The sequence below is a fragment of the Ascaphus truei genome, chromosome 6, assembly GCF_040206685.1.
Source record: "Ascaphus truei isolate aAscTru1 chromosome 6, aAscTru1.hap1, whole genome shotgun sequence".
NCBI classification, from domain to species: domain Eukaryota; kingdom Metazoa; phylum Chordata; class Amphibia; order Anura; family Ascaphidae; genus Ascaphus; species Ascaphus truei.
Window position 1 is genome coordinate 95,823,337 of NC_134488.1, and position 72,089 is coordinate 95,895,425.

General features: G+C 45.4%; 2 protein-coding genes across 4 annotated transcripts; both read left to right on the forward strand.

The window, feature by feature from the left end:
- The first annotated feature begins 33,692 nt into the window (after nucleotides 1–33,692).
- LOC142497437 (serine/threonine-protein kinase SBK1-like) lies at nucleotides 33,693–39,153 on the forward strand. Its single transcript, XM_075605223.1, has 4 exons — nucleotides 33,693–34,048; nucleotides 35,384–35,583; nucleotides 35,718–35,917; nucleotides 36,477–39,153. Exons 2-4 carry the CDS (start codon nucleotides 35,418–35,420, stop codon nucleotides 37,113–37,115), a joined length of 1,005 nt encoding a protein of 334 aa, XP_075461338.1. The 5' UTR covers nucleotides 33,693–34,048; nucleotides 35,384–35,417; the 3' UTR covers nucleotides 37,116–39,153.
- A 101-nt stretch (nucleotides 39,154–39,254) lies between these two features.
- Nucleotides 39,255–59,599, forward strand: LOC142497436 (uncharacterized). 3 transcript variants are annotated; one of them, XM_075605219.1, is made up of 4 exons: nucleotides 39,255–41,789; nucleotides 46,777–46,831; nucleotides 49,688–49,746; nucleotides 55,521–59,599. In XM_075605219.1, the coding sequence occupies exon 4, from the start codon at nucleotides 57,292–57,294 to the stop codon at nucleotides 58,453–58,455; it is 1,164 nt and encodes a 387-aa protein (XP_075461334.1). In that variant the 5' UTR covers nucleotides 39,255–41,789; nucleotides 46,777–46,831; nucleotides 49,688–49,746; nucleotides 55,521–57,291; the 3' UTR covers nucleotides 58,456–59,599. The 3 variants fall into 3 exon arrangements, with proteins under 3 accessions (XP_075461334.1, XP_075461337.1, XP_075461335.1); XM_075605222.1 differs by lacking the exon at nucleotides 46,777–46,831; XM_075605220.1 differs by lacking the exon at nucleotides 39,255–41,789 and having other exon boundaries at nucleotides 46,330–46,831.
- The last annotated feature ends 12,490 nt before the right edge of the window (nucleotides 59,600–72,089 follow it).

Below are 72,089 nucleotides of genomic sequence, written 5' to 3' on the forward strand. Positions count from 1 at the left end.
TCCCAAAATTATGTTTCCAAAAATAACATTTTATTTAATAATTTGGATGAATAATTTTGGAAAACCCTATATAAGTGAATTCATGTGCATAGAGTCAACTCTGTATTATTGTATTGACGGCACATAGAAACAGCAGGGAGAAAAACTCCCTCTTACGTGTTTTGCGTGACGTACGCGCTTTATCAAAGCGCGTACGTCGCGGAAACGCGTAAGAGGAAGTTTTTCTCCTTGCTGTTTCTATGTGCCGTCAATAAAGATTTTTCTATACCGGTAATCAGCAGTCCAGCTACTACGTTTTTTCCCCACGCTTGTGTATCGTCTCTTCTCTCTGGATCTATGGACGTTTATTCATTTCATTTTATTGCACTGACCTAACACGTCAGTAATTCTCTATGTTGCAAGAGGGCAGCCTGTTACCCTAATGCTAAAGAGGTCTGAATAGGCTTACTCACAAGCCAAACCTCAAGAAGCATATACCATTTACTTAAAACTTGTTTGGTTTTGCAATTGTTTTGACTCTGAAAGGGACATTTTTAGCCTTTTTATGTTTATAAGGTTATATGTGCATCTTTAAGGAATATAGAATGACCAAAGAATACAAATGATGGGCAATGTGAGTTTTGTTTGGCTGATTTTGAACAATTTTTTTGTTTATTATTAATAAATTGCTGATACATTTTTTTCAGAATTGTGTGTGCAACATATGCATTGATTAGGATACTAAGTAACATCAGGTTTTGCCTCACGAGAGACTCAGACAGGGTTTTAATTTTAAATGGCCAAAACTTTAACTCTTGATTTAGTTCTGTATGTCTAACTAGCTGATAAATCCGGCGTTGCCCGCCCGTGATTGCTGGGGCGGGGGGCGTGGGGAAGGGCAGGGAGGGGGGCGAAGGGCAGGGAGGGGGGCGAAGGGCAGGGAGGGGGGTGAAGGGCAGGGCCGGGGGGTGGTGAAGGGCAGGGGCGGGGGGGTGAAGGGCAGGGGGGAGGGGTGAAGGGCAGGGCCGGGGGGGTGGTTGAAGGGCGGAAGGGCAGGGCCGGGGGGGTGGTTGAAGGGCGGAAGGGCAGGGCCGGGGGTGTGAAGGGCTGGGGGGGGGGTGAAGGGCCATGGGGGGTGGGTGGTGGGTGAAGGGCCGGGGGGCGGTGGGTGAAGGGCCGGGGGGGGGGGGTGGGTGAAGGGCCGGGGGGGGGGTGGGTGAAGGGCCGGGGGGGGGGGTGGGTGAAGGGCCGGGGGGGGGGTGGGTGAAGGGCCGGGGGGGGGGGTGGGTGAAGGGCCGGGGTGGGGGGGATGGTGAGATGGGGGCGTGGCCTCTAGGCCTTAAGGTGAGAGTGGCGAGAGCGTGCTCTTGGGGGGGGGGGGGGGAGGGGAGCGGACTGTGGGAGGGAGCACCGGGGGAGAGGATGAGCGCCGGGAGAGAGGGTGAGCGCCGGGAGAGAGGGTGATTTTTGTGTGGTCCTACGGAGTGGTGATAGGGGGTGGTTCCATTGTTGCGGGCCAGCCGCCGGGAAGGGCGGAGGGGTGAGAGGGTGGATGGTCAAGGCCGGGCAGCCGTTGAGGAGGGCCAGGGGGGGGGGAGGGGTTGGGGTGCGTGTGTGTCTGTGTGTGTGTGTTTTGGACCTTTGGCCCGTCACTCCGCCTCAGGTCAATGAGAGGTGTGCGGGGGCGGGCGGGCCAAGGGAGCCATCTCATTGGCCTGAGGCGGAGTGACGGGCCAAAGCTCCAATGCGATTGCCGCTAGGGACAGAGGACACGCAGACAGGCATACAGTGCTTTCAGAAATATATAGTAGATATAGTAGATGAGGTGGGTGTGTTTACTAGCATCCCTAGGAGTTCCATGAGTACAGTATTAAGCTGAGCATAGTCTTATATGTTACCTGAGGCATCTATTAGGGGTAGGTATTTGATGTGTCTTAAACGAGGCACTTACAGGGATTAGCTTCAATGTGGAATTACATTATTCACATGATGTGTACAAAGCTGTAACTGAATGTGATACATGCAACCGTGACTATGAATCTGAAGCACTAATGGGTGATTAAGAACTTAGGTTGCTTGATAATTTATCTAAACACCGGTTGTCCATGAACACTTTAACCCTGCTCATCGTTTCTTGAGTTTACATACTGACAACTTTATGTCTATAACTATATGGTCATTTTTTGAGATGTTTATTTTCCTGTAAACATATCCAGACAGGTATATACAGTCAACACCAAGTACTGTTTTTTTTTTAGAATTTATTTTGTTTACACATAAGCGGCATTATTTTAGAGGGTTTCTAAGTAAATGTTAAGTTTTATATCATTTCATTAAACATATATACCGTAGTGCGTCGCAATTTGGGCGGCTTTTTCTGTGGTACTTCTTTGTACTGTTTGTTTTGAATTTTCTATGGACATTTACAAGAGTGGAGCATGCTGACGGTCTAAGAAATCGCTCAAATCAGTGAGTACAAACTTATTTAATTGCTCACCAGTATCATTGCTTTTACAGTTAAGCCCATACAGTGCGGGTTAGCAAGTTTGCTGCCTTGTGGAATAGGCCAGCTAACCCGAGGGCTAGTGCAATATCTGAGAACCTAATAAGAAATATATTAACAGGACTCAGTATATATTAAGCAACTTTATGAGTTATAGTTTCTGTTCAACATACCGTCTGGGATTCATTATTTTAACAACCAACACTGGAATTGGCCTCAGGGAAGCATTGCTTGGGGTGTTTCACTCCTATCTCTCTTGTGCTGATTGTCATTCTTCAGAATACAATAGCAGCATTTTTCTGGTTATAAATAAAACGGAAATAGCCGTGTTAGTCCAGTTGCGATAGTGCAGAATAAATGAGTACTTCAGTATTAGGTGATAGCATTTTTATTTGGACTAACAATTTATGTCACTGGACAAGCTTTCGAGAGCTCTCCTCTCTTCGTCAGGTCAGCAATACTGGTTTACACTGGTTTACCCTGGTTTACACTAATAATGGCACAAAACTGTGCAACAACACACGTTCCAAACTCTGCAAACATATATGCCAAGATCCCACAGCCAGTCACAACCATGGGACACTCAATGTTAAAGGATTCGACTCCTCTCTCACATTCTCCCCTCACATTCAAAACATTTCTAAAACTTGTCGCTTTTTCCTCCGCAATATAACTAAGATACGCCCTTTCCTCTGTTGTTCGACTGCTAAAACTCTGACTCAGGCCCTCATTCTCTCCCGTCTTGATTACTGTAACCTCCTGCTGTCCGGCCTTCCTGCCTCTCACCTGTCTCCCCTACAATCTATCCTAAATGCTGCTGCCAGAATCACTCTACTCTTTCCTAGATCTGTCTCAGCATCTCCCCTCATGAAATCCCTCTCCTGGCTTCCGATCAAATCCCGCATCTCACACTCCATTCTTCTCCTCACTTTTAAAGCTTTACACTCTTCTGCCCCTCCTTACATCTCAGCCCTAATTTCTCGGTATGCACCATCCAGACTCTTGTGTTCTTCTCAAGGATGTCTTCTTTCTACCCCCTTTGTATCTAAAGCCCTCTCCCGCCTTAAATCAAGTAAAATAGAAAAAAGTCCAAATAAAAAATACAATACAAGTAGATGTCCAGTCCCACAACACTGTCCAACCGAGACTTTGCAGCCTGAAAAAAGGGGATCACCACTCCCTCCAAGATATCTATAGAAAAAACAAACAAGAAACAGGCGCACTCATAGTGCAGTATGATTACAAAAATGTATATGGAATTGGATGGGTAAAATTGCACACTCACAAACAAATCAGGAACATAAGCATGTATGAGTAAATACTCAATCGCCAACCGATGCAGCAAGGTACCAGCAGCTACTTCTGATGTCAGTCTGGGGTAAACTGGAACCGGCAACTCCTGCAGCTCTCTCTGTGTACCGGAAGTGTCCGTGTGTGAAGAGCGTCTCTTCACTCCAAGCCCTCCGCCCCTATGGTATGTCTCTGGTAGTACTATCGCGAGACAATCGTGATGTCACTGGGCTCTCCGGATTGGCTGCAAACATCCCCTGTGGGGACTTGCTGCTAGGGCTACCTTTATAATAAAGGCATATAAATGGCTAGCGTTCATAAAATGAATAAAACTGGACGGGTGTTGGTCCACGAAACACATATAGTGCTTGACAAATCACCCAAAAATCTACTCACCGAACCAAAAAAATCTACATGCCACCTAGCCTCGCCTTTTAAAAAAAGAAATGGAATAAATTCCAAGTAAGAACTAATAACATTAGTTTTTGACACAACAGTTTATTTATTGTATTACATTTATACTTTACTACAATGAGTCCTTGTTACATAGGGGTGCGTGTGTGTGAAAATATCGGATGACCTCACTAATCTAGAAAAAAAAGCCAGATATGAATGACTAGTTTCCTGAACCCCTTAACCAGTGTCTGGATGCCCCCTCTTCACAATTTCTAAAGCAGCAATCCCACCTGGGATCTTACCTGATCCGCAGTCCCTCAATGTCCAGGTATCCCTCATTCCCGCAATGTTATATACTGGAGCGGAGGTGTTTCCTACCTGTCTTCTGGGTTAGGGGGGATTCCGAAGTCTCCTGTGTGAAGCTTGAGAGTTTGATCTGGAAGAAAGCAGTATAGGTTATTTCGGTGTAGGTATAGGGCAGTTAAGATATATCGGGTAAATAAGAGATCCAGATCCTGTGTGTGTGTGTGTGTGTGTGTGTGTGTGTGTGTGTGTGTGTGTGTGTGTGTGTGTGTGTGTGTGAGAGAGAGAGAGAGAGAGAGAGAGAGACAGTCACAGAGAGAGTGAGAGGGAGACACAGAGAGAGGGAGACAGAGAGAGGGAGAGGGAGACACAGAGAGAGACACACAGAGAGAGAGAGACAGAGACACAGAGTGAGAGCGTGTGAGAGAGAGCGTGTTAGAGAGTGAGACAGAGAGAGAGAGTAGGACAGAGAGTGAGACAGACAGACAGACAGTGTGAATAAGACAGACAGAAAGAGAGAGGGTGACAGACAGAAAGAGAGAGGGTGACAGACAGAAAGAGAGAGGGTGACAGACAGAAAGAGAGAGGGTGACAGACAGAGAGAGAGGGTGACAGAGAGAGGGTGGGTGACTGGGTGTCTGACTGACTGGGGTGACTGACTTGGTGGGGGGGTGACTGACTTGACTGACTGGGTGTGGGGGTGGGGGACTGACTTGGTGGGTGGGGGGTGACTGACTAGGGGTACTTCTGGTCACACACACACACACACACACACACACACACACACACACACACACACACACACACACACACACACACACACACACACACACACACACACACACACACACACACACACTCTCTCCCACACTCTCTCTCCCACACAAACTCTCTGTCTCTCCCACACACTCTCTCTCTCTCACTGTCACGATTGTGCTCGCCACAAACCAGGACCGGACCGCGGTGCTGAGGCTGGGTTATGAAATCACCGACCTTAGACCGCGCAGACTGGTCCGGAGTGCGCAGTTCATAGTCAAACAGGCCGGGTTCAGGACTGGAGATAACAGCATAGTTGGGGAAGGATATATCCGGGTAGTCGTAGTTCAAGCAGGGAGTCGGCAACAGGAAATCAAGCTGGTCCTTTTGCGTCAGCGCAATCGCTGCAGGTCGGGAACGAGGTTTACGCGAGTGGCGTCCACGACCCATGGCGCCGGTCTAGGAGAGGGAAGACTGACCGCAATAGGCACACCGCCAGGCAGCACTAGTAACCCCGTGTTACAGCGCAAAAGAAGCAGGTCTCTAAGAACCAGGAACTCAGGAACTCAGCGTAGCAGCAGCAGGCCTGGAGGAAACTGGACGATTACAACGAACTGGAACAAAAACAGAGATACGTAACGAAAGAACAAGGCTTGTGGCAGAAACACAGGTAACATCCCATAAGGATCTATGCTCGGCAAGGAAGTGAAGCCAAAGCAGAATATTTAAAGCGACAGTGACCAATCCGGACGAGGGGCATGGTGGAGGCGTGTCGAGGAGCTGCTCGTGAGTGGCTGAGAGACCAGGAAGTAGTGGAGCACAGCTGAGAGTCTGTAACACCAGTGCCAGAATCCAAGATGGCGACGGCAGAGTTCAAGGTATGCACTGGGCGGCGGCATGGGTGGCGATGGGGGGGACTCTCTCTCTCACACACACACTCTCTCTCCCACACACACACTCTCTCTCCCACACACACTCTCTCTCTCTCTCCCACACACTCTCTCTCTCTCCCACACACTCTCTTTCTCTCCCACACACTCTCTCTCCCACACACTCTCTCTCCCACACTCTCCCACACACTCTCTCTCCCACACACTCTCTCTCCCACACACTCTCTCTCCCACACACTCTCTCTCCCACACACTCTCTCTCTCTCCCACACACACACACACACACACACACACACACACACACACACACACACACTCTCTCTCTCTCGCTCTCTCTCTCTCTCCCACACACACACACACTCTCTTTCTCTCCCACACACACTTTCTCTCTCCCACACACACTCTCTCTCTCTCTCCTACACACACACTTTCTCTCTCTCTTTCTCCCCCCCACACACACCCTCTCTCTCCCCCACACTCTCACTCTCTTTTTCTCTCTCTCTCGCCCACCCACACACCCTCTCTCTCCCCCACACTCACACTCTCTATCTTTCCCACACACACACACTCTCTCTCTCCCACACACAGTCTCCCTCTCTCCCACACACACTCTCCATCTCTCCCACTCTCTCTCCCATACACACACACTCACAAAGTGGAGTATGAGAGGCAGTGACAGATGTGAGTGACGGGACAAGGGACAAGGGGGAGGGGAAGAGAGAGAGAAGAGAGCAAAGCTGACGATCCCAGCAGGTGGCTCCTCACCTCCCCCTGCACCCACTGCCTGCCCCGGGCACCAGCCAGCCGCGACTGCGCACCACCCTGCCCCCCCGTGCCCATCTCCCCCCCAGTGCGCCCATCTCCCCCCTGGTGCGCCCATCTCCCCCCCGGTGCGCCCATATCCCCCCGTGTGCGCCCATCTCGCCCCCCCCACGCGCCCGTCTCGCCCCCCCCACGCGCCCGTCTCGCCCCCCCAACGCACCCATCTCCCCCCCACGTGCCCATCTCCCCATCTCCCAACCCGCGCCCATCTTCCAATCCCCCCACGCCCTTCTCCCAACCCACCTGCGCCCATCTCCCAACCCCCCTCCCCACGCCCATCTCCCAACCAACCCCCTGCGCCCATCTCCCAACCACTCAGCGCCCATCTCCCAACCCCCCCGTGCCCATCTACTGCCCTGCACAGGCAATCAAGGGGACCCAGGGGAAGGGAGCGCCCTGAGGCAAAGGAACGCATTGTCCCCTCCTGAGGAAAGGAACAACACCCTCCCACCCCCGCTAACACCTGCTACCCCGAGCGGGCAGTCACGGGGGCGTGGAGGTATGAGACATTACTTACCTCTGCAGAGAAGGAAGAGGCGGGCTAGAACCTGGCTGCCATATAGAACCTGGCTGCGTGCCAAAAAAAATAAAGTCCTGGCAGTGCTCCAACATGTGTCGCATCTATCAGGTAGGGGGATTAAAAATAAATATATATTTTTTTCAGCACAGAACCGCATGTGCTGCAGGGGCGGCCTTGAGGAATAGCCAGGGGGCAAAATCCCCGGGGGTGGCCGGATTTGTTGAGCGCTAATAAATATATATATATTGTAATAGGGTATGTCTTTTGTGCCTATCTTTCACCGTCCTGTTATGTAAGTCCGGCTAGCTTTAGGCTGTAAGGGGTTAATCTGTGGGCTTGTTGACCCCCCCCTGATGCCCCTCTTATGAGTGACGGAAGAAAGGTGGTGACTCATGGCCTGTGTAAGCCTATCAGGTATAGACGATAAGCCCGCCCATTCTTGTTACTCCTAGGAGGGAATGCAAATTTAGTTGAGTCCTGTTCCTGCTCTGGAGGAGAGAGGAAGCAGTAGAGCTGTGAGTCTCTCCCATAGAGGGATGGGCGTGTTCACCCTCAGCCTTGTGGCTGAGGGAACATCTGACCAAGGAAGATGACCCCATACTTTCTGCTAAGCACCATCCAGAGGTGGGAGCCCTCTGAACCCTTGGACCGCTGTAAAGATCTGATGCAGTGACTGCTGAATAAAGCCCTTTGTTAATTATATACCAGACTAGATTGAGTCAGTGCATGTGGTGTATGGAAGATGTGCTTCAGAGAGGACTGTCTCTGATATTATCAGAACCCCCTGAAGCTGGAGGCGCTGAAAACCTCTTTTTCCTCCATCTCACCTCAGAACTTTGCTGACTTTTTAAAGGAAAAGGTGGAATCCATACGGCAGAACATCCCATCTGTTGCCTCCTCCCATCCCACAATGCTTCCCAACTCTCCTCCTGCCTTTCTTGACTCTTTTTCCGCTATCTCTGAGGAGGATGTGTCACTGCTGATCTCCTCTTCTCCCTCTACCACTTGCCCTCTTGATCCCATTCCCTCTCATCTCCTAAAACCTCTTGCTCCTTCTATAAAAAAACCTCTACTCTGGTACCTTTCCATCCTCCTTCAAGCATGCAACCGTTATACCATTACTCAAAAACAGCAAGCTTGACCCTACCTGTCCTTCTAACATCGACCTGTCTCCCTCCTGCCTTTTGCCTCCAAACTCCTTGAACGTCTTGTATTCTCTCGATTGCTACACTTTGTCAACACCTATTCTCTCCTAGACCCTCTACAATCTGGCTTCCGCACTGCTCACTCTACTGAAACAGCCCTCACTAAAATAACTGACGACCTCCATGCTGCCAAAGACAGAGGTCATTACACTCTGCTCATATTACTCGACCTCTCTGCAGCATTCGACACCGTGGACCACCCTCTTCTCCTTCACATTCTCCATACCCTTGGTATTCGGAATAAAGCTTTATCCTGGATCTCCTCTTACCTCTCCCATCGTACTTTCAGTGTCTCTTTTGCCAACACCTCCTCCTCCTCTATTGATCTCTCTGTGGGGGTACCCCAGGGCTCTGTCCTGGGACCCCTTCTCTTTTCTCTTTACACACTCTGTCTCGGTGACCTAATCACATCTTTTGGGTTCAAATATCACCTCTATGCTGACGACACACAAATTTACCTTTCAACCCCTGACCTTACACCTGCTATACAGACCAAAGTTTCTGAATGCCTCTCTGGAATATCATCCTGGATGGCCATCCGCCGACTGAAACTTAACATGGCAAAAGCAGAGCTCCTTATACTTCCTCCCAAACCTGGCCCTACTACCTCCTTCCACATTGCTATTGGAAATACGATCATTCACCCAGTAGCCCAAGCACGCTGCCTAGGGGTTACACTTGATTCCTCTCTCTCATTCTCCTCTCATATTCAAAACGTTTCTAAAACTTGACGCTTTTTCCTCCGCAATATCACAAAGATACGCCCTTTCCTCTGTTACTCAACTGCTAAAACTCTGACTCGGGCCCTCATTCTCTCACGTCTCGATTACTGCAACCTCCTGCTGTCCGGCCTTCCTGCCTCTCACCTGTCTCCCCTACTATCTATCCTAAACGCTGCTGCCAGAATCACTCTACTCTTTCCTAAATCTGTCTCCGCATCTCCCCTCCTGAAATCCCTCTCCTGGCTTCCGATTAAATCCCGTATCTCACACTCAATTCTCCTGCTCACTTTTAAAGCTTTACATTCTTCTGCCCCTCCTTTCATCTCAGCCCTAATTTCTCGCTATGCACCATCCCGACTCTTGCGTTCTTCTCAAGGATGTTTTCTCTCTACCCCCTTTGTATCTAAAGCTCTCTCCCGCCTTAAACCTTTCTCACTTTCTGCCCCACACCTCTGGAATGCCCTTCCCCTCAATACCCGACTAGCCCCCTCGCTGTCCTCCTTTAAGACTTACCTTAAGACACATCTGCTTAAAGAAGCATATGAATAGCACTGGATAATCATGGACACATGATACATAAAGCTTGGCCCCCTGCAGACGCACTTACTAGAATTCCCTCCTACTGTCTCTGTACGTTCTCCCTAGCTACCAATTAGATTGTAAGCTCCTCGGAGCAGGGACTCCTTCCTTAATGTTACTTTTACAGTATGTCTGAAGCACTTATTCCCATGATCTGTTATTTATATTATTTGTTATTTATATGATATGTATTACGACTGTGAAGCGCTATGTACATTTATGGCGCTATATAAATAAAGACATACAATACAATAAAGGACTACAGATGACATCTAAAGCCAGTCCTGATCTCCATATCATCGCAGATCAGCTCAGCTCTCTTGAACCTACAGGTATGCCTCAGCACCACACGGTAGCAATAGAGTGGATCTCCAAGGGGGTGGGGGAAACAGTGATATATATATATACACACACACACACACACACACACACACACACACACACACACACACACACACACACACACACACACACACACACACACACACACACACACACACACACTCTCTCACTGGTGTGAAAAAGAAAGTACACCCTCTTTGAATTAGATGGTTTTACATATCAGGACATAATAACAATCATCTGTTCCTTAGCAGGTCTTAAAATTAGGTAAATACAACCTCAGATGAACAACAACACATGGCATATTACACCGTGTCATGATTTATTTAATAAAAAAGCCAAAATGGAGCCAAAAAATAAATAAATATATATATATATATTCGACTGTTTACCTGCGGCGGTGACTCCCGGTCTTCTCTGTATTGATTTTTAAAATCATGTTTTCTCCTGCAGCACTATTCAAAATGGCTCTCCTCCAACTGCCCTTAAAATGGGCGCGCGGCATCAAAAAATGCCGCGTTGCAATGCCAATGGGATGCTGCGTGACATCATGACGTCATGTAGCAAGGGCATTCGTCACGTGGCAATGACCATGCGAACTCCGGGACACATGACGTGCATTCCGGAGCTCCGTCTGCCTCACTCCACGGGATGCTGTGCCATTCCTTACTCCACGGGATGCTGTGCCATTCCTCACTCCACAGGATGCTGTGCCATTGCTCACTCCACGGGATGTGGTGCCATTCCTCACTCCACGGAATGCGATGCCCGCTGCCACTCCGAAGGGGGAGGCCTGACAATCTCCCATAGCCCCCCGCTGGATGAATGCAGGATGCATTAAAGAACTCTCTGCAGCACAGGTGGGCCCTTTCCAATGAATTGTCCCTTCCCTATGAATACAGTCACCCATCCACTCAGTCAGTCACCCACCCAGTCAGTCACCCACCCATCCAGTCAGTCACCCACCCAGTCAGTCACCCAGTCAGTCACCCAGTCAGTCACCCATCCACCCACCCAGTCAGTCACCCACCCAGTCACCCATCCACCCAGTCAGTCACCCACCCAGTCAGTCCCCCACCCAGTCACCCATCCACCCAGTCAGTCACCCACCCACCCAGTCAGTCACCCACCCACCCAGTCAGCCACCCATCCAGTCAGCCACCCACCCAGCCAGTCAGTCACCCACTGACTGGGTGGGTGACTGACTGGGTGGGTGACTGACTGACTGGGTGGGTGACTGACTGACTGGGTAGGTGACTGACTGACTGGGTGACTGACTGACTGGGTGACTGACAGACTGGGTGACTGACAGGCTGGATGGATGACTGGCTGGGTGGGTGGGTGACTGGCTGGCTGGGTGACTGGCTGGCTGGGTGGGTAACTGGCTGACTGGGTGGGTAACTGGCTGACTGGGTGGGTGACTGGCTGAATGGGTGGGTGACTGACTGGGTGGGTGACTGACATACTGGATAGTGGGTGGCATACTGACTGGGTAGGTGACTGTCTGACTGGGTGGTGACTGACTGACTGACTGGGTCGTTGACTGGGTAGGTGGGTGACTGACTGGGTGGGTGACTGACTGGGTGACTGGGTTGGTGGGTGACTGACTGGGTGGGTGACTGGGTGACTGACTGGGTTGGTGGGTGACTGACTAACTGTGTGGGTGACTGACTGACTGGGTCACTGACTAACTGGGTGGGTGACTAACTGACTGGGAGAGTGGGTGACTGAGTGGGTTGGTGGGTGACTGACTCAGTGGGTGACTGACTGGGTGGGTGACTGATTGGGTGGGTGACTGACTGCCCCCAATACATTTTAAAAAGACCCCACCACCCCAATACATATACAAAACATCCCCACCTCCCCAATACATATAAAATTCAGACTTACCTTGGGGATGGTGTCAGGAGGGAAGGCAGTGGATGTGGAGGGGGGACAGTGGATGTGAAGGGGGGCAGTGGATGCAGAGGGGGGCAGTGGATGTGGGGGGGGCAGTGGATGCAGAGGGGGGGCAGTGGATGAGGACGGGGGAACCAAACCTGCCACACACGGCCACATTGGTCACCACCACAATCGAAGGAAGCCCTGAGGAGAGCGGGAAGCCTCGGGCGCAACATCTGCTGGACTTATTCGCTGCCCCGCCACCCTAGCCCCATATCCAATGATGTGGCATACTTCGGATCATGAGCCGTTTTAAGCCTTCTCCATACTTTTTTCTTCCCATCATTCTGGTACAGGTTGATCTTAGTTTCATCTGTCCAAAGAATGCTGTTCCATAACTGGGCTGGCTTTTTTAGATATTGTTTGGCAAAGTCTAATCTGGCCTTTCTATTCTTGAGGCTTATGAATGGTTTGCACCTTGAGGTGAACCCTCTGTATTTGCTCTTGTGAAGTCTTCTCTTTATGGTAGACTTGGATAATGATATGCCTACCTCCTGGAGAGTGTTCTTCATTTGGCTGGATGTTGTGAAGAGGTTTTTCTTTACCATGGAAAGGATCCTGCGATCATCCACCACTGTTGTCTTCCGTGGACGTCCAGGCCTTTTTGTGTTGCAGAGCTCACCAGTGTGTTCCTTTTTTCTCAGAATGTACCAAACTGTTGATTTGGCCACTCCTAATGTTCCTGCTATCTCTCTGATGGATTTTCCTTTTTTTTTTGCAGCCTAAGGATGCCCTGTTTCACTTGCATTGAGAGCTCCTTTGACCGCATGTTGTGGGTTCACAGCAACAGCTTCCAAATGTGAATGCCACACCTGGAATCAACTCCAGACCTTTTACCTGCTTAATTGGTGATGAAATAACGAAGGAATGGCCCACACCTGTCCATGAAACAGCTTTTGAGTCAATTGTCCAATTACTTTTGGTCCCTTGAAAAAGAGGGGGCTACATATTAAAGAGATGTAATTCCAAACCCTTTCTCCAATTTGGATGGAAATACCCTCAAATTAAAGCTGATAGAATGCACTTTAAGCCCATATTCATTATTTAACTGTAACTTGAATTTATTTTGGTACACAGCCAAAATAACAAAACTTGTACCAGTGTCCAATTATTCCCGGACCTAACAGTGTATGTATATATACATACATACATACATACACATATACACACACACACCATCATAATATATACTGTATATATTATGATGGTCTATTTGTTGCAGAGTGGAACTGCCCATCCTAATTTTTTGGGTGCATAATGTTGCTTGTAGGACCAGAGCCAACAGGAACAGTTCTGACCTTTCAACGTGCCAAAATGAATGGGATGTAGGTTCAGTGGGGAAGAAAGCCAAGAGCTAAAACTTGACCCTGGCTCCAGAGCTTTCGTGCCAAAAAAAACTAATTATAAAGTATAGGATGTCAGCCTGCTATTCAGTGGGGCATATAGCATGTCTTGGAAAGCTGCTTGTAGCTCACATTTAATCATGTCTTAGAAGACAAGAGATTGTTTTGTATAACTGCCCACCTGCTGTGCATATCCATTGAGTTTCAGACCTCAGCATACTGTAAATCAGATATCCACGAGGAAGAAAGTGACAGGGTAAATAAGACCAGTGAAGACAGAAAAAAGTCTGAAAGGCTTCCCACTAGATGTGTCCTGATTATATTCTTCAGTAGCTGGTAGAATTAACAGTGTCGCCCGAAAAAGCATTCAATATGTAACTGTAAGACTGAAGCCTGTAATTGTGGCCCCTCACACTATAGCTTTAAATACTGACCTGCCCAACTGATCTCCATTTGTTTGACAGTGACTACTACTTCCCCCCTCCATTTCGTTTTCAATTCTAACCCTCTACAGGGGCCCTTCTTTAAGGCTCAACTCACTTGTCGCTTAGGCCAATATCTACGTCATAGTCTCCATACTGTATCCCTCTATCCGTGGGGTGCACAGGCATTATATACTTTTAAAACGTCATTTCAAACCTCTCAGAAAAAGCGAGTACTTTGTAGATTGCATGGTTGCCAAGGTGGTCCAATAAAAAAAAAAATATATATATATATATATATATATATATGCGCAAGTCCAGAAATGCACGACACCTTCCATGTCATAAAGACAGATGCTTGTCACATATGCTTCCAATATTCCAGACTCACCAGGTTTGACACAGGCAAAGAGAGACAGCCCACCACGTTAATCCAAAAGTATATGTATTAAAACATACCGGCACCGCAACCAACTGACGTTTTGGTCCTCTGAACGGACCTTCTTCCAGGTAATGCAGTGAACAAATATCAACCGTGAAACTTATATACCCATAACCCAGTGCAATCACTTACTCACCACCAATAGGAGAATCCCATGCAAAGAAAACAGCTGTCATCAATACAAATGTGGAAGTGAGCAACACCGCACATCCACCTTAATCCCACCCACTCATACACTGCCTGGCCAATGGAGGACGGCTCAACGCAACCAATCAGCACTCTCGCGTCCATCTCCGTGGAAACATAGAATGAACCGATAAACAAGCCTTCATTGCGCACGCAGAAAAAGCATCTTCCCGTAGTCCCGGCAGCATAGACCAATCGCGCATGCACGAGGGCCAAAATGTAAACAAACCGGCGATTTAGTACAGGGATATGTGTGTACATAGAACAAACTGTTAGCGAACGAGAGAGACTGCTCCCTAAGGTTAAGGCATGTCACCATACACCACTCATACAACTACCAACATGCATAGTACTATTTAGCAAAAGCAAAAAACATGCATATCCAACACAGCACCCACTGTAGATGATTTTTGGTTAAAGACAGGGTGCAGAGGTAAAGGGTAGATCAACAAAAAGCCACAGGAGGATTAGGTGGAACCACATATGACAGAGGTGACAAAAAGAGATAGAAACAAAAAATAAAAGCATGCACAGTGAAACATAAAAACCATAGACAAAACAAGTATTATGCCTACATGCCAATACAATGAAAATATTTAATCAAGGAAAAAATATCCCAAATTTTTTTTCCCAAAAAGATCACTTAGAGAAATTTTGTTACAGAAACAAACCCAGCTTCAGGTCCTCATTAAAACCACAGGGCGCCACTGTCCTTAGCTCCAAAATCAGTCTAGCCTCTTGCTGTAATAGGAGTTTTCCTCTGTCACCACCTCGAGGGGGCATTGCCACTTGCAGAATAGGTATTCATCTAAGGGTTGCCATGGAGTGTCTGAATTCCTTAAAGTGCTGTGCCACGGGAAGGCACTTCATGTCCCGTTCATCCGTGGTACTCTGCAACGCCTTCCTGATGGTGGAACGATGAATCGCCATTCTCTCCATGAACATCCTAATCGTCTTGCCGATATAGAATAACCCACAAGGGCATTTAATAACGTAGACTATAAACTTGACTCGCAGCTCAACACTTATTTGATTTTTATTGGTACTCCAATGTGCGTATGGTTGAACGTAGAGCTCTGTTGTACATACTGGCAATTTTTACAGCCATTCCAGCGATAGGAGCCAGGTCTCCGGTCCAGCCAGGTATCCTGCTTAGTAGAAAGGCAAAAGAACAGCGTGTTTATTTGCAGCCGTAAACCTTCACATTTGGACACGGGTCTGCACTCAGTTACCCCCATACTTCTCCATCTAGGCTTAACTCTGTTTATGCTCCGCAAATATACAATCAACTCCTAGGCAATTCATTGCCATTCTGTGTGGTGCCCTATGAGCTCAACAGACGATTTCTTTTGTTTCCAGGTATCCTGCTGAGCATACTTCTCTGTGGGGTCTGAACTGGTGATGAGGTCTCCGATGGAGGGACCCCGACAAAAACAAAACAGCAGTGGTTCTTGCGCAAGTGTACCAATCCTCTCATTGTTGTCTAGAATATGCCAGTTGTTTTTAATGCTGCGCTTAATAAAGTTTGACGCTGTACTGTATGTACTCACTACATTAAAGCGTTTTGCTTTGTGTTCTTTGACCGAAGTAGCAAGGAGCTCATCCCTATTGAGAAGCCTAATCTTAGCCAAGGCTTCCTGTATATCACCTTCATAGTAGCCCCTCTCTGAGAAATGAGTCGCCATTGTTAATAAGGCCCGTTCCACAGCCTCAGGATCACCGGTTATTCTTTTTACCCGAAGGAGTTGGGAGTAGGGAAGACCTCTCTTTAATGGTACTGGGTGGTGGATGGACGCATGCAGCAGGGAGTTCTTATCCGTGGCTTTGCGGTACAGTTTAGTGGCTAGAACAACTCCAGATTTGTATACCACAATATCCAAAAATGGAATTTCGGTTGGGCTATAGTTCAGAGTGAACCGTATAGTCGATGGAATCATATCCAAGTTTTACAAATGCCAATAGGTCAACCACGCTCCCACCCCACAGGATGAACACTTCATCGATGCAAAACAGGACTGAAAGCTCTGTGTATAGTGATCTTTCCAAATCTCCCTAGTTTGGTAAGTGAACCAGCTAAACAATTTCTGTCCACATATTTGGAATTATTCGGGAATATTTCATGTTATTAAAATTATGTTTTTCGAACACTCGGGGTGAAAACAAAACTCCCAATGTGTTGATGAGAGGACAGTACAGGTGTGATACCAGTCTCATCTGCAAGAGACATGTGAAAATAGACAATCCTAGTGGAATAGTCACAAGGTTTTCCCTATGGAAGCAAAATCTGCCAGCTGCAGCCAAGTGCTAGATCTGTAGGCTGTGAGCTGTTAAACTGAAGCATACAGAGACCAATCAGATGTCACTGTGCAGTTACAAAAATACACTCTCTTTTTCTGTCCTGGAAAAAGAGCACAAGGGGACCTTGCTGCTATAGTTACATGTATGCAAGCAAATAAACAGGATTAAGCATAGTCAGAGAATGAACACAGGTGACACAGAACTTTTAATCTAACTAGCGACCAATAGAACAAAAACACAATGAATAAACAATGAACAGAAAAATCTATTTTGTAATCTGTGAAGGTCACTTTTCTGCTAGATAAAAATTTCTATTGGGCCAGGGTGCTCTATGCCCAGGACATACTTGAAAACGAGAGGTAACTCTCAATGTAATACTTCCTGTTAAAACATTTTATAAACAAATAAATACATTTAAGGGCCAGACTAGCTATTATTCTCCAGGAAAAACTGTGAGACTTCCTAAATCTTGAGTAGACGGGCCATATCTCCTATGGCCGTCTGTCTTTGAGTGCGGCTGCTGGGAGAGTCAAATTGCTCTGAGTCTATCAGTGTATCTACGTGTGCATGTATGTAGGCATACTGTGGGTTTATGCATGTATGTGTATTTATGAATGCATGTATCTGAGTGTATACATGGACGGTGACTGCATGTATGATCATGTCTATGCAGTGCCGCTGACAGGTGGAGAGAGCCAGGAAAAGTGTCTTGGGCCCGGAGGCTGCAGAGGGCCCCACCAGCCGGCACTGGAACTTCTGCATCCAGCTGCCGGGCCCCTGCTTACCAAGGCCGGGCCCCGACTCTCCTCAGCTGCTGCGTTCTCTTCCCACGCCGAGCCTCTCTCCAGCCTGGGGGCACCTGGAAGTCAAGCTCGGCTTCCGGTGCGCTTTGGCGTGAGAGAATGTCCCAGAGTGGGATGAGGCAGCAGCAGCTGGGGCAAGCCGGGGTCTTGCGGCGGCAACCAGTGGTAAGTGTATTTGTGAGGGATGAGGGGGTGGTAAGTGTATTTGTGAGGGATGAGGGGGTGGTAAGTGTATTTGTGAGGGATGAGGGGGTGGTAAGTGTATTTGTGAGGGATGAGGGGGTGGTAAGTGTATTTGTTGGGTGGAGGAGGGGGTTGTAAGTGTATTTGTGGGGGATGAGGGGGTAGTATGTGTATTTGTTGGGGGGAGGAGGGGGTGGTTAGTGTATGTGTGGGGGGGGGGTGGTAAGTGTATTTGTGTGGGGGGGGGGTGGTAAGTGTATTTGTGGGGGGGGGTGGTAAGTGTATTTGTGGGGGGGGGGTGGTAAGTGTATTTGTGGGGGGGGTGGTAAGTGTATTTGTGGGGATGGGGGGTAAGTGTATTTGTGTGGGGGGGGGGGGTGGTAAGTGTATTTGTGGGGGCTTGTAAGTGTATTTGTGGGGGTCATACATGTGCTTGTGGGGGTGATGGTAACTATTTGTAGGGGGGTAAATGTATTTGTAGGGGGTGGGATGGTGGTAAGTGTATTTGGTGGGTGGTAAGTGTATTTGGTGGGTGGTAAGTGTATTTGTGGAGGGGGAATTGTATTTGTGGGGTGGTGGGAATTGTATTTTGGAGCAGTGGTGGTGTTTGTATCTGGGGGGCAGCAATGGTGTGTGTATCTGGTGGGGGGTGTTTGTATCTGGGGGTGTGTGTAGTGTGCCTGTATCTGGGGGGTGTAGTGGTGTCTATCGGGGGGGGGTAGTTTTGTATAGGGAGGGAGTATTGTGTGGGTATTGGGGGAGGGTTGTGTGGGCAGTGTGGGAGGTGGAATCATATGGGTATTGAGGGGGAATTGTGTGTGTGTGTGGTCAGGGGGAAATGAGTGCGAGGAAAGGGGGGATTGAGTGTGAGTTGGTAATTGAGTGATAGGGTAGGGGGTGAGAGGGAGGGGGAGAGAGAGAGAGAAGAAGAGAGGGGGAGAAGAGTGAGAGACAGGGTTGGGAGAGAAATACATGGGTTGGGGGGGCCGGTAGTGACACGGGGGAGGGGGGCTTAAGTTTTAGTCCTGGGCCCCAGGAAATTGTCTGTGGCCGTGTGTCTATGCATATGTAGCCGAGCCCTGCTCTTACCTCCGGTGCGAAGACAGGTGGCTGCAGGCGGTTAGGATCCACCAGAGCTCCACAACGGTCCTGGAAGAGAGGGTGTCGCCATCTTGGGGTCATGCATGCGCAGTGCAACGTGTGGCGCATGCGCAGTCAGCTGCGGTGGCCATTTTACAATGGCTCTGCAAGGGACTACAAGTCCCAGGATCCTCCAGGAGAGGCAGATAGATCTTTGGCGCGAAAAAGGCAACGCGTGCCAGTATAGCAGGAGCTGGGAGAGGGGACAGACGCGTCCAGCCCCTGTACTAGGCCACAGTACCCCCAAGGCCCCAGTTAGGCCCCAAACCCTACAACAGTTAAGTGCTGCAGGGAAGGCCCTAGGTAGGGACCCTCCTCTTAGTATTGCAGCTGCAGCTACCGTGCCGTCGGACGGACTGACACGTGGTGCCCTGCGGCCTGAGACCATGCCCAGGGCCCTATATAGACACTATGGGAGACACTCCTGCTGGAGCTCCCCACGAGGCGGATCATCACCTGTAAGGCGAGAGGGGATTTTGCAGACCCCACATTGTGGAATCACAGATGCGGTTCTGCTAACAAAGGATCTCTATAATACCCTCGTCATAGCCAGGAAGGTACCCACCGTGCACCACTATAATACAACGGGGGGGGGGGGGGGGAGGGGGAGGGAGGGGGGAGTAGCGCTACCTCACATTTTGGGTGGGCTTGCTCTTGTGGACGCCGGGGTCGTAGGTGCCCAGGGCACCCTCTGTACTGTGGGGGACATTGGGTTACCACATTGTGTTGTTGCATTAAGCTATTATATTGTTATCGTATGGTTATGTGTGTCAGTAAATATAAGTTGGTTATATACCTGTGTGTGTATCACTTACTACTGATTGTGCTGGTTCCTGTGAGGATTTATCCCGCCATCGCTGGGATCCCACATAGGTGGAGGCGCTGTACCCAAGGAAGAACGAGCTCACTCCAGGCTCCCAGTGACGGAGGATTAGGCCTCCTGTGAGCAAACAGGTAATCAGCACGTGTAGTTCCCTTAGTCATAGGGAAAGGGGGCTACACATACACCAGAGCAAGCCCCGCTATAACTTTTTATTTTTGGCTCTATAAGAGAACCCTGAATTTGTTTCCCCCGTGAGGCCAGGATACTCCAGTCTGACACTAGAGACCTGTGTTTGAAATCCTAGAAAACATATGGGACATTTGAAATACTTGAGTGTTCTCAGCATTCAAGTTGATGAAGTACAGATCTGTGACCTTCATCATGTGGCGAAATACTTTATAATTACAAAACCTTCCCTACACTGATCTGAGTGATACTGCAGACACCATAAAAAATCTCAGCCTACTTTCCCTGGACGACTCATTTGCTTCTAATATGTAACAGTAAACAAAGAAGCCCCAACGCACATCCGATATGACACATTAGTTAGTTAATTTCTATGTTTTTTCTGCTCATAAGTATGGGTTATTTAGATCAATCTTTTGGCCCAAAAAATTGAAGTAAATGACACATACTTATGAGCAGAAAAAACATAGAAATTAACCAACTAATTTGTCCTATTGGATGTGCATTGGGGCTTATTTGTTTACTGTTGTATACACCTTCCAATTGGCATAAATAATTATATAAATATAGACTGCTGTGGGTCTGGGTATAGAGTTTGCTAAGATTGTGTATGTCCAGCGGCGGAACTACATTTCTTGGGCCTCCCTGCAAACATTTTGAAAGGGCACTATAACAGGGACTTATCACTATTTGAGAGAAACTGCCTCTAAATCCAACAGAGTGCTGGTTAATTGAACACAGGCAATCACCTGGCTGATTAGGACTTTTAGAAAAGCCTGATGTGAGAAACAGGAGAGAGATTTCCTTAGCTCACATTTGGGCTGACAGAAGGAGAGCAGAGAAGCCTGCACACAGACACTGTCTTGAGTACAAAGGCTGTGCTGAGATCAAGACACCCAGACACCTATATTTCCTGGACCCAGCGGACCCAGGGACCTGCCAGAGACTGACACTGAGGGCCACCTGCTTAAGGTGCTTCCTGAGACTTTGGGGTGATAGGCTGGTAATGGGAATATCCCTCCAGTCCTGCAGATAGGGTCTGGGGAAGTAAGTTAGCCCTTACAAAGGGATAGGGGTTTGTTATTTTGTTGTTTTTGTATGTTTTGCCTTATTAAAGGAACAGGCGCAATAGAGCAAGGATTTAATTTCACCCTAATCGGGCTCCATTAAATACCTCTGCACACATCTCTTATGGGCACCCGAAACAAAAAATGAAATAAACTTTGTTTCCACCAAGGTCTTCAGGTGAGCGGCCTTGCGAGCACCACCCTCTCACACACCTTGCTCTCACCCCCTCACAGTCCCCCTTCCCATCCTCACACTCCCTCCCAGCCTTACTGCCCTCCTCTCTCGTCCTTTGTCTTACCCCTCTTACTCTTCCTCCCTCTCTCACGCACTCACTCTTCCGCCCTCCTCTTTCCCTGACACAGCCACAGTCCACACTCAATCCCCCTCACACACTCTCCATTCCATCAACCAACACACAATTTCCCCTCGCCACATACACACACACAATTCTCCCCCCCTACACACACACACACACACACACATACACACACACACACACACACACACACACACACACACACACACACACACATACACACACGGCTTCCGACAGGAGGGGACAACCGGCACAGGTATCCTGGGCCCAGTGGCTGCAGGGGGCCCGGCCAGCCAGTGCTGCAAGGTAAGCCCGACCTCAGCCCAGGCCCAGCTGCCGGTCCTCTCGCGGACGGGCCCCGGCTCTCCCCAGCTGCAGGCCTCTTCCTCACTCTGTCCACGTCGAACTTCCAACACTTCCAACAGATGAGCCTTTCTGACATTAGCACGCCGGAAGTAAGCTTGGCCCAGCTTCCAGCGGACACCGAGATGAGAGGGAGACCTGGCGCGCACTGAGTTCGGAAGCGTAGGACAGTCACTATGGAGGGAGAGGCCTGCAGCTGGGGGAGAGCTGGGGCCCGACCGCCGGCCTGACCATCCACAATGTAAGTCTGTATATTTTATATTTTTTGGGGGGTGGGTGTATTTTTATATGTCAAAACAAACAGAAATAGAAGTAGCGCCTCTAAATATCCTATTAATATATAACCGTAGAAGAACTTGTAGCCAATCATGAATGTGCTTAGCGGGGCGGCTAGATATAGACTAGTACACTATGATATAGACAATAAAATAATACAATATTAGTGCAATCTTCTGACAATGCAACCCTGTAAACAATATATGAGAAAATCAAAAAAATGAATTTAATGTATAAAAAATGTAGAAAAAATTGTCAAAAAATAAAAATAAAAATTAAAAATTAAAAAACCTTTAGTACATAAAGTCCTGTTCCAATGGCACAAACTCCAGGCTCTTGCAGCCCGTTTCGAAGGGATCACCAGTCCCTACAGATATCTAGAAAAAAGGAAAAAGAAAGAAACAGGCGCACACCTAGTGCATTACCATAATAAAAAATGTATTAAAGGAACATAAAATCTATAAAATGCCCACTCACAGCAATAATAAGCGTGTATGAGATAGGCTCTCATGTGCCAGCAGCTCCAGCAACAGCGTCCAGCTTAGATCAGTGGCGTCGTCACGTGGACCTCCTCCATACAGCAGGAACCGGAAACAGAATCCCTCGCCTTTGGTGTTCAGCGTGTATAGGGAAAACGGGTCCCACCAGGAAACAAGGTTTAGAGAGTCCTCAATTCAGCTGAGCAATGGCTGCAACGAGCGCACACGGGAGCCCAAAGTCTCTGTGCAGGTATCAGCAGTGTTCGTGAGCAAATGGCGGCCGCAATCTAGCCACGCCCTACGCGTTTCATCATCAATTTACCCCTGAAGTCATCATTGATGACGAAACGCGTAGGGCGTGGCTAGATTGCGGCCGCCATTTGCTCACGAACACTGCTGATACCTGCACAGAGACTTTGGGCTCCCGTGTGCGCTCGTTGCAGCCATTGCTCAGCTGAATTGAGGACTCTCTAAACCTTGTTTCCTGGTGGGACCCGTTTTCCCTATATACGCTGAACACCAAAGGCGAGGGATTCTGTTTCCGGTTCCTGCTGTATGGAGGAGGTCCACGTGACGACGCCACTGATCTAAGCTGGACGCTGTTGCTGGAGCTGCTGGCACATGAGAGCCTATCTCATACACACTTATTATTGCTGTACCTTTGTGAGTGGGCATTTTATAGATTTTATGTTCCTTTAATACATTTTTTATTATGGTAATGCACTAGGTGTGCGCCTGTTTCTTTCTTTTTCCGTATTTTTATATGTATTGAGGGTGGGTGTGTTTTTATATGTATTGAGGGTGGGGGTATTTTTATATATATTGAGGTTGTATTTTGGAGGGTATTGGTGGGTGGGGGTGTATTTTTAAAGCTGCAGTTCAGTGTTTTTTTTTTTTTATTTATTTTTTTACTTCAATAGTTTCATGTGTGCAATCTCTAATTACCTATAGAACTGTATAGCTGCAGGTCAATTTGTTCTCCATGTATTGATAGGCGAAATTTGGTGACATAATTAGAGCTGGCATATGTTTTTCTTCTCCTTCTGTCACTCAGTGGAAGCTCATGAATATTCATGAGCACTCCTGCACTGACATGTGCTAGAGGGAGGGCAGGGCTGACAAAGGGGTGTGCCAGGGCTTGTGACAGGACATGAAGGGGCAGTGCCTTAGCAAATGGCTGTTAAAATAGAATACAAGAAAATTGGTCTTTCAAAGTTGTTTTTTTAAAAACAGAAAATGCTAAAAGTATTTTTTCTTACTACAGAACTGATTTATTAAAAACAACACACATGCAGGATATTGACTGAACTGCAGCTTTAATATGTGGTGGGGGTGGGTGTATTTTTATTATGTACTTGGGTGTGGGTGTATTTTGATCATGTATTGGGGGTGGGGGTGGTTGTATTTTTATTATGTATTGGGGTGGGTTATATGTATTTAGGGGAGTGGGTTTTAAGCGGATTCGCGTTGTAGCGGATTGCACTATAACGGGGTTGAGCTGTATATATCAAATAAAAAGATCACTTGTGAGAACATTCACATGTCTTAGGCTAAGGTCCCGCTGCAAGCACCTGCACGTGCAACTGGCGTCCTGGTGGCGCGTGCACAGTGGTTCACCGCAGTCTGCTGGCACTTTTTTTAGGCGCGGGGGGCATGGCCAAAACGGGTCAGGTGGGCGCGGCCATAGGGGGGAGGGGCATTGCAACAAAAAAAAAAACCGATGTCACCAAATCAGGCTCGGGATAGCACGGGATAATGCGAGATTCAGCAAATTGCAGTTTTAATTCCATCCTGTTCAATTGAAACGAGGAGCAGCATCCCTCCATCTCTCCAATGTTGTTTCTTTATAGAGCTGCAATCCAGTTGTAAGGGGGTCACCCCCGGTTCCCCTGATCTTCCTTTGCCCCCTGCCTTACCCCTGTGGCAGTGGGGGAAGGGGATGGCGACTTCTCCCGGCGGGCACCGCCATCTTGGTTGTGGCGCGAGGTTCGCGCAATGCGCAGAGGTTGGCCAGGGTAGCGGTGGCCATCGCCAGTGTGCCGGAGCTCTGGGAGGTTGCGCAGGCGCAGTTAAGCGTAGCGGCGGCCATTACAGCGTCGCACATGCGCAGTAAAGATCGTGCACGCGGTCCCCATAGGAAAGAGCTGTGCCAAGGACTACAATTCCCAGCAGCCTCTGGGGACTGCACTTTCACCCTGGTCACAGGCAGCATTGAAGCCAATAGAGCTGGCAGATTCTCATGCTGCAGAGTTGCAACAATGTTGTGTGCAGACAGACAGGGTTTTTGTCAGTTGCAGCACGTTGGGCAGTCAGAGACCGGAGCAGCCCAGGGAAGGAGGTAGGGTACAGGAGTCAGGGACTCCCTGTACTAGGCCAGCACCCCCAGGGCCTGAGATAGCTCAGCTCCCCAGTAAGGTGAGTGTTGCCAGGGGCAGCCCTCAGGTTAGGGACCCTGCCAATTACATTAGTGGGAGCTGGGAAAGAAAGGTTACAGAGAGTTGGAGTCAGGGAGCTGTGAGGGAAGGAAGAGTGCGGGGAGCGCGTGCAGCTCCTGCCCCATATAGGTACCTACACCCCAGGTAGGCCCCAACTCCCCACTAGTTTAGTGGGTAAGTGCTTAGGGAGGCCCAAGATAGGGACGCTGCCCTTAGTATAGAGTGCTGCCTTGTCAGAGTCACGGCTGTTAGTGCTGTGAGGTCTGACAGGCAGGCACCTTGTTGCGCAGCACGTTGGCTGCAGCATCCAATGAGCTACAGCTTGCTGCTGTAGGCGCTGGGAGTCGTTAGGTCTTAGTAAGTACAGTCAAGGCTGGGAAGAGTTAGGGGAGTGGGGCAGGTTATTAACCCCGGTAGGCCTCTAGGAGTTTTCCCCAAAGCCACTTTAGGTTGCTGTACTACAGGGACAGGCCCTAGGTTAGGGTTCCTGTCACGTTAGAGCCAAGTGTTAGCTAGGGACACAGCGGACGTTGCGGTTCCTGTAAAGCGGTTCGGACCCACGTTGGGGTCCACAGAGACTATTCCAGAGTGAGACCGCCCTGGCGGTCCACGTACAAAGGAGTCCGGGGTAGGATCAGACGGAACCTTCACACGATGGATCCTTTGTGAAGCCAGTTGGAAATCCGAGCACGGGAGTGCTCGGCAGGTACTATCTACTACACAAGTGCACCAACGGGCCCTTAGTTTAATAGTGACTGCGCAGTCACCCATTGACTCTGTCTGCAAGAGTGCGGGACATTGGGTGGGGTTCTTTGGACACTGGGTGGGATCACCTGTTGTTGGGGAAGCGTCCTGCTGGATGTCGCAGTTAGTGTCTCCTCGTGAGAGGGACACCGGTTATGTGATACCTGTCATGATGTGTTATATTCTGTTCTAACCTAAGTAAATAGTATTAGTTATTATATATCTGTGTATGAGTATTGATTGTTGTGATTGTCCTGCGAGGAACCACTCCCCCTCTGGTGGGAGCCATCGCAGGTGGAGGCGCTGAATTGAGTAAGTGGTTACCCCTAGTATAATTGCCCCAGGTTCCCCGTGGCGGAAGCTCAGCCCTCCTGCGAGCCAACAGGTAATGCACCACACCTATGGTAACACCGTATGTTCCTTGCACCCCACACTATATCTGCGATTGGGGGGGGGAATACCCGTTACATAGTGAAAGGACAATAATAAGGGGGGAGAAACTACATATGATAGAGAAATCCATTGCTTCCAGCAGTTGTGAAGGAGAATGAACCAGCAGTTTCTATTCCGAGGCGAATCTCTGGTAACATGAAAATAAACATGTCCCTGATTGGTTCCCTGGAGCACCATGTGACGCATCTCCGCACCGGAACACAATCCAGTTGTTTCCCCTGCTGGCTGATGAGTCACAGCACGAAAAGGGCCAGAAAGTGAGGAGTCACCGGGGCCTGTTAAAGTGTGTCCAGTGTCCAACGTGTTTCGAAACTCCTAATGGTGGGTTTCTGACGAAGAAACCCACCATTAGGAGTTTCGAAATGCGTTGGAGGTTTTATGGCATCGCAGGGACACCGTAGCAGTGAGATCCAGGCGGTGACGTCAGCAGCGGAGCCGATCGACCAGACTCTGGCAGCAAGCAGACTGCGAGTATAGAAGGCGATCCTCCCCCAGTGACTGGCTTATTTCACCCCACGGCGAGCGGTGTACCTGACGAAAAGACCCTAAAACAATTGCGCATGTCCTAGTCACCTTCGGTGAGTAGGATTTCAATTTTTACGAAGGCGGAGCAAGCTTTATCTTCCAAGTGCACAAGCACATGAAAGTTTTTACATTGCATACATTATGTTTGGTTTAATTGTTTTATAATTTGTTTTATAACTAATTGTTTTATATTAAATTGCTCTCTTTACACTATTGTCCCTGGGTAATACACTATTGTAGTGTTTTCTGTACATCTTGTCTTCCTTTTCTGAGGTATTAGCCCACGAGAAGAACCTTTATCCATAATCCTATCCCTATTCTTGCCTCAGCGCCACAGGAGGTTTTCCTTCCACAACTCTATATCGGGTTGGGAGATACCAGATTAACCTTTGGGCAGCTCCAGGACTACCTTTTGGACTTTGTATCACAGGTTTTTTACTATTGTAATATTGTTTGCACGAGCGCTATATTGCACTTATATTTTCACCTGCCAAGAGACATGTTAATAAAGATGCCCATGAAAAGATACTTCTCGTCTGTGAATGGAGTTACTCAGGGAGAAGGTGCACCCAGGGGTTCCCTTTCAGATACTCCTCCCTGCTATCGTGGGGACCTGGATGGGATGGAGGCGCTGTACCAAATGTGAGTAGGACTCAGCACACTACCTCAGACGCCTGTCATGGTGATATCCCCACTAACACATAGCGGGAGACTCAGGAGTCCTGTAAGCCAGCAGGTGCACCACACAACACAGATACATGTAATTGGGAGCAGATTACACCCACAGGGGCCAATATGAGATTGGGTGGGGGTCTGACCGTTACAGACATATCACTGCAATCGCTTCATGTTGCCCCTTGTAAGGGAGGCACACATGGCTTCATCACCTTCCCTTGCCCACGGTTAAGGGGAACTTGACATCTCTGGCTCCAGTGACTTGAAGTCACCCCCAGGTACTGTCCAAGACTCAGTGTAGTGGTGTAACTCTAGCGAGGTTCCCATCTACCTGTCATCCTTACACAGCCCTAGCAGTCCCTACTGTAGCAACCTGGTGTGAGTATGTGTGTGTGTGTATGTATATACACTGTATGTGTGTAAAAGTATGTGTATGTGTATACACACACATACAGTATATATATTGTATACAGGATGAGCCAAAGGTTGACCTTACACGGGCTGATGATTGCTCAGTGGATGGTGCCTGATAGCCATTTACAGCTGGTTATCTTGGCTTACACGAAAGGTCAATAAACCACTCAATCCCATCTGGAAGACCCTGCAATGAACTGCCTGAACGTTCATCAGCAAACCGTGAAATCCTTTGATACCTTCCAGTAAATTTGATTTCTAGAATAATCTGTAATTGTACTCAGCAACACAAGCAGCTGTAAAATAGCACTCATCACAGAATGGCTGTGGTGTCATTTCAAGTTGTTGTTTGCGTGGCGGAATTTGTGAACTTGTGACCTCACTTGTATACCGTAGTATAACAGCGAGAATGTCTCACCATGGCAACTAAAGCTACAAACTAAACTCGAGCGCACAGGATGAGGGCTGGAGATTCTCAAAAGCAAAATATAAAAGTAGATTGGGATAAAAAATTTTATATCAAATACGTCACCTCATGTCTTTCTTTTTTTTTCTACTCCCCCATTCTTCTATTGCTTTTTTATTCCCCCCGCATAACCCTTACGCCCATTTTTTTTTTTTTTTATTGTTTTCTTTCCTGCCGTTGGATTATTGCTTAGTTGTGCTTATGTTCTGTTTTGCGTAACACAATAAATAACACCCTTGGATAGGAACACTCACGATACTGTAGCAGCCGAATCCAGGTGGCGTCCGTGTACCACACATATCACAAAAATTATGGAACTCCGGAGGTCTTTGTACAGAAAAATAACAATTTATTGATTAAAACAGATTTTTGGGATATTTATAACAGATTAAATAAACAGTTTTATAAAAAGAGTGTGCTCAAAAGTAAAATAGAGAGGATTTCTTCCATTTGCCGAGCTGCCTAACTGTCGTTAACATTAAAGTAAGAGAGTTGTTTGCAAGAAGGAACAAGTGATCAGCTGCACAACATATCTTAACCTTCAAGTAACACAGCTTCTAACCAAAGGACATAATGATTCCATTTGTTTTAGGTCCCTTCAGCAATTAAAGGTGCAGTCCTATGTCGTGAGCCAAAAACCCATCTTTTGTAACAAATGTATTTAAAGGGTGCTAGAGTAAGAAACTTCAAAGGGTGTGATACATTTCAATAAACCAACATATCAGTCACACATCAGATGGGACCTCCTCAGTCTCGAAAGTTTATAGGGCTTATTCTAGTAGCTTCTATGTTATCACTGCCCAATCGAACAGTTTGGCACGACCCTACCTGACGGTCTGACATTTGTGTTATCACGGTATTCAGAAAGAATCAGAAAGAGTTATCGCAAGCCAGAAACAGTGAGGTAGGAAAATGCTAGGGGAGAACCCAGCCGGGCCCCCTGCAGCCACCGGGCCCGGGACACCTGGTCCGCCTCTCCTACCCTGTTGGAGGCCCTGCCATCTCATTTCAGCCCAAGAAGCCGTCGGATCAATATCTCCGGGCCCCTTTGGATTAGAAAGAAGAGAAGAAAAAAGAAAAGAAGGAAAAGAAAGGAACACCTTACCGGAGCCGTCTCTTCAATCAACCGTGGATCATGGACTTCTACGCATCAGGCTGTTGAGCATTACGTTGTGGGTCAAGAGCTGGTGCCGCAGTAGGACGAGGCTGAATCCGGCAGAGGTGAGAAACACATTGATTGTATTTTATTTAATTGTGTATTTTTTTTAGGTTGCCCATTGACTGCCAATGTGTTTATCTATGGCCCTTTTCTGGGTATAGATAAGCACAGTGACAAGCAAGGCTTTTATGGGCAAATATTTGTTTTTATTTAATTGTAATGTATTGTATCTTTTGTTGTTTTTTTTTTAGGCTACCCATTCATTGTCCTTGTGGCAATCCATGCCCCTATTGTGGGCATGGTTTACCACAGTCACAATGAATGGGTTTATTGTCAAATGCTTGTTTTTATTTAAATGTCATGTGTTTTATTTTGTGGCTCTTTTTTTTTTTAGGTTGCCCATTCATAGCCATTGTGGCAATCCATGTCCATATTGTGGGCATGGTTAACCACAGTAACAATCAATGGGTTTATTTGCAAGTGTGCGTTTATTCCAATGTTATTTTATTGTGTATTTCTTTTGTTGTTCAAACAAATGGGCAAATGTGCTGTTAGCCATTTTTTTAAACATGGTGGTGGTTTTTACCACCAGACCAGCAGCACCACGCCACTCTATTTGTAGAACTTTATTGTCTTTTTAATTATTTTTTTAAAATAAATTAGCTTAACTGTATTTCAGCCAGGCTTATCTATTTTTTGTTCATCTGTATTTGTTTGTACTGTGATTTCTGTAGTTTGTTTTGTCTGTTGCGTTGTGATATTGTATTATTTGCGTCCTTGTTTGTTTGTCTTGTATAGCAGTATAACACTATGATTGTTTCTTGTGCTTAATCCCACATGTCCTGAGACACTTCTCTGTGGATTAATCAGGCCGAATCTGGGAGTGCCAGATTGGACTTCCAAACAAGGTTTAACAATACCATCTACCAGCATATTTGGACATTTATTGGACATTTTTGAAGCGCCGGTTTGTATTTGTATATATATTAGCCATTTTTGGCTACTAGTGCTTTTGCCCATTTGTATGTGTGGTGAGGGGGTAGAGGTGGTGGGGGTAGTTGCCCTAGGTAGAGTGGTTAGGCCGCCCGGTGGGTTCGGAGGGGTGGGGTGTTACGTGGCATCACGTTGTCATGGCAACGGACGTCACGTGATGCCGTTAATTCATGTGGCATTCTCGTTGGCATGGCAACGCGGCGCCATTTGATGCTGCGCGGCCATATTGATTGAGATGAAAGCAGGGAAAAGATGCTGGTAGACGCCGCTCGCCGACTGGACAGGTGAAGGTAAAAACCGGTTATTAACATTTTAGAATCCTACCACTGGCTGTGCTGTGGTGTGTGGCACGCACGCTGTAGCGCGCGCCGCAGCAGCCACTGGGGACATGGCCTAACAGTCTAAATGACTTCCTCAAACAAATCTAACCATGCTGAGAGTAAAGTGGCTTCTTTTGTTTCTTAGATACATTTCTACATATTGCATTTCTTCTGGGCCCCAGAGTGAGGAGTGTTTGTCAATTACGTGTTGTCTTTATCCTTATCCCACCTTATCAGAGAGCCAATAAATAAGAGGTTACATACAGTAGGTGGAGGGAGTGGGACTTTATGTGTGCAAACTGCTGTTAGACACACAGTAATAACACACACTAGGTCAGGGCCAATCACCAGGCAGCCTATAAAGGCACTTGATGTGGTCCATGGACTCTCTGGCCGCTAAGTGCAATTTTTCACACTAAAACTCACTTGTAAGTTAAGGTATTGTAAATATATATGGTACAGATATTATAAATGCTTGCAAAATGTTCCATTATAACAATTTTTCAAGTCTTTAAATGTATGTAAAATTATATTATATTATGGGTTGGCGAACAAGTTGAAAATCCCTGCTCTAGGAATAGCCCTTACAATAAAACAGATGTATGCTGCACACCAAAAAGGAAATGATCAATATAGTCTCCGGTGCTCCCGGTTCAGTGAATCGCTGTCAAAACTCCAGAATCAGCAAACCAGAGTGGAAGCGGGGCACTATGTCTGCAAAACGATTTATTCGGCCAATTTTCAAAATTGGCTGAATAAATAGTTTTGCAGAAATCCGTAGTGCTAGGAATAGCCCAGCCAGAGGAAATCAAACCTGTCCCAAGTCTCAGATCACCATGTGTACAAACTAACGTAAAAAAAACTATTTAAAAATACCTTTAGGTGTCAGATTTCGGTAAAATTGGAACCAATGCCCCAGACGTTAACCCCTTTGTGTTAATGTTACTCTGTGTTCAGTAAGTTCTTTCACATCCAAAGCCCCCCCCCCCCCTCGTCTTATTTTGGCTCTCTGGGAAGGACAGGGTGGGCTAAAGGCAAAGAATCGCTCAATTGACAAACACTTCCCCATTCAGTGGCCCATAAGACATTTAATTCAGAATTACTTTCCAGAAAATAAAAGCACCCAGATCTTTGCTATTAGCATGGTTAGATTTTTTTTTAGGGAAGCTAATAAAACTTAAATGTTGTGTTCTGGCCGGCTAAGTCTGCGCTTATAGTGCTGGCAACAGTGACGCGACATTGTGTCAAAACAAATGCATTGCCGCCGTCGCTTGCGCTTATAGTAAGGACGGAGCGACGGCTTGATTGCGATCATTGGAAGTCATCTTTATTTGATTTTTCCAGTTACCGTAGCCTGACCGTCACTGTCGCCGGCACTATAAGCGTAGCCTTAGTGCGAATGCACCTGTGAAACCTAACCTGGAGAAACGACCCAGCACTGAAATAACACAGTTCTACCTAATTATGTCAATTCAAGCGTATACAGGTGCGCCGACGTGTATTCTAAAACTTGCCTTAAACTTGCCTTGGAAAATCTGGGGCTATCACCAACAAGACCCAGGTACATGCTGGGTGCATGCTGGGTACATGCTGCAACATTTCAGTGACATTTCTGCAGAGACTAATGGCCATCGGATTAACAGCGGGGGTCCCTGGCAGTCCCATTCAAACTGATCCGATGGGCCATTAGTCTCTGCAGAAATGTCACTGAAATGTTGCAGAATGTACCCCGCATGTACCCAGCATGTACCTGGGTCTTGTTGGTGATTGCCCCAGATTTGTTTTAGAATACTCGTCGGCACTACAGTATCTCTCTGATATTTTCATGCACATCCCAAGCATGTCAGCCAGTCCGTGTCAGCCAGTCCGTGTCATCCAGTCCGTGTCAGCCAGTCCGTGTAAGCCAGTCTGTGTCAGCCAGTCCGTGTCAGCCAGTCCGTGTCAGCCAGTCTGTGTCAGCCAGTCCGTGTCAGCCAGTACGTGCCACCAGTCCGTGTCAGCCAGTCCGTGCCACCAGTCCGTGCCAGCCAGTCCGTGCCACCAGTCCGTGTCAACCAGTCCGTGTCAGCCAGTCCGTGTCAGCCAGTCCGTGTCAGCCAGTCCGTGTCAGCCAGTCCGTGTCAGCCAGTCCGTGTCAGTCAGTCCGTGTCAGCCAGTCCGTGTCAGCCAGTCCGTGTCAGCACTGGCCATATCATTGGACCTGTTGATTCCCTTTAATTTGGATGCGTACCAGGAACGGGATGATTTCTAAGTGTTGTTTGTTGGATGTATCCTCATGATCGCCTACGTATCTGTTCCGAAGAATGTGTGAGGTGAACGAGGTCAGGGTGCGTGTGTTGAAAGCTGAAGGTGTTGATCCAGTTTTTTTTTTTGTTACAAATCCTCTTTATATCTATTTTTCGCTCTCATCACATGCTATGAAATTAATCACTTTCTATTTTGGAGCAAAATAGATTTAAAAAAATGTTTTTTTTAACCTTGTTGAATAAATCGTATTGCTGTCATTTTGGAATCACTGCTGCAATAATTCTTCAAAAGGTTTATGTGTTTTTTATAGATTTAATATTATTTTATTATTATTATTTTTTCACAGTTAGACTTCAACCACAAAATATAACCTAAATTCTGAAACAACTGGTAAAATGGCAGAAGAGGATATGTGAACGAGTGCTTTCACTTTCTTGCACCATCAATATATGCTACTAACTACAACTGAGCAACAAACAAATGGAGTTTTTAATTCTGCGCATCTGGGGAATGCATCAGTGATTGTGTGAACAGACGGTCTGTCAAACTGGACGTGTGAAGTGAAAAGTTCTGTGCTGAGTCCACGTTCCAAATGTTCTGCAGAGAGGTCTGAGGCATCAACATCAAATGCCCGTATTATAAATAGTCGTAGATAAAAAATGGATAACATGTACGCTAAGAACAGCCGCTGTCCTCTGGTTCAAACTGGCCTCCAAACATGTTAACAACAGGGAGGAGAGTGTGGAAGGGGCAGCGCTGAGAGTCTAAGTTTAGAAACAAGTTTTGGAAAGAGCTTTGTAAGTGACTGACATACAGATGCCCCTCCACGTCCTCACAGCCCAACCTGCCAAAACTGAAGGGTGGGTGAGTGTGATGGCTTCACAACAGGGATAAAAGCACCAGACCATCAGTGATAGCTGGAAGTGCGGAACAGTTAGCTGAATTACAGGCATACAGAGATCAGCAATATAGAGAGATTATTATTCAACTGAGAAGAAATATCGATAGGAGGACAACATCACACATCACTGTTCACGGCAGGTAGAGGATAATTTATTTTATTTTAATACCATACTGCTACACTATACTTATAGTAAATAAGAGTATATGAACTATACAAGTAGGAAGTATACAACTTTGAAAGAATCATATTGTGGTTTATTTATTTTTAATTGGAAATGATTACGTTGGTTCTACGTTACATGACATTTATTTTGCAATGCATTGGCAGATTGTCCATGAAATGCACATCTCAGAATGTCTACCTATGCACATACTGTATAGTGCTTCTAGAGAAGGTTATTCAAATATGACATTGCATTAGAAACATACTGATCGCAATGTTCCTAGTAACATGTCGACAGTCAAATATTGACTCCTATGTTCAGTAATTTGTGACTCTTAATCTTTGCTGCCAAAGGGACCAGCATTGCGTTCAGCAACAAAGTGGGTGAAACACACAAAGTATCTTTCTGACACCATCAATTACATGCATGGCTGTTTTATGAATAAAATATACATACATTTGTAGTAGATATCTAATACATGTATCTACAGTAAACATTTTGGGTGTTTACATGAAAAACTGTCCAAAACTGGAGCAGAAAACAGTACCACATTTGTAAAATAATGTGTTTTTTTTTGTAAATCTGACACTGGTTGTACTTTAGAATTCCAGCAGCAAGACTCACGTCTTTTTAAAATGTGAGGCTATTTGTAGAGGTTTGGCAAGTCTCGCTTAATTGGAGTGAATCTTGCAAACTAGAGCTCAGTCTCACTAATTCCCTGCATCATTGGCCTTGAACGTGCTGGTCTATAAAGTCTCAGGGTCGTATGTAGTGGTATATTTATCAAAATCTCCTGGCTGCAAAACTGGCAAATATCTGAAATAAAATTAAAAAAAAACATTTAGTAAAGGAAAGACCATTGAATCAGTTGATCTCCCCCCCCCCCCGCATGATTAATCGCTTGCAAATTAAATGCAACCGTTTTGCCTTATTGGAACAAGGTGACTTTGGTAAATAATCCTTCAGTCTTTGTAGACAGGATGATTGTATAAAAGCAAAGGAGGGTAAGTCTCATGGGTGCAAAACTGGGCAAACAAACTGCATGTATTAATCAAAAAACATTCCTATTGAAACTACTGAGATTTTCTTGGTGGATAAATCTGGTGCATGGATTTGTAACCAGTTTTACCCGGGTTTAGCAGCCGATAGACTTTGATGAATGACCCCCCACCCCCACAGGCTGTTCAATATCAGTATCATGTGTGCAACATGCTATGCGATTCTGGGGAGATGTAATAAAACCTTTGTAAGAAGGTGCACCTTTACTGTCCGTAACTAGCCACTAATATGCAGTCCTTTCTTTGTGCAGTGGCTAGTGAGGAGAGGCGAAGAAGTGAGCAGACATGAATCTGAATGAACGAAGGAGGAGTGAGAACTTCCTGGAGGAGATGCTGCTCTTAACGTCCCAGAACCTACCTCTGATAGAAGTAAAGGATAATTACACGATTGTTAAAGAGCTGGGCAGTGGCTCATATGGACAGGTGCTTCTTGCAGTGCACCAATCACAAGGTATTAATATCATGATAATATAAGTTACAGCAGTGAACCATGGTCGGTTTATACAACAAATGCACAAAGAAGCAGGCATTGCAATATCTCTGAATTCACTCTAAAAGGGAATCATTTACATATTTTTGTTACAGGAAACCTAATGGCCCTGAAGTTCATGCAGAAGAGTAACACAGATCTCCGGGTTTTCCTTATTGAGTATTGTGTCTCAATTAGCCTGTCCGCTCACCCGTGTATTATTGGGACCTTTGGCATTGCCTTTCAGACCGAGAGCCACTATGTCTTTGCCCAGGAGCTAGCAGGGGACAACCTCTTCTCCCTCATGAAACCTCAGGTGTGTATTAATGTGTATTAGATTATAACCAGATACATACACTGGTTACATCATCGATGTACTGCACTGAGTGGTTTGCAGGAGAACAGACCAAAAAATACCAGCCAAAAATAAACGGTCACATATCATTAAAAGAACAGTGGCCTGTGGTCAAGGTTTGGCCATCCATAGTGGTAGCTGCAGATTCCAGAATTGTGTATTGTTCTCCCACCGCACTAGCGACACTAAAAGTTGTATATTGATAAAAATGAATTCAAATTCACCTCAGTTGCTAAATTAACATAGAAAACAATGGTTGAGTTTAGGCACAATTACATGTATGTAGTAAGTGAATAGGTGTATGCATATCCCTATGGATTTCCCAGCTGAGGTAAGGAAGAGTCACTACACAATTATACAGGGCTTAGTAATTAAGGAAGTGAATCTTAGCTTTACAGAGAAGAGCAATATAATAACAATAATAAAATAAACATTTTATGTCCCATTATTTTGGGTAGGATTTTGTTCTGCGCAGGCCCCTTTTTTTAAAATCTCCCTTTGTGTTTTATCTTATATCTAGGTTGGAGTGCCTGAGATGTCCGTTAAACGCTGTGCTATACAGCTTTCAAGTGCTTTGGAGTATATGCACATGAAGGGACTGGTTCACCGTGACATCAAACCTGAAAATGTCCTAATCTTTGACCATGAGTGTCGCCAGGTGAAGCTGACCGATTTTGGGCTCTCCTGCACCAAGGGCACCTCTGTGGAATCCATGCCGGAGAATTTGCCTTACACAGCACCCGAGATGTGCATTCTGGGGACTTTAGACAAACTAATTGCACAAACCAGCCTAGACGTCTGGGCATTTGGGGTGCTCCTCTTCTGCATCCTGACGGGATACTTTCCCTGGAACACTGCTGTGACATCTGATAAAAATTACATGGAATATGCAAGGTGGCACAGAAGTAGCCGAATATTCCAGCTCCCATCCCAATGGAAGATGTTCAGCACAGAAGCTTTAGAGATGTTGAAGAAATTGATTACTCCAGAACCAACCCAGAGGTGCTCTTCCAAGGAAGTCATGAACTATCTAAAGACGCCCTGGAAAGTTAATCTACAAAATGAAAACAGCAATATTGGCAAAGGGAGACTGGACAACTCCAATTACTTAGGTGGCCAAGTGGACAATAGGAATTGTAACAGGAGAAGGGCACGATGAAAAGTTTTCATATATAGTATGAGGATCTGTTATGACGTTGTGGAGGTCAGCAAAAATTGCAGACACCTTCGCAAGCCTACCTCTGTGGGCCTTAAATGTTCTTGAACAGATGGGGCACAGGAGCTCATAAAACAAATGTACATCAGTCTTTATAAAAGATAACTACAGTAGTTCAATGTTCTTGTAGTGACAGGGGTCCTTGAGAAGTGTAGATTTGTTGCAGTTTGCGGCACCTTGTGAACAAGCATGAAAGTTCTACGTAGATTTAATTATACGTTACAGACCTTTTGTAAACGCTGTAAAAACATGTTGTTTTACTGACAGGAATCACAACCTGCAACAAATCTGAAAGTTAGCACTATGGATGTAACTTTTTTTGGACCAAATCAAATGAATCACATATATATATATATATATATATATATATATATATATATATATATATATATATATATATATATATATATATATATATATATATATATATATAATATATCACTCAAAGAGAAGCTTCCGGAACGTACATTACACCAGAGTAATTATTTTACTGAACTAATAGTAGAATTATTGAAAAATGAAAAGTATATTAATTTTATAAACATTTATTAGATATTAACTAGATCTAAAAAAAAAAAAGCTGCTACTGAAATAATGTATTGGACCAAAACAGATGCTAAAAATAGTACCAAAAAAAAAAAAGTTTTGCATAGACTTCAACATAATTGATTCACTAATTTTTTTATTGCGATCTTTATATACTTGCAGTGGATTTTATATCACGTTTTGTTAACGGTTAAAGAAAATTCTTATTAAATGCAATTTATGAAATATTTCTTTAACAGCTTGTTTTGATATCAACATGGAAACATTACATTTACAACTAGATACAGTATAACGAACTCTACTTCCCTGGACGTCCTACAAGGCAAATATATTGTTCCCGGCCAATAGTTTTTTTTTAATCAAAAAGTAAATATTCAATTTTATTTCCAACTGCCAGAGTGGGCTCATATATTTACATGCCACATTGTACGCACACTGGCCCATGTTTACTAAGCCATACAATTCAATATGATACGTTCCGGCGCCGGAATATGTTTTTTGGAATAAGACTGCCATTCATTGGGGTTTCCTCTTGGGCCGCATGGTGCAGAGCATATACCAACTTCTGCTTCCACAAAGACATAGGGGGATATTCTAGTGACTACAAGTTTGTCATTGTCACACCGCACAGTTTCACACGGTCATAAGTAGCCCATTAAAACTAGCCAAAAGTCTGTATTCTGTATTGCAAATCGCATAGTTTAAACCATGTCTATAAAGGTGACAAACCACACGGTTTAACAGCCAAAACGGCCAGAATATATTTGCTTTTGAAGCGGAGTGACCTGAGGTGGGTTTTGCGAACATATGGGGTTTGCTCTATCCCAACAATACCCATATTTCAGGCTCTGGGTGGAGCTCGTAATACCAATCTCGCCACTCTCAAGGATGCAAGAAAAAAAAATGCAAATTATTAGAAGCGGTTTCGCATTTTGCACTTAACGGAGCTACTAGAATTCAGCTAGCTGTCCAGAAATGCGAGTTTGAGCCTTTTTGGTCAGTCCGCACGGATTTGCACAGCCAGAATGAAACCGCTTCTAAGAAAAGCCTTTTCCGCACATTTTGGACATGCGAGAAATGCTTATAGAATATCAAATGATGCCAATCTCATCGGAAAGGGACCTTCTGACACAACTCACAGTTACTAGAATATCCCCCATGGTGTCAAACATAAGTATAGGACCCAATGGGTGAAAGACTTTTCCTTGAATATGGATGATGGCGACAAATTGGGAAGATATGGGAGAATGTGGCAAAGAGCTCAGTATGCACCTTCATGGAAAAGAATTAATATAAAATCTTGATTCGTTGGTATTTAACACCAAAGATAGGGGCGATAACTAGGGTACAAATTCTATGCGACCTGTGGATTTATGTTTTGAGTAAACTAATTTCTGAAATAAAATGCTGCCACGTTGCAGGTTTAGTAAACACATCTTAGTAGCAACTTAGTATGTTGTTTCATTGAATTGGAAGAAACCTAGTCCTCCAATGTCACAATTACAGGCAAAAAGCTGATTTGTAGCAGAAATGGGCCCCCTGAAGGCTTATTTAATATGTACCTAAATCTGAAAAAATCTGGGCAACACAGAAAGACTATTTCCAACGGAGTATGTGTTTTCCCTAGTTATCATGAATTAATTATGGCTCAACCCCAAGGGAAACTTCTGGTGAGTTCTAGAAAGGGGGAGGGCCATAATATCAGGGGGACCGTAGGCTACTCAAGAATAACCAGGAAGACAAGCAGTATGTTAGGCCCGTCGTTGTCGACTTTATGCAGAGAGAGAGAGATTCTAGTGGCTGGAGCTAGACAGACCTGGTAGTGTCTGGTCAGGAGTAACCGGATGATGCAGGATCAGACAAGCACTGCTCAAGGCAGGCAGCAGACAGGTAGAGGGGTAAGGCAGCCAAAGGTCAAGCCAGGCAGTGGGCAGGTGGAGTAGGCAGGCATCAGGCAGTTAGAGTGGTCAGGTGTAAGGATTCGGGAGTCACGCCACCTTCGGCGCACTCCCGCCCTACCTCCATTCATGCGCGGGGCTCCTTCTAAGGGAACATCATCCGCAGGCCGCACAGTGCGCATGCGCGCACCAGTGATGTCACCAGATACTGCAGGGGAAGGCCCCGCCTCTGGATTGTGGTGCACGTGATGCGTGTGCAACGTGCCGAAGCTCCATGGTAATAGAGCTAATCAACTCCAGCACATTCACCTGTCTCCTGCACCTATCACTGCTTCTGCTGAGGCTGCAGTTCAGCACCGCCTCTCTATAGGATTGGACAGTCCTGCCTATATATCCTCAGCTGTGCCACTTGCACCTTGGCTGAGCATAGATTCATGTTCCAATGTGCTTAGCTGTTCTTTGCCTCCACAGTCTTGCCTTGCCTTGCTGAACCTTGCTTTGTGTACCGACCTGGCTTTGCTCTTGGACTCCGCACCTCTGGAATACTGACCCCGGCTACCTCTGACTCTCCGCATCTCTCCAACCCTGACCTCGGCACTCGGACAACGACTACTCTCCATTCTCTAACCCCAACTACGGCTAATAGTAACTTCAACGATCCGGACCTCTCTTACTCTGACCTTGGCAAGTATAACGACAACTCTTACCTCTCCAACCCCGACCCGGCTACCTCGACCAATCTACACTACAGACGTGCCCCCATGGGTGTGGGTGGCGTTTATACCTATTCCCACCTCAGTCCCGTGGTCCCGCCTTGTTTGTGGTGAGCACAGCATTACATCAGGCAAGCATGGGTTGAGGCAAACAGGAGGCAAGTAGAGTCGTCTGGCGGACACGGGTCAAGGCAGGTAGATAACTAGTAGCAGGATATGAGTAACAAGCCAAAAAACTAGTTAATCCAGCAAAATTGAAAGGGTTGTCTTTAAATAGGAAGCTAAGAGGTGTGTCAGTGAGGGCTGATATGGATCATTTGAGTGGAGCAGCAGCAGTAGCTCAAAGGCACACTGAGGCAGTGGAACTATCCTGGTGTCGTTGATCTGGTTTACTAGCAGAGCTGCTCCCTTGAGCAGCAGAGTTTGCAGGATCAAGTCCTGCCAGGCCAAACAGTACCCCCCTCCTCACATGGCAACTTCCAGGTGCCTCAGAACCTGGCTTGTCAGAATAGACTCTAATAGTATCTTACAAGATGTGAGGCATGGACATTTTCTGCAGGTTCCCAAGACTTCTCCTCAAATGTCTGGGGGTATCCAGAATCTGGTTTACCATGTACTCGTCTTGTCTGTAAACCTGTAGGGCGTCGGGGGGAGAGTCATACATCCTAGGAACCTATTCTCAAAAAAAGTCTATACCAAATAGGTGTAAACCACCGGTTCAATATGTAGGTTTTAAGGTAGGTTCAGATGGAAAACCACTGGGTTAATTTCATCCTTGATAGAAAATTGTTCTATAAACTGTTGACCAAAGGACGATCTTGTCTCAGATCTTGTGTAGACAACAGCCTACCACTCTCAGTCGAATGGTCACGATGATGCAGGATCATATAGACACTGGTCAATGCAGACAGCGGGAAGGTAGAGAGGTCAGGCAGGCATGGGTCAAGGCAGGCAGTGGGCAGGTAGAGTTGTCTGGCAGGCAAGGGTTGAAGCAAGCAGTGGGCAATTAGAGTGGTCACGGAGGCTTTGGTCGTGGCAGGCAGATAACCAGTAGCAGGAAACAAGAGTAACAGCAACCAAGCAAACTAGTTGATCCAGTAAAGGACATGAGGAAAGGGCTGTCCTTAAATAAATAGTTAGGGGTGTGTCAGTGAGGACTAATGTGAATAAGCTGAGTGAAGTAGCAGCATTAGCTCAAAGACACTTTATGCCCTTTGACAAAGGGCAGGGAGCCCAAAACGCGTCAGATTACCTCTCAAAGCGCCAAGTATATACTGTGATGTTCAATCTTCAATAAAGTCATGCATCTTTTAAACTGTTGATCCAGCCACCGTCAGATTTTTCTGCCTCATTCCACAAGCAGTGCTCTGCCTGCATGCCCTCTCTTTGGACACAGCTCTACAGTCTTATGCTGCAGTCGCACGCAGAATACAGGACATCCATGGGCACTATTTGCAAGTGTGAGTACCTTCATTGCTTATTCCTCAGTACTCTATGGGCTTTTAGTCTGGCCCCAGGGGAGTGATTGCTCATATATAGTTTATCATTGGGGTTCCATGGTGCATTTATTTTGCACTACAGGATCAACCCAGGAGTTTTATTCTATTTGTTCCTCCTCCCCTAATTGGAGCATTATTTGACTACCCTCAAAAGCAAGCCCTCATCTGTTTGAAGACCTGTGGATTGGACATTATTACTTACTTACTGTCTGTTACTGTACAAACATCTGAAGTATTTCTCTGAGCACAGATACAGAACTTGTCTCTAATGCTTAAAGGTGGTTGCCTGCCTCAACTGCCCACAGGTTTCCCCACAGTCTCCCCATCCTCCGCTGCCGGCCGCAGCGCGAGGTAAGGGGGTGAAGGGGGACCAGGCCACATATATATAAATATGATATAATATAAATATATAAAAAAAATTGAAAAACAAAAAGTAAGCGCCCCACAAAACTTAATGCACAAATTTGAAGTGATTCAACTTATCATAAAACTTTCCCTATTCAATTGTTGCCATAGAGTCATTGATCCCACACTGAATCAAAATGAAGGAAGAGTCCCACAAGTTAGTTGAAGCGACAACCTTGCACAAAGATGATAGGGAAAAAGGAGAAAGAAGCCACAATATTGTAATACGTTTAAATCTAAAAAAATGGAGTAAGTGTTTGATTCAACTCACAAATTTCACTTCTTGGTTTTTAGCATATATCCACCATAGGGATTAGTTGACATTGAATCTGTATTCTTTCTTTCTTATGTCCTCTTAATTCATACTTAAAAATTTGAGGAAAGGAACATAGTATAGTTCTGACATGCAAAATTGAATACCGCACAATTAAATCTCACTCACATTTTGTTGAGAATATAAGTATTTTCTGGAACATAGTTTAGCACGCCCAGGGTGACACAGCTTCTGCATGGACAGATCTCCGTGCCAACTCCTCGTGTTGGCTTGTCTCTGGCTCCGGTTGAGGACATCAACAGGAAATGGAATCTGTGTGTCTTCTGCATTGTTTCTCTCACCGGTTGGGCAGTTGGTTTGCAAATGTTCAAAGTCCATGGGATTAACCCTAACCCTGCGCGTTTCGCTATGATAGCATCCTCAAAGGGTGATGATTGCCTATTCTGTCCCTCCGGCCTCCATTGGGGACCGAAACACTAGTCACTGTGTAAATAAACTACACTAATTGAAGAAGTGCAAGTGTGCTGGATCTATTTTGCTTTTATGCTATACATACCTTCAGATTTGCGACTCCTTGGTAAAGTGTATTATAGGAGTGCCTTATTTTCACTGATCTCTCTCTCTCTCTCATCATTTATACCACTGTATAGAAGATATGATAATGTACAGGAGGATTATAATGTGAAAAGTGGACACCTAAAATTTATTTGTTCAAGTTCAGTCGCTGACATTCTGTGTCTGCAGGATCAGTGTTAGGCCATTGTATCTGCCCTATGTCAAAATTAGACTGCAGGATTTATAAATTCACTATGCAGTATTTCATAAACAGGGAAAGAACCATATGTAATGCATAACATGTAAACAAACAATGATTTAAATACTGCTCTGAGAAAATATTTGATTGACTTGATTCCAGGATTTTGCCAGTGTTACATTCTAGTACTGCTCCATGTCTTACCATTTTCTGTCTGCAACCTTCATATAAGCCCTAATGGAGAGAGAACATGCTGTGCTAATACTAAATGTAATTCATTGTGGATGCATGTGTCCTCTCATACTGGGACCTTCTGATCTTATGTCTTGAGCTGGGATAATATTATAAAAGAGAACATAATTTTAGCTCCTCTTTGGTCAACTGAGGCAACTTACTCAGTTGGGCAGATTCTTAAATGCTGTTTGTCATGATATCATGAAATATCCAGTATTTTAATAAATCTGACACATCAGAGGTTAATTTCACTTGTAGGTTGCCTTAAAAACACATGAATTATTTTTATGGCAGGTGAAACCACTAATAAAAGCGAAGGTAGGTGCACTCACAATTACGGTGAAGAGCTGCCACGGGTGCTCAGAAAACTATGCGAGTTGTGGTAAAGCAAATCCTGGGAAGAAAGAAGACAGCACTCCAGTGGTCTTGGTTAAAAAGTTATAGTAGTGCATAAGCACAAGGATCAACATTTCCATCCTAGTGTGGACCTTTGTCTACACTAAGACAGAAACATTGATTCTTGTAATTTTGCACTACTATAAAACAAATTTCCAAGACCGTTGGAGTGCCGTCTTCTTTCTTCCTAAGGTTTAACCACCAACCATGCCTAGTTTTATATGTTTGTACATAAAATAAGGGTACTTGGGGTCAAAACCTAGGTTTTTGGACATCTGGCATCACAATTCTTCTCTGACAGCAGAAATAAACTACACCCCTATTTTTTTGTATCTTTAAAGGGAATCCTGAAAGGGAACGGTAAATATCAGAGGGTGTGGCTAAAATGATATTCCAGAATTGTGTAGATTACATAAAGATGAGGATATCATGGGTGTGACCACTATTCACGAGAATTACAGATTAATATTTGTAACAGTTGTGATTACACGGATCAAATAAACATCAAACATTTCATGTTTATGAGGTTGCAAAGGACAGGACATTTGCCACTCAAATTTAGGAGCAAACTGGTCAAAAACAGTCACTTGATATGCAGCAAACTTGCTCGAACAGCTTGATGTGCATCACAGTCTCCCAAGTATTATAGGAATAAAGATATGGGACATTTTGTATATTCAGGCAGATTTTTAAAGTATTTTTTTCTGTAAATCTTGAGCTGCAGATTGATTAAAGGGGGTGGGGGGGGGTTCAGGATACACCCACAAGGGGGGCAAAAGACAAAAGAGCCCCAATGCTACAACCATGTCATGCACCCCACGCTCTTGGATGCAGTGCTTTGTTTCCTCTTTTCTGTGCAGTGGAAGAAATAAATAAGATAGCATAATATTACAAGTGTAGGACCTACTAAAATGGGTCTACCGTGAAGGCGGTTGAAGGCTTGAAATATTTTGGCTACAATATATACTGTGTCGGATTGCACGGAGATATTACGCGTTTGAGGGAAGATCAATGTGTCAGCTGGATAGCTTTATGTATAAACGCTTGTCACATATACAAGTCACGTGCTCACACTTGTGCCTTTCATGACACTGTTCACATGACTGATAACAAACTAGCACATCTGCAGAAAACCAACCATGTTCTGTAGCACATTATCTGTGGTAAATGTAAGAAATGTGGCTACCAGGCAGAAAATGATGCATTAAAACAGATGAGCAACTTATCTCTGCTTTGCAGCAACAATGCATATTCAAAACGTCTAAATTATCATTTGTAAGCTGTACAATCAGGGCTGGTATGGCCACGGCTAAACGTCTTAGACTGAACTGTGGCAGCATTTCACGAAAAGAAGCCACTGGAAAATAGAATGCTTTGCAAATAGCTGTTATCGGTTTAGAACATTTAGCTGTGACCTTTTCACCACTGGACACTTTGCCACCTGGACAGTTCTCCTCTGGGACATTTCCCTGATGCCATTTTTCTGCGTCCCTGTGCAGGACGGCCCTTTAAGAAATCTTAACCCTAACCACAACCACATACCTAAATCCCTAATATACCGGCTTTTACCTGTATAAAGTCCTTCCTTGAAGAAATCCTAACTGCTTACCTTCACCACTAACCTTAGCCCCTACCTCTAAGTCTAATATTCCAGCGACAAAAATAGTGGTAAAAAAGAACGATTCCTGCACTCCTACCAATTAGGCTAAAATAAAATAGTGATCTCACGAATAAGGGTTATTTAGTTAAACCCTTTGGCCAAAGCTTTATAAGCCTGCAGCCACGTCAAGGCATAACCAAATTTGCAGGTACTTACACTGAATATATGTAATTATTGTCCGATGGACTGGTGAAAAATGTGAAAAAGCCCTGAAGGGGTTAAATAAAGCATATGCTTTTGTGAGTAGTGCAATTAAAAGCTGGCTAAAGTCAGTATCATAGTTACCTTACTATGAAGGTAACAAACTTCTATAGGGAGAAGTGTGACAAAACATTGGTGAAAGGGCCGAAGTGAATTGTCCCACAGTAGCTAAATGGGGCGGCAAAACTACTGCAGCGAATTGTCCCATTTGATTGCAGCTTTCCCCAGCCCTGATTTTGCTGCTTTACAAATGAAAGTTGCTACGTATTTCTTTCTTTGACTGGCAGTGATCTTTATCTCTCTGCTTCAGGAGAGGACTGTAATAGATTGGTGGTATACAGGGCCGTTTTAATACCTCCGTAGGCCCTAGGCACTTTTATTTCTAGAGGCCTGTGTGTCCAATATTTTTACTAATTTTTATGCTAATTTCATCGTTTGCTTGTTTCTTTCGATACCAGCGATATTTGGCATCGATACTTTTGTTTTGATATTTAAAGTTATCGATACTTCGAAGGCATTTTAAATTAAAATTGGCTATTTTCTCTTATTTTGTGATTTTTTTTGGTTTAGGTATTTTTTCAAGTGAAATATTGTAGGCCCTAAAAGGTTCGTAGGCCCTAGGCACTGTGCCTAGTCGGCCTAAGGTATAAAGCGGCCCTGGTGGTATATCAGCCCTTTATTCAAATGAGTCACTGGAACTTGTTGATAAAAGAAGCACAACACTGATTGCATCTTCCAATTCATTCATATTTTCGCATTATCTCACAGGTGTGCTGTGCGTTGTATTCTAGCAGTCATTGCATTATTAAATATTGTTGTTATCGTGACTAATTTACTATTTATTAACAATTGATGTTTATGTAGTCATTTATTACAAATAGAAGGATGTTGTCTATTTTCCTTATGTTGTAAAGTCCTGAGTTCTGTTTGAGCTCCATGTAAGTATATAAATTCGACTTCTGATAACATGTTTTCCTTTCCCCACTGAAACCTGTCTTAACTTGATACCCGCTGAACACTGCAGTGGATTTGATATCTCAGAAAGGGAGTTATCACGGCTGTAACTGGAGGTTCACCAAGTGGGTATTAACTGTGATGGAGAATGTGCCAATGTCTTTGCTCAGTTTGGCAGTATGTTTGAAAACACAAGGGGATGCTGTATTGATGCTCAGCAGTAAATCAAATTACTCACGCCTAATTAAATTGCACTGTATCTATATCTTTATTCATATAGCGCCAACCATGTACATGTGCATGTTACAGAAGTGACACACGTGACATAATAGGAAAAAGCGCTTCATATATAAAAGTGGACATTAGGATAAGGAGTCCCTGCCCCGAAGAGCTTACAAGCTGAGTGGTAAGTAGGGAAAACTTATGGAGACAGTACGCGGGGTGTTATGGTGAGTGCATCTGCAAGGGGTCATGGTAAATCCATATTATATGAGATCTACAGTAGTATCAGCCAGTGGAGTTACCAAATCGCTTCATTAAGGAGGTGTGTTTTAAGATGGGCCTTAAAGATGGAGAGAGGGGAAGGGCATTCCAGAGGTGTGAGGCCATGAGTGAGAAAGGTTTTAGGCAGGAGAGGGCTTTAAATACAAAAAGGGTAAACAGAAGACATACTTGAGCAAAATGCACGAGTCAGGCAGGTGTCTAGCGAGAAATTAGAACTAAGAACTATTCCATTTTTATTCAACTTTATCCTGATCCATCAACTTCGTGAGGTCCATGAGGTTTGCGCTGACCGTCTTCATACTTCCATTTGCCACGTTAAGAAGGACACGGGGTTCCCTTCTTCAAGGTCAAGCAGCAGCCAAAAAAACATCAAAAGGGCCAGTATATATTTTTTTATACCCTTTTACACCGTAACATAATTTTCACATTTTTTAATATTTTAATACAGTACAGGCATTGTAGCATTTTTTTAGCCAAACATCCCAGGGAGCGCTCCAGTCCAAACATTCACTGAGCCGTTAGGCTGAGTTAGCCAGAGGGGACCCGGGTGGGCACGGGATAGCTAGTGTGGGTGCAAGGGGTCAGTGACCCATCTGCATAGGATAGGCTACCCCGTAGGCCCTAGGAGTTTCCCCTGAAGCCATCCAAGGTTGCTGTGCTGTAGGGACGGCCTATAGTGCAGCGAGTGTCACGGTAGTTCCCGGAGTTAGATAGGGACTCCATTGAAGCTGTGTACCCGTGCTGGAAGTTGGGCGCTGCCCTTCGTTGCGGTTGCAGAGGCCATCTTGTTGGGGCCTTACCGGACGGTGGATCCTGGATGTCGGGCCGGGACTCATCGGATCCTTTGTGAAGCAGTTGCTGATCCGAGTACTGGAGTGCTCGGCAGGTACTATATCCTCTAGTGCACCAACACCAGTCATCAGGCGCTGATCCCGCCTTAGGCTAAACCTTTGTAGGAACACTGAACGAGTGGTTACAGAACTGAGCCTATACCAATATACTATATATGGACACGGTGTGGGGCACGCGGTGAGGGGATGGACACGTTGCCCTGAAGAGGGGGCAGCCGCTAAAGTTATACCGTTAGAGTATAAGTATATGTATGTGTTATTGCTACGTTGCATTCTCATTAGTAAAACCCAGTTACAATCATAGAGTGTTGTATGTTTCTTGCCCAGGGGAATCTCACATCACGGGGATCCTGGGTAAGTGGAGGCGCTGCACTAACGAAATGTGTAAGTATTACCCCAGGCTCCCAGCTAGCGGAGGCTCAGATCTCCTGGAACCGCAGGTGTTGTACAGCGACCAGTAGTTCCTTTGGGAGGGTTCAGAAAAAGGGCTACAATATATCAGACAGAAAAGAGATAACCCAACCAATGTATCTTTACGCTCCCATTCTTAGCTCCATGCACCATGTATCAGCAGCTTTCATATGTTTTGCAGACCTAATGAGCCAGTCCTAAAGAACTGGTTACCATGTATGGAGCAATATGGAGTAATCACATGTGCCTTATGATTACTTGGAATTTAGTAACATTGGGGCCTCTTTAAGTTTAAAGCTGTTACTTCACTGTACTATAGGGTAGAATATGTATCCGAGGTATTGATAGTTAAACAGGAGTTTGAAAGTGTCAGCCCTGACCTTGATTTAAGATCATTCTCTTTCACCATATCCTCATTTACACAACCATGAATTATTCCAGGATGCATTTTTTGTTTTAATATATGCAGCATTTGATTACCTTTAAGGAAAAGTACTTACCTTAGCTGTTAGTCGATTCGTTCAACTGGGATCGATCGGTAAAGATCAAGCTCCCTGGGTTCACATTATGGATGCTTTTGAATCAATACTTCAGTCAGTGGAATGCAACAACTACAATATATTCTTATATTAGTAAAGGTAACAAATTGTGACTGAGGTGAACGCTGTAACAATAGACCGACTCCTGATGGGAACACTGCAAGAGATTAGATTGTGATAATTTGTTACCAAAGCTTTTGCACTGCTGGGGGGAGGGCTGGGCACAAAAAGCTGTGTGTCTGCCAGAGCCTGCTATAGCAACCAAAGGATGCACTGTACATTGAAACTCAAACAATGGCATTAAAAGTTGGAAAAATAAATGAAATGCAGTAACTATTATCTTATACTACAGAACTGATTTATAAATGTAAAAAAAAAGGATTGTGTCTTTATTGCTGCTTTTAACATTACTATGGTGATTAAATATACAACGGATTACTTTATGTTATTGTTCAATGACTGTAATATGTTAGGCATGGCCTGTAGTATAGTTGAAGCATATGAGATCTTTAATGTAAGCATGTCACATATAGATTATTGGTAGAACTACCCAGCACATGTATGTGTGGGGGACTTGCAAATACTGTAATACTTTAATGTGTGATATACAAGGTATAATTTGACATGTATACATTAGATTGTTATACACTGTATGATGTCTGTTTTTACTTACCAGGTTGATTCTCTTCAAGATTCCCTGTATCCACCAGTGATGGAACCCTACTACCTGAGAAGGTGAGATCTCATCCCTCAATCTTTTCTCGTGGGTGGAGAGAGTAAGTCTTGGTGGGGGTCCTTCACCTGTGCGCCTTGTCTGGGCAGCATGATCAGCCAGTTTATTTTTCATCTTCCTTTTACTGACTGCCCATCTTTTCTTTAACATGTCCACAGACCAGACAGTATTGCCCGAGGTATTTATTTACCGGAGAATGTTACTCCATATGCGGGTTTTTCTCCGCAGTGCTTGTTTTGGAGCACAGTTGTCCTAATAATTCCCATTTATGAGGCTCTCCAATTCCTCCTTAGTACATGTTATGTTCCTGATTCTTCCAGCAGCAAGATCAGCAGTACCAGAGGTGGAAGCCTCCTCAGCCATGTTCGCACCTGCAGGGTCAGGCTAATACGGCTGAAAACCTTCCCTATTTATTGTATATTTATTTTAATTTTAGCATTGGCGTTACATTTAGGTAACGAACATGCATTACGCAGCTGGAACGCATGTGCATTAATTGGAACGCACGTTAGATTTTTGCCACTACGCATGAGCATTGTATTGCTTAACGTGTCTCAGTGCTATTAATGTACCCGCTACTGCATATATCACTACGATACTACTTTTAGTGATGGACGCTATTTCTCCACAGGGTGGAGCCATTCCCAAATTATAGTAACCAATACACAGTAAAACTTTAAGGTAGAAGAGATGACTTATTTTAATATTCATTAATAGGAAGTAAATAAATACATTTTACCTTTCTGATCAATTGGATTGCTACGGGCTGGATAATCCAGACATGGGCTTGGTGAAAACACCAGGGGCTCTGTGTATTATTGTGGGGAGTAGGGGAAAGGGTTTCCGATCATAGCGCTACTCTAGTAGTAAGTGCAACACCAGTGCATAGCAAATACAATGAAACAAAATGATAATATTATAAATACAGAGGTCTAGTGGTCTACCAATTCAATTCATAAAACAATATGGGAGTAAGAGATGTAGTTCTAGAATGTGAAGTACAGTATATACAAGTATCCCACTGTGCTGGTCTTTGTATCAAAGCCCTCCAATTAGAGCAATGTCCAAAAGTCCACAAGCAAAAGTTAACCAAGAAAAGGACAAACAAATGACAAAATAAGGTCAAACACATAAATAGCAAAAACAGGAGAAACAATAGAGAGAATAAAAGGAACCAATGGTGTATAATGTAAAATATCCACGTTATTATTCACAACACATAAAATTTGTACTCACAAACATCTCAGATAAAATTGCTTATAATGCGGAGCCTCGGGTAGATGAGCATTGGCTCCAGAATTTCACTTGGGTGGCCTGGACGGGATGGTTTGCAGCCCTACGTCGTTCTTGACTGCCAAAGCACCCACTGCTTGATTTCTCCTCTACGCAGGGGCTTGTGAAGCTAACTTGATTGGCGAAACGCGTAGGAGGAGTTTGCAGACCGTGTCTATCAGAGGACAGATGAGAGGTATAGATCACAAGCCCTGGAATATACGATTTTATCTGAGATGTTTGTGAGTACAAGTTTTATGTGCTGTGAATAACAACTTGGATATTTTACATTTTACACTATTGGTTCCTTTTTTCTCTGTTTGGTCTCCTGTTTTTGTCATTTGTCTCTTTGTCCTACCTCAGTTGTGCTTTTTTGCTAATTTTTGCTTGTGTGCTCTGTGTATTATGTATGTCCAGGTAATGTTTCCAAGCACCCCAAATAATATAGTGCTTTACCATCACATTAGATTATATAATATATAATAGATTCACTGTTTATGTTACTGAAATAGAATTACAATTAGTAGTGGATCAATATGATTCAGCGAATTTGTGGCATGTTTATACGCTGTGGTGCGAAACGCGTCAGAGGATTTTTTGACCTATTTGCTGCATGATTATTATAGATTGCATGTTTTCCAATCTCGTCAGTCACGTCCTGCATTATTTCACTATGGTTGTACATTTCCACCTTTTCCCTCTTAGCTTGTTCAGCTATTTGTGGCCTGTTTATACACTTTGTTAAAGATGCACCAGCATTATTAGTAATGGTAATTTAACCTCTTTCCCACCAAAAACGCTGGCAATGTACTCTGGCAGGGAAGAGGTTAATGAAGAGTTTAAAGATGGAAACGGTGGACAAAATGTGATTTTATTCTGCAGTAACAGTTTAGGGTATATCTGCAATTACAAAATAAGACACACACTGCAAATATAACTCTGTTAGTGCAAGAGGTTTTGCAACCTGGGTTTAAGAATTTAATAAGATATAACTGTGTATTAATGAAACATATTAATTGTTGTACAACAAACACTGAGCAACAGTAACACTGAAATAAGGCAAGCAGATTACAACAAATATCTGTTTTTCACAGATTTTACAGATAAAGTCAGAATAATATGTAAATCTCATCTGCAGTGGGGCTCTGTGAACGTTTAATGAAACATATACTGTACTATGCCCAGTTAATGGGTCCTGCACATACTGTAATAGTACAGTTTTGGAAAATATTTCTACCAATTTAATAACACAAAACATTCCTTACAGAACCAATAGATAAAGGTGCAGATAAAGCATGGCATTTCAAATCTTATCCAGGTTTCACTGTCACCTAAATGAGGGAATGTGTGTAATTCATGTCAGTTTTATTATACACATTCCACCGTATGACAATTTGCAGTAACTGCTTCTGTTTTAAGCAGAGCCCTTCTGGAAGCAATGGTGTCAGTGTCTGTGTGGCCCATGGAGAAGACTTTGGAATTTAGCTTTAGATTTATGCTTTCGCCTATGGCTATAAATCAGTTATGATGAGTGAAATTGACCTTCTGTGTTGGGTTACAACGGTGAATTGGTACTCTGTACTTCAAGGCAAGCTGTAGCACAGTGTGCTGCTGTCATTCTCACCTGCTGTAAACTAACATAACACTTCTAATGTAGATGATTTTATTGTGAATGTTCAGTACTTAAATTACAGGGACTCCTTTGCTATTGTTGGGACCTGCAGCACAAAAGTCTCTGGGCTTTTACACTGCCCTAAATATATTATATACTGTACATGTCAATTAAATACAGGACCAAAATTCCTTCCTCTACCCCAGATATGAATGTATAGGCAACTGTTATAGTTCTGTTTGTTTCAACAAAGTCCTGATTGTATTAGTGAATTACAATAAAACAGTTTCACCTTGAATATGGAGTACAATTTTGGGCACCAATCCTAAGAAAAGACATTATGGAACTAGAGAGAGTGCAGAGAAGAGCCACCAAATTAATAAAGGGGATGGACAATCTAACTTATGAGGAGAGGCTAGCTAAATTAGATTTATTTACATTAGAAAAGAGGCGTCTAAGAGGGGATATGATAACTATATAGAAATATATTCGGGGACAATACAAGGAGCTTTCAAAAGAACTATTCATCCCACGGGCAGTACTAAGGACTCAGGGCCATCCCTTAAGGTTGGAGGAAAGGAAATTTCACCAGCAACAAAGGAAAGGGTTCTTTACAGTAAGGGCAGTTAAAATGTGGAATTCATTACCCATGGAGACTGTGATGGCAGATACAATAGATTTGTTCAAAAAAAGGTTGGACATCTTTTTAGATGGGAAAGGAATACAGGGATATACCAAATAAGTATACATGGGAAGGATGTTGATCCAGGGATTAATCCGATTGCCAATTCTTGGAGTCAGGAAGGAATTAATTTTTCCCCTTAATGGGGTTTTGCCTTCTTCTGGATCAATAAGTAAGTATAGATATAGGATAAAGTATCTGTTGTCTAAGAGCTATTAGCTAGTGTTTTTCAACCCTTTCCTCAGAAAATCCCAGCTATGGCAGATTTCAGGAGTGATCAATGAATTACAGTAACAAGCATGAGCATTTTGCACTTAGACTACATACAATGCATTGTTTTTCTGGCGTTCCCCAGGTATACAGTAGGTTACAAATCTATGTTAAAAGCCTATGTACATGTTAAAGCTAATCCCATCCAGAGGCCTATGTTTAACTCACATAATGTTAGTATTTTCGCCCCTGAGCACGTCCTTTATAGCAGGGTTGCGCAAACTTTCGGGGGGGGGGGGGGAAGTATTGAGGGCATGGCACTTTAAGATGCCCTACGCTCTACCCCAAAGCATTTAAATTAAATGCTGGGGTAGGGCATGAGAACTCTGTAAATTCCCTTACCTGATCTCTAGCGGCTTCTGGCGACACATCGCCATGGCCATGTGGCGTTAAATGATGCCACAGGGACACATGATGTCGTGTTGCTATGGCAACATGCCATCGATACGTCAGATGTGATGGAGATAAGTTAAGGAGGGGGGACGTGAGCAGGGGGGAGAGCAGGCAAGGGGGTGCAGAGGAAAAGTTTGCGCACCAGTGCTGTATAGTATTATATGTGTGGGTTAGTGAAGAAAGGAAGGTTTGTTTAGCCTGGGAGAGGGCAGAGTTGAAAAAGGATAGGATAAATTTGTAGTGAAGGAAGTCTGCGAGAGTTTCGTCGAGAGGCGTTCAGAGGAGCGAGTATGGCAGTTTAGCCAAGGTCTGGGGTTAGAAGGGCGAGAATGGCAGACAGAAAGAGGGGCATGTAGATCAAGAGAGGAGGATAAGGCAGAGTTGTAGATCAGGACCAGGTTGTCAGAGTCTGTAGCGGAGCAGAGAGAAGAGAGGGGGAGCGCAAAGTGGAGTTAAGATGAATGGAACGCAAGTCTCTGCAGAAATGAGGGGTAGATTGAGGTGAAAAACTGGAGTATTCAGAAAGAGTAATTGAGCTGAGGTGATAGTCAGAGAGGAAAGGGTAAAATGGAGAAATCAGAGAGAGAAAAGTTTTTGACAGCGTCTCATTCGCTACTGTAGTCATTAAGGTTCAATCTTTTCCTTGACCTTTCTTAATCTGTCTTGTGATACTTGTGGCCCATTTGCTTGAATAGGCCATACATGTTCTTCTGTTACAAGAAGGTGTCTTACGGAGTAGTACTGGCAGGGCCGCCAACAGAAATCATGGGGCCCGGGACAAATGAAAGGAGCAGGCCCCCTCCCCCGAACCCATAGCATACCTCCCTCCCCCAAACCTATAGCGCACCTACCACGAAAAAATATCTTTTAGCGCGCAACTTTTACTTAACTGTTTTCTTATTGTGATACAGAAAAAAACATTACAATGCAACCTATTTATTTTTCAACAAAAGACACTGCCTGCCTGGGTGGCTGAGTGGGTGGGTGGATGAGTGGGTGGGTGAATGACAGTAGAATGACAGTTGGGTGAATGACGGTGGGTGAATGATGGTGGGTGGGTGAATGACGGTGGGTGGGTGAATGACGGTGGGTGGGTGAATGACGGTGGGTGGGTGAATGATGGTGGGTGGGCAAATGACGGTGGGTGGGCGAATGACGGAGGTGGGCAAATGACGGTGGGTGGGCGAATGACGATGGGTGGGCGAATGACGGTGGGTGGGCGAATGACGGTGGGTGGGCGAATGACGGTGGGTGTCAGGGTCGCCTAGACCTCCTGCCTAGCCATAGCTTCCTTGTCCACTGGGTGTGCTGCTGCCTTCTGTTGGCTCTGGGTTCCTCTGTCTGTCTGTCTTCTTGTTGCTCCTGTCTCTGTCCTTTATAGCTTGCTTTCTGTCTGTTGCTTTTGCCTTTGCTTGAAGTCAGACTCCTAATGCACATGCTTCTGATTCCTGATCTGTTTCTGTACCTGTACCTGTATTATAGAAGTCTGTTCACAGTAAAAGCCCTTGCTGGTAATCTGACTTGTCCCTGTTTGTTCCTGTTCTCAGTCCCTGCCCCCAGACCTGTCCTTGCTCCCCTGTCCTGTTCCAGTCTCCTCGTTGCCGACCTCTGCTTGTTACCTGACTTCGCTACCTGCCGCCTGCCTCGGACCCCTGCTTGTGACCCCTACTACGCTCGTGCTGTTCCGGCCACCGAGATCCTACCCGCCACAGGAGTCTCCCGTGACAGAAAGCAAAGGCCACATCTGGATCTCGCTGGAACAGATTCTTCTTCTGCCTGCACCCTTTCCTACCTGCTGCAGCAGACCACATCCGCATGATTGAAGATAAGTACTTTCGTTTCTTTTTTGGAAATTCAAGTTGGGATCTTGAAAGGTTTTTTTTTGCTGCTAAGTGTTCTGCAAGAAGTATTGCGTTCATAACGAAAAAAACATTTTTGCTGAGATTAGAACTGTTGTTGCAGAGACTATTGCAGTTTTCTTTGAGATTTTTCTTTTTGTGCAGTGCCTGGGTTAACCCTTGCAGTACCTGTTGCCACCTTTTTAGACTCTGACTTTTCATTCCCTGAACAAGGCTTGTCTCTGCATCACTGGTTGGACCACTGCTGTTCACAGGGTTCCCATTTCAAAAGACAAGAGTGCTTCTATTATTTTGTTACTGCATACTGTGATTTTTCCTGCAATCTGTAGTTTTTCATATGATTGGTTCTAAGTCTTCAGGTTTACCTGCAAGTTCCCCTAAAGTTTGTTTCTCTGCAACATATGATATCCCTACGCCTGATATCAAAGGTTTCAGATTTGACTGCAGGGTTCTCTGTCTGATATCCCTACGCCTGATATCAAAGGTTTCAGATTTGACTGCAGGGTTCTCTGTCTGATATTCCTATGTCCGATGTCAAAAGTTTCAGATCTAACTACAAGTTTTCTCTGTATTAGTTTCCTGCTGTCTATGATATTTCTATACCTGATATCTAAAGTTTCAGATTCAACTGCAGGTTTTCTCTGTCTGTATGATATCCCTACGCCTGATGCCTAAAGATTCAGATATAACTACAGGTTTCTCTGTCTATGTTTTTTTTCTCCTTGCATTTATAAATCTCTGTGACTGATGCTAAAGTCTCAAAAGGTCACCTCTCCTATCTTGTGTCTCTCTGTGTCTAATATTCCTATTGTTCATTCTAATGCTTCTGTTTTAAAAACACATTTCCTCTTTACTGGTTTCTTGGGAAGTGTGGTTTCCCCATGTCTGAAATGATGGCTCCCACTCAAACAGTCTTGAGCAGTAAATGTGAACACAGTACCACTGATTCTTCAGAACTTCTCAAAGCAAGGAAGAAGAAGAAAAAGAAGGGGGAGGCATTACTGTGGAAGTTGCAGAAGGAATTAAGAATGAAAATTTAACCCCAGAGTCTGCATTTGATGAAAGAGATATGCTGCAGCTTAAGGCAACTCACAGACGTATCCCAAGAATAGTGGAAGAGAACAAAGATGCCCCTACTCAGACGCTTCAAGCTGCACAGAAAGCGAGTGATTGTCTTTATGGACGTTTAGATAAGGAGCAAGAAACTAATTCTGCACTACAGAGCTGTCTATCCTCAGCAATTGCTAAGTGTGTTCTCCAGGAAAAAGAAAAGCACCAGTTGGAGAGTGACCTAGATGTCATGTCAGGTGAGCTGGAGAAGGCATATGCTGATGCTGCTGAAAATCGGCGCCTCGCTTCTAAAAGTAACGAATTCCTGGAAAGTTCTATGAAGGAAATTGACAGGCTAAATACAGAGCTTTAAGTCTCCCAGGAGGACATTTGTTACTTCAAAAAAGAGATGGAAGTCGATCGGGAGGAGAGATGCTACTTGAAAACAGAGATACGTTCGATGAGAGACGCCTCCGAAGAGTTAAATAGTAGGTTTGAAACTATAAACCAAATGAGTAAGAACTTCTCTGTCCAAGCCAGTGAAGGAGATAAAAGACTCCATGAATCAGAAGAGGAGAACAGACTATTGATAGAAGAAAAGTCAAGGATGCAATTAGCACTGGAAAAAGCAGAGGGTGACTGGGAAAAAGAAAAATATCAGTTGGAGAATGACAGGTTGATCTTGTCAAGTAAGCTGGAGAAGGCCTACGCTGATTCTGCCCAGTACCAGACATTCATGGCTCAAGTTGACGCAGCACTGGAAGCATCTCAGAAAGAGGTTCACAGGCTTACTACAGAGCTGGAAGCCTCTAAGGAGAAGAGTTGCCACTTCAACACAGAACAATGTTCATTGAGAGAAATCTTCGAAGTGTTAAATATCAGTTTTGAAACTGTAACCCAAGAGTGCAAGAATCTCTATGTCCAAGTCAGTGAAGGAGATAAGAAACTCCATAAATTAGGAGAGGAGAAGAAACAGTTGGCCCAGGAAAAGTTGGATGTGCAGACAGCACTGCAGAATGCAGAGAGAGTGCTGCAAGAAGAACGTGTCTCCCTGGAGCGACGCACACAAGCAGAAAATATGCTGCAGAGTCAGCTGCGAGAACTGCGTACACATCTGCAGGATACCAAGGAGAAATGGGTGAATGCTGAAGAAAAGCAGCGAGTTCTGCAGGAAGAAAATTTCCAGACTGCCTACAAAATAAAGATGCTGCAAGATTATTTGAGTACCCAGTGTGTCCCCAAAGAACAGCATGAGGAGCTGAAGGCCACACTGAGCATAACCAGAGCCTCGCTGGAGGAAGAGCTAAAGCTAGCAGCTGAACACACATCTCAGCAACTCACAGCGCTGCAGGCACAGAACGCTGAGCTCAAGACACAGCTTGCCAAAAAGGAGGAGAGAGAGAAGGTGTCCGTCTGTCAAGTGGCTGGCCTGACACAGCGCTATGAGGTCAAAATGGCCGATGCCTGCAAATTATTGGACCACACAGCCCGTGATAAGGTCCGGCTGCAGCTGAGCTGGACAATGCCCGGGAGGAGTACCGGCAGTTGCAGATCAGAAATGAAGAAGATTTAAGCTTTACTCTGAGTCAGCTGGGAGATATGGAGTCGCGACTCAACTCCAAAGAAGCCGAACTGACAACTGCATTGAATGTGAAAAGAAGTGCAGAAGGACAGCTTCAAGAGCTGAAAAATCAAATAGCTGGTCTTAATGAGATTTTAGGTGATACCACGAAACGGGAGTCACAAAAGGAGACCATGGAGCGTGAATTCTATGTTCCCACTTACCCATGTGAAAAGTCTGCAACCGTCCTTGATGCCCACATTCCTGATGTCCATGCCTCTGCGATGGAGTTGAACGTATCCATTGGGAAGTTCCAGATTCCAAAACTAAAAGAGATATATTGGTCACAAAAAGAGACCACGAAGAGTGAACTCTGTGTCCCCACTGACTCATGTAGAAAGGCTGCACCCGTCTTTGATGCCCACGTTTCTGATGTCTCTGCCCCTGCATTTGGGTTGAACTCACCCATTCGGAGGTTCCTTGCAGCACCCAATGTACCTGTGGAGTACCCTCTGCCCGCTGACAAACCACCAGAGATGGGTCACCTTGAGTCCACTTTTCATCAAGGCCTCCGGGAAGAGCCTGGAGGATCGTCGGACAACGCTCTCGAGAGGGGGGAGTAATGTCAGGGTTGCCTAGACCTCCTGCCTAGCCATAGCTTCCTTGTCCACTGGATGTGCTGCTGCCTTCTGTTGGCTCTGGGTTCCTCTGTCTCTCTGTCTTCTTGTTGCTCCTGTCTCTGTCCTTTATAGCTTGCTTCCTGTCTGTTGCTTTTGCCTTTGCTTGAAGTCAGACTCCTAATGCACATGTTTCTGATTCCTGATCTGTTTCTGTACCTGTACCTGTATTATAGAAGTCTGTTCACAGTAAAAGCCCTTGCTGGTAATCTGGCTTGTCCCTGTTTGTTCCTGTTCTCAGTCCCTGCCCCCAGACCTGTCCTTGCTCCCCTGTCCTGTTCCAGTCTCCTCGTTGCCGACCTCTGCTTGTTACCTGACTTCGCTACCTGCCGCCTGCCTCGGACCCCTGCTTGTTACCTGACTTCGCTACCTGCCGCCTGCCTTGGACCCCTGCTTGTTACCTGACTTCGCTACCTGCCACCTGCCTCGGACCCCTGCTTGTGACCCCTACTACGCTCGTGCTGTTCCGGCCACCGAGATCCTACCCGCCACAGGAGTCTCCCGTGACAGTGGGTGGGTGGGCGAATGACGGTGGGTGGGTGGGTGAATGATGATGGGTGGGTGGGCGAATGACGGTGGGTGGGTGAATGACGGGTGGGTGGGTGAATGATGGTGGGTGGGTGAATGTTCACTGTGGGTGGGTGAATGACGGTGGGTGGGTGAATGACAGTGGGAGGGTGGGTGAATGATGGTGGGTGGGTGAATGACGGTGGGAGGGCGAATGATGGTGGGTGGGTGGGCAAATGACGGTGGGTGAATGATGGTGGGTGGGTGAATGACGGTGGGTGGGTGAATGACGGTGGATGGGTGGATCAATGTTGACTGTGGTTGGGTGAATGACGGTGGGTGGGTGAATGACGGTGGGTGGGTCAATGTTGACTGTGGGTGGGTCAATGTTGACTGTGGGTGGGTGGGTCAATGTTGACTGTGGGTGGGTGGGTGAATTACGGTGGGTGGGTGAATGATGGTGGGTGGGTGAATGACAGTGGGTGGATGAATGACAGTGGGTGGGTGAATGACAGTGACTGGGTGGGTGGGTGACAGTGACTGGGTGGGTTGGTGACAGTGACTGGGTGGGTGACATTGACTGGGTGGGAGACTGACTGGGTGACAGTGACTGGGTGACAGTGGGTGACAGTGACTTACCTTGACCGGGTGGGTACAGCTTGCCTCCGGACTCTTTCCCCTCCTGCCCCCGATATCCCCGCGGCAGCTGCCTGGGAGGGGAGGTGGGCTTGGGAGCGGGAGGTGAGCTCGGGGGGGGGAAGGGGCACGGGAGGTGGGCTCGGGGGGAGCGTAAAAATCTGCCCGCGGGGGGAGCGCGGAAATCTGCACGCGGGGGGAGCGCGGGAAGCTGGCCGCGTGGGGAGCATGGGAAACTGGCCGCGGGGGGAAGCGGGGGGAAGCAGGCCACAGGAGGAGCTGGTACTTCCCCCTCCGTCCCACGTTGGGAGCGGGGGGTGGAGGGGCCGCCGCTGGAGGCGCTCGTACATCCCCCTTCCTTCTCACGTTGGGAGCGGGTCCTGTGCATGCGCGCCAGGACCGCAGGGGAATCGTCGTCATTTAAAAAAATAATGATCTAATTAACTGGCGCCCGGCCTGACCCACGGGGCCTGGGACGCCAGTACCCTTTCTCCCCCGCTGTTGGCGGCCCTGAGTACAGGATTAGTAAGTATGGTCCTGTATTGTTGTTGTTGCTGTTAGAAGTCAGACCCAGACGTGACTGGCCGGGCCTCATCCTCTACCGGGCACGCTATCTCCCCGTTTGCAGCCCTGCCCTGCTTATTAATATATGACAGAAAAGAGATAACCCAACCAATGTATCTTTACGCTCCCATTCTTAGCTCCATGCACCATGTACCAGCAGCTTTCATATGTTTTGCAGACCTAATGAGCCAGTCCTAAAGAACTGGTTACCATGTATGGAGCAATATGGAGTAATCACATGTGCCTTATGATTACTTGGAATTTAGTAACATTGGGGCCTCTAAGTTTAAAGCTGTTATTTCACTGTACTATAGGGTAGAATATTTATCTGAGGTATTGATAGTTAAACAGGAGTTTGAAAGTGTCAGCCCTGACCTTGATTTAAGATCATTCTCTTTCACCATATCCTCATTCACATCTAACCCCTCTTCCCCCCCCTAATCGCAGATCAGGTCCCCTAAGGTGTTCTGGGGTCTGGCTAGATGTCTCTGTGTGGTGCATACCTGCTGGCAACAGGAGGGCCCGAGTCTCCCGCGATGACATGGGGGACAACAGGAACAGGTTACTGAGGTGTTTGCCTTCGTCTTTGTTCAATGGTGCAGCGTCTCCATCTGTAGTAAGCCCCAGGGATGCGGGGTGGAATCCCTACCACAGAAATCCCCCTCCCAGGGATTGAGACATTCCAGTCTCACACAAGGATTATCTTTAAAAGCAGCAGTCTCTTTATTCTCTTGGGCAGCAGCAGCCGATAGGTACAGTGATGCACAGTCCACTACTGTTCTCCCTTGTGATGATCCTGCTGCCACTCTGGACCAAAGGGCATCCAGAGTGGGGCTAGCTCTTCCCTCACCCCCTAAGCAGGGTGAGAGGTATTTGGTCCACCTCACTAACTACAGCTATATCAGCTCTACTCATGAGCTGATCACTCCTCTCCTCACTAACTCACTATCACTACTGTCAGACTGACAGAACAACTAAATAGGAACTGCACTGCTCTGTTATGATCTCAGCAGGCACCGCCCCTGTGTCTCTTGCTTTGACACAGGGTCAGGTGACCTACCTCCACCACTCAGGGCCAGTGCTTGAAGTGGGGGAAACCCATGATAACTCCTGGCAACCTTCCCTTACCAGGGATTATACCAGGAGGATGATAGAACTATAGCCCCATTTCTTACCAGGGCTACACACACAACCACGAATAACTCCAGGATGCATTTTTTGTTTTAATATATGCAGCATTTGATTACCTTTAAGGAAAAGTAATTACCTTAGCTGTTAATCGATTCGTTCAACTGTGATCGATCGGTAAAGATCAAGCTCCCTGGGTTCACATTATGGCTGCTTTTGACATGTTGCCTCTTGACCCCGCGGCGTCATTTGATGCCGCGTTGTCATGGTGACACGTCACCGAAGAGCCGGCTGAGAGCAGGTAAGTGATGTTGCAGAGGCCTCGCGCTTCCCCCGGCATTTAATTTACATGCCTGGGGGAAAAGCATGGGTGCTCTGCAATCGCCGCGCCCCCCTTGAAAATCCTGCGGCCCCTTGGGGAGTGCGTCCCCCAGTTTGCGCACCGCTGCATTAGATTGTTATACACTGTATGATGTCTGTTTTTACTTACCAGGTTCGTTCTTTTCAAGATCCCCTGTATCCACCAGTGATGGAACCCTACTAATTGAGAAGGTGAGATTTCTTCCCTCAATCTTTTCTCGTGGGTGGAGAGAGTAAGTCTTGGTGGGGGTCCTTCACCTGTGCGCCTTGTCTGGGCAGCATGATCAGCCAGTTTATTATTCATCTTCCTTTTACTGACTGCCCATCTTTTCTTTAACATGTCCACAGACCAGACAGTATTGCCCGAGGTATTTATTTACCGGAGAATGTTACTCCATATGCGGGTTTTTTCTCCGCAGTGCTTGTTTTGGAGCACAGTTGTCCTAATAATTCCCATTTATGAGGATCTCCAATTCCTCCTTAGTACATGTTATGTTCCTGATTCTTCCAGCAGCAAGATCAGCAGCAACAGAGGTGGAAGCCTCCTCAGCCATGTTCGCACCTGCAGGGTCAGGCTAATACGGCTGAAAACCTTCCCTATTTATTGTATATTTATTTTAATTTTAGCATGGGCGTTACATTTAGGTAACGAACATGCATTACGCAGCTGGAACGCATGTGCATTAATTGGAACGCACGTTAGATTTTTGCCACTACGCATGAGCATTGTATTGCTTAACGTGTCTCAGTGCTATTAATGTACCCGCTACTGCATATATCACTACGATACTACTTTTAGTGATGGACGCTATTTCTCCACAGGGTGGAGCCATTCCCAAATTATAGTAACCAATACACAGTAAAACTTTAAGGTAGAAGAGATGACTTATTTTAATATGCATTAATAGGAAGTAAATAAATACATTTTACCTTGCTCATCAATTGGATTGTTACGGGCTGGATAATCCAGACATGGGCTTGGTGAAAACACCAGGGGCTCTGTGTATTATTGTGGGGAGTAGGGGAAAGGGTTTCCGATCATAGCGCTACTCTAGTAGTAAGTGCAACACCAGTGCATAGCAAATACAATGAAACAAACTGATAATATTATAAATACAGAGGGTCTAGTGGTCTACCAATTCAATTCATAAAACAATATGGGAGTAAGAGATGTAGTTCTAGAATGTGAAGTACAGTATATACAAGTATCCCACGGTGCTGCTCTTTGTATCAAAGCCCTCCAATTAGAGCAATGTCCAAAAGTCCACAAGCAAAAGTTAGCCAAGAAAAGGTCAAACAAATGACAAAATAAGGTCAAACACATAAATAGCAAAAACAGGAGAAACAATAGAGAGAATAAAAGGAACCAATGGTGTAAAATGTAAAATATCCACGTTATTATTCACAACATATAAAATTTGTACTCACAAACATCTCAGATAAAATTGCTTATAATGCAGAGCCTCGGGTAGATGAGCATTGGCTCCAGAATTTCACTTGGGTGGCCTGGATGGGATGGTTTGCAGCCCTACGCCGTTCTTGACTGCCAAAACACCCACTGCTTGATTTCTCCTCTACGCAGGGGCTTGTGAAGCTAACTTGATTGGCGAAACGCGTAGGAGGAGTTTGCAGACCGTGTCTATCAGAGGACAGATGAGAGGTATAGATCACAAGCCCTGGAATAAACGATTTTATCTGAGATGTTTGTGAGTACAAGATGTGCTGTGAATAACAACTTGGATATTTTACATTTTACACTATTGGTTCCTTTTTTCTCTGTTTGGTCTCCTGTTTTTGTCATTTGTCTCTTTGTCCTACCTCAGTTGTGCTTTTTTGCTAATTTTTGCTTGTGTGCTCTGTGTATTATGTATGTCCAGGTAATGTTTCCAAGCACCCAAAATAATATAGTGCTTTACCATCACATTAGATTATATAATATATATTAGATGCACTGTTTATGTTACTGAAATAGAATTACAATTAGTAGTGGATCAATATGATTCAGCGAATTTGTGGCATGTTTATACGCTGTGGTGCGAAACGCGTCAGAGGATTTTTTGACCTATTTGCTGCATGATTATTATAGATTGCATGTTTTCCAATCTCGTCAGTCACGTCCTGCATTATTTCACTGTGGTTGTACATTGCCACCTTTTCCCTCTTAGCTTGTTCAGCTATTTGTGGCCTGTTTATACACTTTGTTAAAGATGCACCAGCATTATTAGTAATGGTAATTTAACCTCTTTCCCACCAAAAACGCTGGCAATGTACTCTGGCAGGGAAGAGGTTAATGAAGAGTTTAAAGCTGGAAACGGTGGACAAAATGTGATTTTATTCTGCAGTAACAGTTTAGGGTATATCTGCAATTACAAAATAAGACACACACTGCAAATATAACTCTGTTAGTGCAAGAGGTTTTGCAACCTGGGTTTAAGAATTTAATAAGATATAACTGTGTATTAACGAAACATATTAATTGTTGTACAACAAACACTGAGCAACAGTAACACTGAAATAAGGCAAGCAGATTACAACAAATATCTGTTTTTCACAGATTTTACAGATAAAGTCAGAATAATATGTAAATCTCATCTGCAGTGGGGCTCTGTGAACGTTTAATGAAACATATACTGTACTATGCCCAGTTAATGGGTCCTGCACATACTGTAATAGTACAGTTTTGGAAAATATTTCTACCAATTTAATAACACAAAACATTCCTTACAGAACCAATAGATAAGGGTGCAGATAAAGCAGGGCATTTCAAATCTTATCCAGGTTTCACTGTCACCTAAATGAGGGAATGTGTGTAATTCATGTCAGTTTTATTATACACATTCCACCGTATGACAATTTGCAGTAACTGCTTCTGTTTTAAGCAGAGCCCTTCTGGAAGCAATGGTGTCAGTGTCTGTGTGGCCCATGGAGAAGACTTTGGAATTTAGCTTTAGATTTATGCTTTCGCCTATGGCTATAAATCAGTTATGATGAGTGAAATTGACCTTCTGTGTTGGGTTACAACGGTGAATTGGTACTCTGTACTTCAAGGCAAGCTGTAGCACAGTGTGCTGCTGTCATTCTCACCTGCTGTAAACTAACATAACACTTCTAATGTAGATCATTTTATTGTGAATGTTCAGTACTTAAATTACAGGGACTCCTTTGCTATTGTTGGGACCTGCAGCACAAATGTCTCTGGGCTTTTACACTGCCCTAAATATATTATATACTGTACATGTCAATTAAATACAGGACCACAATTCCTTCCTCTACCCCAGATATTAATGTGTAGGCAACTGTTAGAGTTCTGTTTGTTTCAACAAAGTCCTGATTGTATTAGTGAATTACAATAAAACAGTTTCATATAGTGGTTAGCTGCATAATATGTATAAAGTATACCAAGTAAGAGCTATTAGCTAGTGTTTTTCAACCCTTTCCTCAGAAAATCTCAGCTATGGCAGATTTCAGTAGTGATCAATGAATTACAGAAACAAGCATGAGCATTTTGCGCTCAGACTACATACATTGCTTGTTTCATTTTAATGCATTGTTTTTCTGGCATTCCCCAGGGATAGGTTAAAAATCAATGTAATAAGCATGTAAACATGTTAAAGCTAATCCCATCCTGAAGGCTATGTTTAACTCATATAATATTAGTATTTTCGCCCCTGAGCACGTCCTTAATAGCCGGGGTGCGCAAACTGGGGGGCAAAACATTTTCTGAGGGGGTGCCTATAGAGACCCCGCGCTCTACCCCAAAGCATTTACATTAAATGCTGGGGTAGGGTGTAAAGACTCTGTAAGTTCCCTTTACCTGATCTCTAGCGTCTGCTGGCGGCACGTCACTATGACCACGCAGCGTTAAATGACGCCATGGGGTCACATGACATCTCATTGCCATGGCATCATTATATCGTGACGTCAGACGCGATGGAAACAAGGTAAGGAGGAGGGGACGTGAGCAGGGAGGGGGCGCAGATGAAAATGTTTGCGCACACCTGCTTTATAGTATTATATACTAGTGGGCCCCTTTCCCTTGGAGGGAGTCAGTCCAGGAACATGGCCGTAAGGTGGTCGTGTGGCTTCCGACCTCATGGTAGAATTAGTAGTTTGCTGAAGGCAACTTTATAAACATGGGGTCCCCAACCTTTTTGTGCCCAAGGGCACACTTGACTGTTAAGGAGAGAGTGGCAGGCACCAACCAATGCACACACACACAATACACTTACAATACACTTAGCTTGGGGGGAGACCTCCAATGATGCGCCAGTCCCACTTGCGGATACAAAAATTGGTCTCGACTTCCGGTGCAGACCGGCACGCAGTAGCTGACGGTGGCACTGCGGTTGCGGACACCCTCAAAAGGCTTGGTGGGTGCCATGGTACCCGTGGGCACTGCATTCGGAACCCTTGTTATAGACAGATCTATCTTCATGGTAAGAAGGTGCTTGGTGGGTTGTTGGTGTATGACCTGGCAATGTCGTTTTTTGTGGTAATTGGTCTTTGTTATATATGGTTTTATACATACATACACATAACAATGTGAAGGGATTGGGGCACACACTTAAATAGTATAGAACAAACTAGCAGAGGGTGCTGCTATCGGAGTACCTTTGAGTTAGTGAACAAAAAAAATAAAGGGAGCGGTACACCAAAAATATGCAAAACATTTATTTTGATGGCCCAACGTTTTTCTACCCTCTGGAGCCTTTATCAAGGTTTGGGGACTGAAACATTGGGCTAATATCTGCAGGTTGGACATACATTCTCATTCATTTTTCGCTACTCCTGTGTCGTTGTTACGATGCTCGTCTCAAGCAGGAAACGGACCTGCAGGGCTGAGGTAGGAATATGAAAGAACCGACCTGAGCCAAGAGACAGAGTCACTACCAGGGAAAGGGACTCTTGGATGTTGGTACCGGGTCCTAGGGGTCTTCCGTCGATTGCTGCAATCTCTAATGGAATCTCTAAAGAGCAAAAGGGAATTGCGTGCTGTTTGGCAAACGAAAGATCGAGGAAGTTACCGGCTGCTCTGGAATCCACGAAGGCCTGTGTAGAGACTGAGGCCGAACCCCATGAGAGGGAAACCGGTAGAAGAATCCAGGATGGCATAGAGGGAGGAGGGATGGTAGCGATGTCCAGCGAATGTTCTTCCAACTTCACTGGACACAGGCGTTTTCCTTGTCCCACAACTCCTTAGGGTGGTCCCGACCGGTTAGCTCATCTTTTAAGTGCTCCGAAAGTCTCTGCCAAAAGGCCGCTAGTTGAGCTTCATTATTCCAGCCGGTCTTAGCCGCAAGGGTACGAAACTCAATGGGGTATTGACCTACCGTGCGAGTTCCCTGGATAATCTGCAGGAGTGAAGCGGAAGCAGAAGATACATGTCCAGGAGCGTCAGACACCAATTGGAACGTACGGATGAAAGCAGGGAGTCGCTGATCAGGGTTGATTCCCCCTCCCAGAGTGGGGAGGACCAAGCCTGTGTCTCGTCAGTGAGAAGATAAATGATGTAGGCCGCCCGGGCTCAGTGCGTGGTGAACATGGACCGTTGTAATTCAAATTGGATAGAGCATTGACTAAGGAATCCCCTGCATGCCATAGGGTCCCCCCCATACCATAGAGGAGTCGGGATCCGAGGTTATCTGATCGCAGGAGATAACGGAAGCGGTATTGGAACCGCATCTGCAGCCTTCAAGTCCGGCTGATGGGTGCCAAAGTGGGTAACTAAGTCCTGCACCGCTTCACACCTGTGCCAGTTGTTGATCGTGTAGGGCGAGGCGTTGCTCACGATCCCCCAAGTACTGTCCTTGCAGGGTAACGGCTCGTCCTACCTCAGCAGGGTCCATGTTTGGGCCGAGCAAAATGTAATGATGCTCATCTCAAGCAGGAAACGGACCCACAAGGCTGAGGTAGGAATATGAAAGAACCGATCTGAGCCGAGGGACAGAGTCCTGATAGAGTAGTGAGATGTAAGCTGAAGGTCAGGGCTGGCAGCAGAGTTGCGTAGTCGGTGAGAATGCAGAGGACGAGGCAGGCGGAAGATGGTTGGGGTCAAGGTACGTAGCCAGGTCTGGTAACGAGGAAGACAAAAGGTAATTGTGTTGCATGTACTCAGCACGAACTGAAACTTTGCGCTGCAACTTCCTGCTTACGGGGCTCTCCTTTTAAAGGAAGCTGCCAGGAGCTAAAATGGAGGATCCTGCCACAGAGGGCGAGCTAGAGCAAAATCCCGGTCCAGACTCCGAAAGCCTGGGACGTATTCTGCAAAACCTCATAGTTGTGCTAGCAATTAGATCACTTTTTTGTGTTCTTTACTGACTATATATATATATATATATATATATATATATATATATATATATATTATATATATATACGCACACGCACACGCACACGCACACACACACACACACACACACACACTTGTTAATTGATTAATAAAGTTAAAAAAAACATGATGTGGACTTTACCACCAATTAAATTACCTGTGCGCTATTTATTTAATTAATAAAGATGATTGATTGTATGCTTACGTTAATGTTATGGGCAGGGACATAGCCCTGCGGGGTCATGGTGTGTCATATGCTCACATCATTATATATTAAGTATGTAAGTATGATGAAAAAATGCAACGCCTGAGAATCTCCTAAATTCCCACAATATGTCAACATACAATACAACATGATATAGAAAGCCTTGCAGTATAAACTTAAGCTTACTGTCTGCAAGTGAAAAACAGTACTTAATAAAGAAAATAGATTACTGAAATTCAGTAATAATACTTTAGATTGAGACACCCTGATATTCATCTTTAATCTCTGAGACTTTTTCCAGTTTTGAGTTGACTCATATTACCTCTTAACTGTTAACCTGAGTTAGTCCCGTTTCCCTAGATTTAGTTTTAGGCTGAGTCCATGGTTACTCCAGCCATGCGGAGGCGCGCTGAGGCTGAGGGAAAGCGGGTGCTTTCCCTGGCCTTAGTTTGCGCGCGGTCCGGGGGCGTCGGGGAGCTGGTTCGCCCTCATTGGGCGAACCGCTCACGTGACAGGCACTGCGCTTCCCATGAGCGCCGAAACAAAAAAAATTTAAGAGCTATGCCTCCGCACGCCTGTGGAAGCGTGCGCGAGCCCCTGCTAAAGCCGCTCTCATTGCGGCTGCAGGGGCTTACTGACAAGCGTCAGCGCGCCTCAGCACAGGTCAGCGCCTAAGCGCTGACCATTGACTCAGCCTTAGAAGCGTTACAGATATTGGCCCAGAGATAGTACCACTGAATGTTATCTGCTCATGTGTACTAACGATGTGCCTTTTTCATGCAACGTACAGATACCACCAGCCTTTCTCTTTTATCAGCAGCTTAGCAGTGAATCACTTATCCTCCAATACATTTAGGGGAAGATATTATAAAATTGAAGGTTGAACCTCCAGCAATTGACCTCACAAGAAGATGGAAACAGGAGAAAGAAGCGGGGAAGCTGATATCCGGATGAAGCGCTAGAGCAGACAGACTCAGCTTTCTTTTAACATGTGCAGTGTTATCATATAGGTCATAACAGATTTAGACTTGCTTTGTAGATCCATCATCACCATTCCAACTGGCTTTTCTCTTCCATGCCCCTGGGATTCTGTTATCATCTTGTTTACATGCAAGTATTCTTCCATCTGTTGGTTTCTGAGAAAAGGTGATGTATATTTAGCTCAAGGTTCTATTTTTTCCCGGTGGATACAAAGTGCACTGCTGACTAATAGGCATTATGAATTTTTGCTGCATCTACCAGAAAGGAGAATCAAAAATGCTTAGCGCAAGTGATAATTGAGAAGCTACATTACTGCAAGAACACTGTACTGTATTTGCTTAGTAGCAAATTTATGGAGGTCTTGATGTTCTCTTTGAAATGATGTCCTAAAAATGATGGTCATTGTTGCAAGGCGAAGGACCAGGTGATATAGGAATAGATAACTAAGATGCAATATAGAGCATTGTAGGTATGATTCAGTCCAAAAAGCTAATACATGGAGAATAACAGTGTGGCTGAGAGCAAACCCTGAAACTGTAGATCAGTCTACAGCAGACTTGAAGATACATCCACTGCACTAAAGGTGAATTGTTGTCTAGGTTCTATGTCTCATAAAGAAAGCGGTTGATTGTTTTTGTTTAATAAAGTTCACATTTTAGTTACCGTCTGTCCCATTGTACAACATCCTTTAAGTAATGCACTAAATAATTGTACAAACTGACGTTTTACCATGATATGCAATTTGTACACACAAGAGATCCCCATGGAATTTGTATTGTAAAGTACCTGAACAGTTTAGACCAACAGTTTAACCGTGTAAACATGCTGGGTGTCTTCTTCAACGCTCACATGCTTACACCAATATAAACTATTTCAGAAGCCAATGTATGTACTTTGGCAGAACATGATGTATCCAGTGCGAGCAGCAATGTGCTCTGTTCGACTTGTCACTGTTTTATTATTATTTTTCTTCCTCTTACTTTATTCGAACCTGTGCAGGAGAATCTGAGACTTGGAAGTTACACTCTCTTCACAGCTTTTTCCATTCGGGGACTAAAACAGGCCAATTACAATGACCTCAGTCAGTTGGCAGCTCCAGGTGCTAGTGTTCCCTTGACAGTAAGTATAATTTTCACCTTGGGCTCTATGGCCCAGATGCAAGAAGTTCAGTTAACCTATTTAAGGTAACGTTAACCAAAATTAAGCCTAACGTCTATGCGCTAAAGAGAACAACATTACAATAACCACACGTTAACCACTGAAATAATGTATCTATACATTTCTATGTGCGTTAGGGTAACTGTAGGGGACGAGTGCAGAGGTATGACCAGGAAGACATACAGTATTTGAAGAAAATAAATCTTGGCTTTTATTCAGAGTTCCAACTGAAAACATAGGGATGTGCTCCTTTCCTGCTGAAAGGTGCCCTTCTGCTTCTTTCAGTGCCAACTACACTTCCAACTTTTCTTGTTGGATCTGTTTCGTCACCTTTTTTTCTTTGTGAGGCTTCTCATTTCCTTCACTGTCTTGATCAGCAAGATATGAAACCTCCTGTGTCAGGTTTCTATGCTTTCTTTCCACAGTCTCTATAACCCTCAAAGCCTCGCCTTGTCCTCCTTCCATTTACGCACTTCTGAGTTGAGACTCCAAATTTTTTATTATTATTTATTTACTAGCTGAGAGACCCGGCGTTGCCCGGGATGTAATGTTCCCGTTCCTCTCTCTCCTCCCCCCTCTCTCTGTTTGTCCCCCATTCACATCAATCCAGTCCCCCCCCTCCCTCCCTCCTTTACAGCTTCATGTAGCGTGTGTGCGTCAGTCACTGTGTGTTTGCTCGCGCGTCAGTGAGTCTGAGGCAGAAACACAAACACACACAGACTGACTGACGCACACACAGTCAGTGTGTGCCTCAGTCAGTGTGTGCGTGCGTCAGTCAGGCTTTGTGTGCGCGTCAGTCAGTGTGTGCGTGCGTGCGGCAGTCAGTCAGTGTGTGCGCGCGGGGCGTCAAAGGCAGGGGGGGGCGTCAAAGGCAGAGGGGGCGTCAAAGGGAGGGGGGGGGCGTCAAAGGAAGGGGGGGGGCGTCAAAGGGAGGGGGGGGGCGTCAAAGGGAGGGGGGGCGTCAAAGGGAGGGGGGGGGCGTCAAAGGGAGGGGGGGGGCGTCAAAGGGAGGGGGGGGGCGTCAAAGGGAGGGGGGGGGCGTCAAAGGGAGGGGGGGGCGTCAAAGGGAGGGGGGGGCGTCAAAGGGAGGGGGGGGGGCGTC

Bases quoted from the DNA above. Each gene is read 5' to 3' on its own strand.
- LOC142497437 (XM_075605223.1), top strand. From the start codon at position 35,418: ATGAATCTGAATGAACGAAGGAGGAGTGAGAACTTCCTGGAGGAGATG. The intron at 35,584-35,717 runs GTATTAATATCA...TTTTTGTTACAG, and splicing joins TGCAGTGCACCAATCACAAG to GAAACCTAATGGCCCTGAAG. The intron at 35,918-36,476 runs GTGTGTATTAAT...TCTTATATCTAG, and splicing joins TCTCCCTCATGAAACCTCAG to GTTGGAGTGCCTGAGATGTC.
- LOC142497436 (XM_075605219.1), top strand. From the start codon at position 57,292: ATGGAAGTCGATCGGGAGGAGAGATGCTACTTGAAAACAGAGATACGT.